This window comes from Narcine bancroftii, chromosome 3, assembly GCF_036971445.1.
Source record: "Narcine bancroftii isolate sNarBan1 chromosome 3, sNarBan1.hap1, whole genome shotgun sequence".
In the NCBI taxonomy this organism is placed as follows: domain Eukaryota; kingdom Metazoa; phylum Chordata; class Chondrichthyes; order Torpediniformes; family Narcinidae; genus Narcine; species Narcine bancroftii.
Genome location: NC_091471.1, coordinates 327424751 through 327494091, shown reverse-complemented (window position 1 = coordinate 327494091; position 69341 = coordinate 327424751). Strand labels below are relative to the sequence as shown.

Here is a 69341-nt window from a genome sequence, read left to right as displayed (position 1 = left end):
TTTACTGACATTTCGGGCCTGAGCCCTTCTTCAAGGTATGAGTAAAAAGCAGACATGGCGGGGGAGAAGTCCAGACCAACAGACAAAAGATGTTAATTAGATATGGAGAGGAGATCACAGAGAGGCAAGGAATCAAGGAGAGGAGAACTTCTTCAGGGTAGGCATCCCTCAAAGTCGAAGAGACTAGAGGGTTCAAGTTCCAGCACAACAATGGACAAACACAGCACAGAAACAGGCCATTCAGCCTGGTGGGGAGTGGAGATTTGACCCATTTCTCATCCTTGCCCAGTGCCAGAGCCCCAAACTGGGGGGTGGTCAATGCCACAGGACTGGTTATGCGAGAAGGGAAAATTCAATGGGTTCAAAAGAATGGCGGGTCTACATACAGGCTGAATGTGGAAATAACCTTTATTGAAATACACACAAGGGGATCGCAACAGGGATAACATGCAAGTATTCTCAATCGCACAACACAGTGCAACCAGCCACACTGGACTTAACACGACCGATATTAGTAACTGCTTACACCTGTGGTTCTCAACCTTTTTCTTTCCACTCACATCCCACTTTAGGTATTCCCTATGCCATAGGTGCTCTATGGGATTGCTTAAGGTGGGATGTGGGTGGAAAGAAAAAGGTTGAAAACCACTGTTTTTAATCTCCCCTCATTGACTCGTTATGTGCATGGTTTCAGAACTCCAAATGAAATGGGCAATGGCAATTTTTTTCAACCAAAATATTTCAGTCACAATTGGCCCTCAAACAGTGATTGTCATCCTTCCCTTCCCACTCACATCCCACCTGAAGCAATCCCTTACCAATTACAGAGCATCGATGGCATAGGGATTACTTAAAGTGGGATGTGAGTGGAAAGAGAAAGGTTGAGAACCACTGGCTTTCACTCTTACAAGCACAGTACGATCCAGTCACATCAGATTTAACACAACCGATACAAACAACTGTTTATATAGACTTATCTCAACTAAAGACTACAATATGCTACCCAACATGGGCATAGCTCAGATGTTGTCAACAATCCAACAGTATACAGCAGGCCTGATCCCTGTGGAGTGCACACCTGACCAGCAACTCTCCAGCGTTGTTCACAGCCCATTTCGTCTCAGGGCGAAGAGCAAAAGAGGAAGAGCTATTGCATGTGGTGGGCTTCAAAGTACAGTAAGCTGGAGGGTCTAGCCCAGGTAATCACTAGGTGGTTAAAGGGACCCATTGGTCAAGTTGCACTAAAGGGTGGGCGGAGTCCAATCTTGATTGGCAGGTGAGGGACCCAACTCGGTTCCTGGCAGAGGTCATGTGACCCTCCACAACCCTCTCCCGCCATGTTCTAGGTGGAGAGGTCAGGTGACCCTCCACACTCCACATACCAACCAGGTTCCAAATGGAGAGGTCAACATAACCCTCCACAGTCCAACCAGATTCCAGACAGAGGTCAACATGACCTTATACAATTCACACTGCAGGACCAGTGCAAGATGAGCACAGGCCATCTGATTTTCTCTGACAAGTTCAGATTTATTGTCAGAGTATATACGTGACATAATGTACAACCCTGAGGTTCTTTTACCTTTGGGCAAGGCAGAATTTATACTTAATAGTAGTGAAGTTAAATATTTTTTAAATTTAGCCACACAGCACAGTAACAGGACCTTTTGGCCCAGGAGCCAATTACACCCAATTGACCTTCAAACCCCATACACTTTGAAAGGTGGGAAGAAACCCACGCAGACACTAGGAGAACGGATAAACTCCTTGCAGACCGTGCAGATGGGGAGGGGGTGGGACGGAATTTCAAACGTCAAGCTGAGAGAGGAAAAAAAAATTGCACTTGCTTTTAAAGGAAGTTTTCAGTGAGGACTCCTGTGCACCAGTGAGATTGTAACTGTCATAACAGGAGGGCCAATGACTTGGTGTTGGTATGAGCCTACTGCCAGAAGAGACTTGTTGGTGTGGCAATGTCCATGTGTTATTAAAAATCCAAGCTGAATTCCTCCTGTTGCATACTTGAACTCTGCAGCTTTTGGGGGGGGGGGGGGGGGGGGTGGTGGAAGAATGAACAGTCCCCCTTTGTTAATGCCTGTCTGTGTGCAGTAGTGTAGTAGTGTGGAAGGTGCTTTGATTTTGTACAAAAATGATGTTTTTAGTGAGGGCTTTGGATGGGGCTGGTGGGGTGTTGAGGTCAACATGAATGACAGTAAACGACGTGATAAAACCACTCTTTAATGTGGACTAATGGGATGAAAAACATCCATTTGTGGGAATACAGAAATACATTACTCGCTGTGGGGTGTGGGGGGGGGGGAAGAGAGGGAGAGAGAGAGAAAGAGATAATCAGGTGCAAGGGGGAGAGAGAGGCAGAGGCAGGCAGGCAGATCGTTGGGGTTTTGCTGTACTTTGATCCCTGGAACCAGAAATCGTTAAATGCACAGTGATGGCAGTGAAGATGCACATTGGCCAAGCCTCATCACCACAGCGTATTTCCTTCCTCCCTGAACCAAGCATGTTTTATCACTGTCAGTAATTTTACAGTTACCATGATTAGTGTTGGCTTTATTCCAGACTGAAGTTCCAGACTTTATTCCAGCTGCAGTGTTGGGCTTCCAATGTGTGTCCCTGGCAAAAGTGGTCCAAGACCAGTGCGAAGATCTAGCACTTTACTGCGACTGACTGTTTACCCAACTTCCACTGGAGCACTCACTGTGGGGGAACATGTTCCACATTCCTTCACATGCCCTTGTCAACCAGCATGCATTTCTATCTGCTGGCTCCACCACGGACATGAGAGTTGTCACCGCAGCTCAAACTCCCCCTTCATTGTCACTATCTGTTCCTGCCCCACTCACTTGGGGAAGCTGCCAACGACCCACCGCACCCTGGACTTCTTCGGAGTCCTCATCTTTACCCCCGACCCCTCCAGCCTCCAACACATTGTCCTCTGCCATTTCCGCCTCCTACTACGTGATCCCACCACTAGAAACATTTTCCTCTCTCCTCCCCGCCTTCCAGAGGGACTGGCATGACTCCTTTGTCAACTTTTCTTTTCCCACCAATGATCCCCTTTGACCACAAGAGATTCTCCACTTGTACCCACACACCTCCTCCCTCAGCACTATTTGGGGCCCCAAATAGCCCTTACAACTGAAGCAAACACTTCATTTGTGAATCTGCAGGAGTTATCTACTGTATCCAATACTCACATTGTGATCTCCTCTACATCAGACAGACTGGGAGATTGCTTCATCAAGCTCCTTGGCTCCATCCAGCTCTTTGGCTCCATCCTCCACAATAGCTTGGGTCTCCCAGTGGCCACCCATTTCAATTTCCTATCTCATTCCCTTGCTGACATACCTGTCCATGATCTCATGCACCGTCAGACAAATTCCTCCCACAAATTGGAGGAACAACACCTCGTGTTCTGACTGGGCACCCTCCAACCGAATTCTCTGCCTTTTGTTTAACCCCCCCCCACCTTCACTCCTTCCCCAGCTCTCTCTTCCTTTACACAGACATAATCAATTCTCACCTCCCCTCTTATCAATCCAAATAACACCTTGCATTGGTCTGGAATCCCAGCCAGCACTATCTATATTCTAAGATTCCCTGTTTCATGCTTATTCCTTGAAGAAGGGCTCAGGCCCAAGACATCAACAATATATATTTGTCTCCTACAGACACTGCGGGATCGATTGAGTTCTCCAGCATTTCAGTGATTTTTGTTCTCTCTCTTCTTTCCCCAATCACTGCCCACTTTGACAAGAAGACCTGAGCTTCGGAGCGCCAGCTTTTGCTCACATCTTGACTCAGGGAACAAAATGTCAGCTATCTTTGCCTCCTCTGGATGGTGTCGGACCTGCTGCACTTTTGTGCAGTTACAAAAATGGGACTACTTTTGCAATTGATGGCTCAGTGGTGGAGACTGGCACATCTGAAGGGGCAAGAGACCGAAATGGCTTCCAGGTCTAGACAACGCCAAATGGCGCACTGGGCAAGAGATGAAGCTGAGTGCTGAATCTGCTGGAGGAACTCAGCGGAGCCGAGCAGCATCTGTGGGAAAGGAATCATTCATGCTTCAGGTCAAGGCTCTTCATCAAGGCTAACAGAGAAGAAGGGGGAAAAAAACCAGGACTGGAGAGGATGGGGAAGCAGAGTCAGGGATTGGTGAACCAGAGAATGGGTGAGGGTTGACACACAGGTGGGGGAAGAGACAGAGAGAGGCAGAAAAGTCAAGGATTGAGTTGGACCCACCATTCTAATCATGGGCTGATCCATCCACCCAGTCAGCCCCACTCCCCATAACCCTTGGAGCCCTGACTAATGAAATACCTGTCAATCTCTGCCTTAAATACACCCAAAGACCTCGCTTCCACAGCCGCCTGTGGCAACAAGTTCCAGAGACTCATGACCCTCTGACTAAAGACAATTTTTCCATCTCTGTCCTGAAATTGTGCCCTCTTGTCCTAGAATCCCCCTACCATGGGAATCATCCTCGCCATATCTACTCTATCCAGAACTTTCAGTATTCAAAATGACTGTATGTGGTCTCCTTCATCCTTCTGTACTCCAAGAAGTACAAAGAGTCCTCCATTCTTCATATACTAACCCTTTCACTCCTGGAATCTAGTAAATCTTCTCCAGATCGTCTCCAACGCCAGCATGTATTTTCTCAAATACGCTGACCAAACTGTACACAAGTGAGCTCTCACCAATGCTTTATAGAGTCTCAACATCACATCTCTGCTCTTCCATACCATCCCTCTAAAAATGAATGCCAGCTCTGCATTCGTCTTCTTCACCACTGACCCAAGCTGCAAGAGGACTCCCAAGTCCCTTTGCACCTCAGAATGAGAAGCAGAGGAGATGACCTGAGGGGACGTAGCCACAGCAGTGGGGCAGCAAGAGAGTGAGGACCTGCACGGGCTGCTGGAGACTGACTTGCGGGATTCCAGAGGGCTCTGAGCGCAAGGGGCCTTGGGCACTATAGGGCATCCTGATCATGCCAGAGGTTCGGAGCTGGCACTCGGGTTGGCGATGGATCAGACAGGAGTCTACACAGCTGTGGGAGCGCTGGAGGCAAATCCACGGACACTTGGTATCTCTGAAGGGACTTTCTTTTGCTTCTCTTTCTCTCGTACTGTAAGGGGCACCAAGCAACACTAATGGCAACTCTATTTGCCTTCGCAGTAGGCAATTTCGTGTAATATTACATGTTCTGTACTATTCCATGACAATAAGGGAATCTGGATAAAGGAATGTTGAATCCATAACATGCATAATGAAAAGAACTTTGAGTCCTTCAGCATAGGATGCAGCACAGAAGAGGTTCTTGGGTCCAGCTCACCAAGTTGGACCCATTTACCTCCAATTGATCTTTGCCCCTCCAAAACTTCTTCCTGTAACTGAACCAGTTAGAGCAATGGCTTTCAGACTTTTTCTTCCCACTCACATCCCACCTGAAGTCATCCACTACTAATCACAGAGAGCACCTATGGCCTAGGGATGACTTCAGGTGGGACGCGAGTGATAGGAAAATGTCTGAAAACCACTGAGTTAGAGGATCACTGAAGACTCGCTCCCCCTCTTTGACGTGACCTGAAGGGGGCACGCAAAACCACTGAGGACCTCTTCCACCTCACACGCAGTATCTTTCCCCTGTTCCCATCGGGGAAGAGATACAGAAGTATCAGAGCCAAAGTGAAAGAATAAGTTTAATGAATTAGGCTTAAGAAAGGGTTCATGGGTTAAGTGAGAAAATACAGTAGCTACTTGCAAGATAGTAGGAACCTAATTGCCTTAACATCTGTGCCGTAGTGAGACTTCAATATGCCTTGGGATAGGGACACTGACTTTCTAGACAGCACAAGGTCACATTATTATAAACACAAAATTGCCAGGGTATGTGTAACTCATGTGAAACTTGTAAGGGCCCCGTGCAGACCCCTGCCCAAAAGGTGTATAAAAGTAGAGAACATTCCAAAGCTTTGTGTGTGTGCTCAGTGTAGAGAACGAGTTACCAAACTTTCTTATCAAGATGAAATAAAGAAACTGTTATACGCTTGATTGGTTCTGCTGGTTTTTTGCTGTTTGTTTCATTACAGCATGGGCTAACTTCAACACCAGCACCACCAGGCTGAGGAATAGTTTCTTCCCACAGTCAATGAGAATGACCAAAGGAACTGCTCACACTAACTGTCCGAATCCCTCATATTCCTGAAGCAATATTTACTTCTATGTATACTTGTTCTTCATATGTATTGTTTGTCTGTATGCGTGTTATGTCTCGTTGTGTGTCGGTATGCTTTGCACTGAGGACCGGAGAACAATGTTGTGCTTGTGCAATCAGGCGGCAGTAAACTTAAACGGCCCATGTTTTGAATATCCAAATTATGCTTCAGAAGCTTCATCCAGAGGCTCACTCCAGATCCAGACAGCACCCCCATCAAGTCCCTCCCTTCTCTACTTCAATGTCTGGAATACCTAACCCTAGGGCAAAGGCCGTGGCCACTTACTGGTCCTACATTTATGGCCACAAGGGAGGTAGCAGTTAGCGTATCAGTGTTACAGCGCCAACGCTCAGGATACGGGTTCGAATCCCACACTATCTGAAGATGTTTGCATGTTCTCCCCGTGTCTGTGGGGGAGGGGGGGTGGTCCAGTTTCCTCCCATCCTTCAAAACGTACCAGAGGTTGTGGGTCAATTCGGTGTAATTGGGCAGCATGGGCTCATGGGCTGAAAGGGCCTGTTACTGTGCTGTATGTCCAAATGTAAAGGAACAAAAGTCACCATGACGCAGACCACAGGAAAGTTAACAAACAGCCACTGACCTGCAGTTCACACCAAGCAACTTCCACCCACGTCTCCGTGTCCAGCCCCTTGAACACCGTCTTGAAGGCTCCCCTTCCCAGCTCGATGTCAAACTTCAGGAAGCGCCCTCCCGGGGAGGTGGCAACCGCCTTCATTTCGGCTTCCTCCTCCTCCTTATCGGCACGGTCCTTTGACGCGTCCTTGATCCCATCTGCTGCGGCAGGCCTTGCAGTCACTGGCTCGTTCCTGGCCTCCGGGGCACCAACTGGAGCCAGCAGGCGGCTCCCCCCCTCCCGCTCCGCTGGCTCCCTGCTCCGGCGCACGAAGCGGCAGCTCTCAGCTCCACTGGGGCTGGGCTGGCTGCTGGCGGGGGACGCCTGGCTAGAGGACATGCCGCCAGGTTTGCTGGAGTCCGCTGGGCCTGTTGGCTCCCCTGGGTCAGTGGCCATGGCAGGCTGGATGAGAGTGCTTCCTGCCCTCACTGCAGAAATTTTAAAAAAAACCCTCTTCAAGGTCGACTGATCTGAGAGGTGGGGGCACTCGTCTGCTTGCTTAAGGCATGACAAGCAGATGGCTCAGGCTGGCATCTCTCAACCTTCATGGAGAGAATGGCACAGCCCACTTCTTCAATTTTCACGAGGCCGACAAACGGCTCCAGGACGCCAGATACCCTGCAGGAACAAAAGCAGAATTAGGAGAAGTGGAACACAACCCAGTGCACCCTCCTCGCGAAGCCGGTCAGCTGCAGCGGAAGGATTTGTCACAGCGTGCGTTGCTCTGAGGACCCTGAGACTGCGACAGAGCCACACACCCCAGCAAAGGGCTCACCACTGATCACCAATCGTTCTCGGCCCCTTTGACGACAGGGGCAGCTGACTCAGACGGCAGCTGCATTGCTGCACCCCTTGTGCAGACAGAGGAAGACCCACCCCCACAACATTTTCCCTTTGACATGCGCCTGCTGTGATCATGTTATCCCAGTGTCTGCGTGGATTTCTCCCAGAGTTCTCCTATCCTCAAATCAAATGGGGTTATTTGCTCATTTGGGTGGCACAGGTTTAAATGGTTGCAGTCGGCTTCTACCGAGCAGAATATAAAATTTTGAATTTAATACTTCTGGGACCCGGCTCCAGCCACCTACCACTACAAAACCTGCCCCACGTATCTCCTTTAAATCCCCGCCCCACCCAATTTTAATGAATGTCCTCCTGTGTGATACATCTTTAATCCTGGGAAAAGATTCCATCTGCACTATCAATGCTTCATCTTCTGTCAGATCCCTCCTCGGAATCTCCACTGGATGGCAGGGCATGGTTTGGTGCAAGGGACCAAGTGGTCTGCACCTACAATGCAGAGACAGGCCTTTCGGCCCCATCATCCATGCTAACTCACCAGCCTGTCTGAGCGAGCCCCATCTCCCTGCGCTAAGCCTGCACCCCTCTGAACCTTTCCTGCCCCCACCAATCTCACCAATGACCTTTTAAGCCTCTGCCGCTTTCCTCTCCCTGGCGAGTTGGCCCGGAGTTGTACACAGGGACGACTCAAATGGGCAAGTTTAGCAGAACGCCCTTGCTAAGAAATCAGCGGGAACCAGTGGCAAGGGCCTGCGGAGTTGGAATTTGGGACTCTGGCCTGCCTTGCCTCTCAGATGCTGCTGAGGTTTCGGGACACGCAGTTTCCCCTGCTGCCAGGAACACTGAAGAGTCCCAGGCTTGGGTATAAAACACAGAAGTCTGCAGACGCAGTGATTGCACTCAAATCACAGAAATGCTGGAGGAACTCAGTCAGTCTTGCAGCATCCATTGGAAATAGATTTATTACTGACTTTTCTGGCCTGAGTCCTTTAAGTCCCAAAATGTCAGTTATCTATCTTTACCTCCCATGGACACTGCGAGACTGGCTGAGTTCAACTCACCATCCCACTGTAATCTATTTGCCTGACAACAAACATGCTGCTTCGCAGGGACTTTCTGCAAAAGGAAAAAGACAGGCGCAAGGCCAATTGGCAAGACCAGGCAGGTGACAAACCTCATCCACTCCAGAGAGCCTCATTACTAAATGTCCAACTGACATTCACTAAGATCATTTGTGAATGATTGACGCCCAAGTCGAAAAATTTAACTATTTCATCAGAAGACTCGAGGTTTCCGGATTGGAGTATTGCGTAGAATTCTGGTCGCTCCTATTGCGGGAAGGATATGGAGATTTTAGAATCATAGAAAATCTACAGAACAATACAGGCCTTTGGCCCACAAAGTTATCCCTACTGTAGGAATTACTAATGAGCTCCATGGACCTGTCGAAGTCTCAAAGGACCCTAACATATCCACCTCCACCACCTCTGCCAGAGTCCATTCTATGTACCAACCACTCTGTGTAAAAAATCCTTACCCCCGATATTTCCTCTGTGCCTACTTCCCAGCACCTTAAACCTCTGTCCTCTTGTAGCAACCAGTTCAGTCCCGGGGAAAAAGCCTCTGATGATCCACACGGTCAATGCCTCTTAAACACCTCTATCGGGTCACCTCTCATCCCCCGCTGCTCAGAGGAGAAAAGGCCAAGTTCACTCAATCTGTTTTCACAAGGCCTGCTCTCTAATCCAGGCAACATATTTGTAAGTCTGCACTGCACCCTTTCTATGGCTTCCACATCCTTCTGGTAGTGAAAGCGACCAGAACTGCGCACAGGACTCCAAGTGGGGTGTGGACCAGGGTCTTATGACCTTTGTAAAGGATTTTACCTGGATTCAATGGTGTGAGCTACTGGAGGGCGTGGGGTTGGCCAAACTTGAAATGTGACCCGATTGAAGTTTATAAAATTATGCAGGGGCATGGATTAGGTGGGGAGTCAGAATCTTTTCCCTGAGGCAAGAGCAATACATGCTGGTGGACATGCATTTAAGATGGGAGAGGGTCATTGGAGAGCAAGGTTATGAGTGGTGTGTGCCTGGAATGGGTAGTAGTGGAAACAGATACAATACAGTAGTAGTGCTTAAGTGGCTTCCAGATGAAATGAGAGTGTGTGGGGAATAGAAGGATATACAACATTTAATTTAAATTTTAAATTAGACTTAAAGCATGGTTACAGGCCAATTCGGCCCTACGAGTCCGTGCGCCCAACTTACACCCCATTAACTTGCACTCTGATACTTTTGTTTTGAGGGTGGGAGAAACCAGAGCCTCCGGAGAAAAAACCCACGCAGACACAGGGAGAATGTATAAACTCCTTACAGACAGCACGGGATTCGAACCGAGGTCCAGTCCTGATCGCCGGCACTGACGACTGCGCCAACCGTGCCAAATTATAGTTTAACTTGGGCTTTATGGTCAGCACAGATTCATGGGCTGAAGGGCTGGTCCGGTAGAAGACCCTTTGGAGGGAACATCGAACTACAGTAAAGTTCCCATTACCCAGAATTCAAGCAATCAACAGTCTCAAGCGACTGGCAAAATAAAATTAGATGTTTAAAATTAACACCCATTGTGGTTAGTTTGTCAATCACGCGATCTCAAGCAACCAGCAAATACAGTTATCTGGCATCTCCCAATCCCCATAGGTGCTGAATACCAGAGGTTTTACTTTATTTGGTTAATCCCTGGCTGAGAGGTTTGTCCTGTTATGAGCAGCTAAAGAAATTAGATTTGCTTCCCCTAGTTACTGAAACAAGGGTGGATCATAAGGTAGGCATCACAATAATTCCAAGAGACATGGTTCCAAATTCAGGGTGCAGTTTAAAACCGTGGTGCGCAGGGACATCTCAAAGAAGGTAGTGAATCACTGGCGTTCTCTTGCTCCAGATGGGAGGGGGACAGAGGTTGGGTTTAAAGAGAAAACAGACACGTTTGAAAGTTTGGGGAAATTGAGGACTTTGGGAAGAGTAGAGGACAGTGAGAATCTGGCATGGACGATCGTGAATGGTAGGGCAAGGCATTTCTTCTCCCATTTTAACGTGGCAAAATACAGGGACTTTAACAACAAAGCGCACAAGGAGACTGCAGATCACAAGAGACAGGAGCAAAGGTCTGTCATTCTAATCATGAGCTGATCCTATCACTCAGCCCCACTCCCCGGAACCGATGCCCTGACTAATCAAGTACCTGTCAATTTCTTCCCAATGACCTCACTTCACCAGCCACCAATGGTAACAAGTTCCACAACCCTTTTGACAAGGCACTTTTCCACATCTGTTTCAAATGGATGCCCTTTTACCCTGAAGTTGTGTCCTCTTGTCCTGGACTCCCCAACCGTGGGAAACATCCTTGTCACATCTACTCCGTCCAGGCTTTTCAGCATTTAATATGCCTCTGAAGTTCACCCCTCCGCCCCCATCCTTCTGTACTCCAATGAGTACAGACCAACAATCATTCCTCATGTGCTAAGCCATTCATTTAGAGTCCATGCCACCCAATTAACCTACACCCCTGGTAGGTCTTGAACGGTTGGAGGAAACTGGAGCCCATATGCAGACGTGGTGAGAGCATACAAACACCTTACAGCCAGCATGAGATACAAACCAAAGCCCTGATCACCTAGTCAAGTGTAAAGGCATTGCACTAACTGCTACCCCAACCATGCAAAAAGTGAAAATGGGGGCAGGTAAAGCAGAGTGATTGCCGAAAATTGCAAAAATATCTGTTCGCACAGGTGCAATACAATAGGCTGTTCCTCAGGTTTACATCACTGGCCACAGATAATGCCGAGAACAGACCTGTCAGCGTGGGAACAGTGAGCAGGGAATCAAAATATCTGGTAACCAGGAATCCCAGCTTAGTCTTGGACAAGAAACTGGAGGAGTCAGCCATGCTACACCTTGAGCCTGCTCTGCCATTCAATGTGATCACAGCTGATCTGATGATCACCTCCACTGACCTGCCTTTTCCCCACATCCTTCAATTCGCCTACAATGTAAAAATCAATCCAACCTTGTCTTTAATATATTTACTCAGGTCACCGCCACTGTTTCAATGTATAGCAAATTCCATAGATTCCCCACCCTCTGGGAAAAGCATCTCCGTCCGCCATAAACCCTGAATTTATTGAGGTGATGACCGCTCGTTCTGGTCTCCCCCACCAACAGGAGCAACTTACCCACCTCTATCTGATCTATGCCTTTCATAATTTTATAAATTTCTGTAAGATCCTCTCTCATTCTTCTAAATTCCAGCGAGTCCAGTCCCAGACACCTCTATCTCTCCTCATAGGCCAACCCCTTCATCCCTGGAATCAACCTGGTGAACCTCCTCTGCACCTCCTCCAAGGCCAGTGCATCACTTCCTCAAGTCAGGAGACTAGAACTGCATGCTGTACTCCAGATGCGACAGACCTCCCTGCTCCTAAATTCAATCCCTCGAACAATGAAAGCCAACGTTACATTAACAGCCTGCTGAACCCACAAACCAACCTTTTGCAATTCATGCACCAGTACTCCCAAGTCTTTATGCACGGCAGCATGCTACAATTGCTTGCCATTTAAATAATAATCTGATCCACAATATTTTCCTTTCAAAGTGGATCACCTCATATTTACCAGCATTGTGCTCTATCTGCCAGACCCTTGCCCATTCACTGAACCTCTCTATATCTCCCTGCACTCTCGGTACCCTCTGCACAATTTGCTTTTTCCATTCAGTTTAGTGCCTTCCAATCTTTTGGGCAAATGCTGGTGGCCCAAAAGCTTCCCACTTGTGCTACAGGGTACTATAGTGTAACGAGGAAGGGTGTAGGGAGGGTGGGGTCGAGAATGGTAGGAATCCGTTCACTGATCCCCACTGGAGATATCGGGCTCAGCCAGGAAACCGCCAACCGAACAGCTGGATGCGATTTCGTGCCTGTGCTCTGATAATACGGGAGCCCATGATGGGTTCAAGGAATCCTGTCCCATGACATCAAGCAGGGTTTGTAAAAGAAGAAAATATAAAGTTGAGAGAAAAACAGGATGTGGATTAAAAACAGCTTTTATGGAACAGCATGATGGGTACTTAAATGTAAAATTTAGACATACAGCACAGTAACATTTCAGCCCAGGAGTCCGTGCTGCCCAATTTAACCTACACCCCCAGCACATTTTGAACAGTGGAAAGAAACCGAAGCCCCTGGGGAAAACCCACACAGACCAGGGAAAACACTGTCCTTACAGACAGCAAGGGTATTCGAACCCCCACCCTGATCGCTTGAGCTGTAAAGGCGTTGCGCTAACTACGCCAACCATGCCACCTTCTCCCAGTAAATTCTGGGGGAAACCAGAGCATGTAGACACGGGCAGAACGTACAGACAGCACCATATTCAAACACATCACTGGAACAGCATTGCACTGACCGTCCCACCTTTGAAAGGCCACAAATTTAGATGGATATCAAAATTTGGGGATGGCTGAACATTGGGGCCCTTTGCAATTGGTTCTCTTTAGGGAAAACTAAAGGATGAGGGTTAAGGATGAAAGGGAAAAAGTTTAAAGGGAAGATTTGGGGGAAAGTCACACAGAGCAGTGGGAGTACAAAGGGAAGATTGGGGGAACTTTTTCCAGCTTAGTGGGAGTGTGGAACAAATTACCAGCTGACTTGGTGAATGCAGGCTCAATTTTGAGATTTTTGTGTACCCTTTACAGCACCAGCGATCAGGGCCAAGGTTTGAATCCCGCTCTATCTGTAAGGAATGTGTACATTCTCCCCATGTCTGCATGGGTTTGCCTGGGGGCTTCAGTTTCCTCCCACTGTTCAAAATGTACTGAGGGTGTAGGTTAATGGGGTGTAATCGAGCAGCATGAGCTCATGGGGTGAAATGGCCTGTTACCATGCTGTATGCCTAAATCTTTTTTAAAATTAAGAAAATTTTGAACAGGTACATGGATGGGAGGTGTATCTTTGGCCGCAGGTCAGTGCAACTAGGCAGAATAATAGTTCGGCGCAGACCAAAGGGCCCATTTCTGGGCTGTTCTACAGGTCTCAACCACCAAGAGCAAGGATTCCGTCTGACCAAACACTAAAAAGCAAACTGGTCCCTACCCATTCCCCACACCATTGCTTCAGCTAAACATAACCTGTGGAAACATCGGCCATTCTCTCCCTCCCACTTCATACTGCTGAGCTCCTCCGGCAGGTTGTGCTGAGCTTCACAATCCAGTGGCTCTCCAGTTCCCTGCCCACGCTCAATCAGTGACAGCAGGAACTTCAAACCTGGGCTTGCAGCTCTTAAACCCCAGATCCATGCACACATTACCAAGGCAGATTACACATGACGTACCGTCCAACCCCCACAGCTGCCCCCGTGATCACATTAAAGCAGGAAGTCCCAACCTGCCTCATGCGGTCTAAGGCTCCCATCTCCCTTCTGCATTTAATGACACTTGAAAGCTTTGAAACCTATTAACTTAAACCAAAAAAAAAAATTCCTACAATATGTAAAAACACAATGCTGGAGAAACTCAGCAGGTCAAAGTGTACTCTATACAGCAAATATAAAGATACATAACCAATGTTTCAGGCTAGAGCCCATCATCAAGGCGTGAGCAAAATGTAGGCAGGCAACTGAACAAAATGGTTGGGGGGGGAGGAGCACTGTCCCACAGGATGAAGGAAATAGGAGGAGGGCACACCAGTAAGCTGGTGGGGGGGGGAGGGAGAGAAAAGGGAGACAGCTTTCTGAATGGAGAGGGAATGGGATGAAGGAGACTGAGGAATGGGGAAGGGAGGGAGACCGGGGAGTGGGCTAGCAGAGACCGGAGATGTCGACGTTAATGCCATCCGGTAGGAGAGTGCCCAAACGGAAAATCATGTGTTGTTCCTCTGATTTACAGGTGGTCTTGGTGGGACAGTACACGAGGCCACGGACAGACACGTCCGTGCAGGAATGGAAACGGGTGATCCCTGTGACTGAGGCGGGCAGGGTGGTGCTCCCAGCCACTCCAACACAGAGAAGGCCACAGCAGGAGCAGCAGATAACTCCAGTAGATGCGCTGCTTCACTTGGGCGGGGGGGGGGGGCTGTTTGGGGCTCCAAATGGTGGTGAGGGAGTCAGCGCGGGCACAAAAGTGCCACTTTCCGCGGCCGCGGGGGTAAGTGCCCGGGAGGGATAGGTGGGGAGGGATGAGCGGTCCCTACAGGAGGCAAAGAGAGGAAGATGTATCCAGTAATGGAATCGTGTAACGCCTACAAATATGTAACCTATGCAAAAGCAAAGAAGTCAACAGGAATAAGAACATAAATCTGAGAGAACAAGGCAGAATTGATTACACAAGGCCCAGAATATCTAATTGTTCAATTGCTGTATCAATTACTAAAACCCTCTGAGATAAACAATGCCAAACGGAGGCTCACTCATTCATTGACTTGCCAGCTCCAAGACCAACTTTTTTCTAAAAAAAGTAAAAAAAAACAGATAAACGCAGAAAAGAGAGAGACTGCTTCAGTTGTTCCACGTACTTACAGCCTTACAAGCCAGCCTTGCCCATTCTATCAAGCGAGACATTTCTCTCTAAGGCGAAAGGTTTCAAAACTGGTGTTGGGGGGGGGGGGGGGGGGAAGTGTGAGAAGGCAGAGCTGCAGTGAATCGAAACCAGTGCATTGACACCAGCTCCACAAATCAAAATGCACATCCTCTTCTCTTGCTGGCAGCCTTCCTCAACCAGCAACACACTTCACTCGCAAAGTATACATTGCAAAAAAAAATGTTTAAAAATTACCATGATTGAGAAACCGCATTTTGCAAAATATCGAACACAAAATTGAGGAACAAAGAGTGAAAGACAACTTAGAGAAGCTGGGATAGTTCAAATCATTAAAAAAATTACTGTTAACTCTTGCCAGCAAGGGAGATGCAGAAAAAAAATGACATTTGCAGAAATATCATACAAATTAATTTACAAAGTAATAATCCTCATGTATAACTTCTCTAGTAGAATCCAGACCACCAAAGAGATGCACAGGCAGAACCAAAATCTCGAAAAGGGAGAAGAGACGTGAAAAATAACCTGCAATTTTGACATTTCTTCCTTTTTTTGGCTTGTTTTACTTACTGCCTAAACAGTCTTGTATCTGCAAGGGAGAGCTTGCACCCATGATTTAATTTGGGAAAAAAAACCATAGGCTTGCAGGTAGGATGATTTCCGCTGGGGTCCCATGAAAAAATAAGAACAAAATAAGAACAAACCCCTCAGTTTCACCCCCCCACACACACAACCCACTGCCTCTCTTTCTGGATAAGTCTTAGCCCAGAGGGTTTTCCTTGTTAAATTAAAACTTCTACTTTTAGAAATATTTGGGGGGGAAAAAAATTGACATTATCGTGAAGATAAATGAACATTTAAATGAAGATGATTTGATCCCCTTACCCACTACCTGTGGCAAAGTAAAAGAACCTTCAATGAGGGGCTCCAATTAAATTCCTGATAGTTTTACACCTTATATTTCACTTCCTCTCACCTGAAGAAAATTAGGTCTTTTTCTTTGGAAAAAAAAAGACCCTCTTTTTCCCTTTTTAAGCTTGCACCCATGATTTAATGTTTAAAACCCCCACAACGTTTGCAGGTAGGAAGATTTACACAGGGTTAAATGGAAATTAGAAGCTTTTAGAGAGATTTTTTTTAGAAAAATTAAGAAATAAACCCCTATAACCTCCCCCACCCCCATCACTTTCTCTGTATAAATCTCAGCCTGGAGGCTTTTCCTTGTTAGATTTAAACCTCTCACTCTACGTTCAAATAGTTACAACCAAGATAAATGAACATTTAAATTAAATAAAGATGATTTGGCGCCCCCCCCTCCATCCCCTCCCCTCCCTCCTCCCTCCAATTTTCCAATTTAGACCCAGGCGAAGTCAAAGAACCTTCAATGAGGGGCTCCAATTAAATTCCTGGCAGTTTTATACATTATTTGTTAATTATTTCGCTTCCTGCCGCCTGAAGAAGAATAATAAGGTCTATTTTTTTTAAGCCCCTTCTCCTTTTTTCTTCCCCTTCTTAATTTTAAACCGGTTGCCTTCCAAAGACGCGCTCGAGCTCTCGCCTTCCCGCTGCGCGCGCAGCCGGGCCGGAACGGAAGCGGTCGCGGTTTCCGCCGGGAGTTGTAGTGCAAACAATGGACACCCGTACCAACGCCGTTTAATTTATTTTCACGCCCTCCCCTTTTCATCTTCTCACCCTCCACCCCCTTCCCCACCACCATTATCGTTGGTCATGAGCGTTTCTTTCGGATTAAAAGCGCACAAGCTCGCCTTCCTCCCCCCTTGCGCGCGCAGCCGTCCGGGAACCGGAAGTGGTCGCGCTGCCGTCTGGGGGTTGTAGTTCATTACTCTGAGACGACACCGTTCATTTTTTTTCACACCAATATTTTTATTTACTCCACTCATTGACAAGCAAGGAATTCAGATTGTTTTTTTTTCCTCGGTGCAATCTCGCCTCGCCCCTTGCCCGCGCCTCCGGCTGGCCCCCGACGGAGAAACGGACAATGGCCGCACTGCCCTTCGGGAGGTGTAGTGCGCACCCATGGCAGTTCGGGTCGACGCCGTTTAAAAATGTTTTTTTCAGCATCACCGTTATTTTTCTTCTACTTATTTTATAGGTTAAGAATGGTATTTAATTTTTATTAAAAGAGGGCGCGAAAAAAGATAATCACGTAGTCACTAGAGCGATGATGTCATCAATTAATTAATGTTAATTATAATTAATTGGGTAAAATTATTCCAAATTATAATTAAATTATGTTCTTAGCGAGATTTATAATATATCGGATTTAGTTACAAACATTTAAAGCAATTTTAAAGATCTAATAATCAGACTACATTTCCCAGGGTGCATCGCTCAACTTCCCATTCCCAGCCAATCAGGAGGGCGGATTAGGACCTCGTTCCTCCCGCCTCCAGGTGACGTCACGGGTTTTGCCGCTGGCGAACAGCAATTGGCGGGGGCTTTATTTGCCTCGCCGGCTCGGCCCTGCCGTCCACTGTCTGGCAGCGGCATTACAGCCTTGTCTGCTCACCACTGCCCCCTGCTGCCCGGTAGTGGCATTGCTACCTAGTTGGCTCGCTGCTGTCCAGCAGCGGCAGTACACCTGGGCTATGATTTCAGAGTTATTGTCATTTGAATTCAATTCGGATTCAGATTGACTGTCAGGGTGCATACACGGGTCATCGCCTACAACCCTGAGATTCCTTTTTCCTGTGGATGAGGCAGAATTACCACTAAATGGGAGTGCAAAAATAAACCATCCACAGCGTAAATATGTAAAGAGCTAAAGAACTGTGAACAGATAACAAATGTAAACAGACTGACTGACTCTGAGTTTGTTGTTGAGGATCAGACTGTTCCTGAACCTGAGGGTGTGAGTCCTGTGGCCTCTAGATCTCTTTCCTGACGGCAGCAGCGAGGACAGAGCATGTGCTGGGAGGTGTGAATCCCTGATGATCCGACGGCAGCATTTCCCGGAGACGTTCTCAACGGTGGGGGAAGGGTTTTCCCCGTGATGTTCCTGGGTAGTGCCCACTACCTTTTGCAAGGTTTTACACTTCAGAGGTTTCAGTGTCCCCGTGCCAGCAGGTCAGCACACTTTCCACTCCACCTCTGTAGAAATTTGCCAGGGTTTCTGGTGTCGCACCAACCTCCACAAACCCCTGAGGAAGTCGAGGCGCTGATGGGCTTTCTTCACGATGCTGTTGTTGGTGTGTTGGGTCCGGGAAAGATCCTCCAAGATGGAGACTCCCTCTCTGATCCCCCAATGATCATTGCGGAATTGCAAAAGGATGCAGTACCGGGACGATAAGCAAAGGTTCTGCGCCCTGGGACGGGGGTTAGAGAGAGAAAAAATGTCGACGAGTTGGGAGGTAGGTTAAAAGCCACCAGTGCTGGTGCTTTTCCTCCGGGGCGTCAGAGGGCAGCACGAACCATCCCCTCCCATCCTCCCAGTCCCGGCTCCGCACCGACGCGCATGCTCGTTGCCGGCGATTGGCGCGGCAGCTGCTGCGCATGCTCGGGGGAATATGGCGGCGCTGAGGGAGTTGTTCGAGGAGAGCGTGAAAGTGGCGATGGAGGCCTGGCCGGCGTTCCAGGTCCGGGCCCGGTGGGGAAGGGAAAGGGGAGAGGGGACGGCGCTAGAGGGGGTGGGGAGAGGTCAGGAGAGAGATGGAAAGAGGAGGGGGGGGGAGATGAAGAGCAGAATAATGGAGGAGGGATGAGAGGGAAGGTGGAGATGGAAAAGAGGGGAGAGATGATGGTGGAGCGGGGAGGTGGGGAGGAGAGGAGTGGGTGAGGAGGGGGAGGGGAGTTGGAGGGTGGGTGAGGAAGGGAGGGTTTGGAGGGATGGGGAGGTGGGAGGAGGGGAGGGGATTTGGAGGGATGGGGAGGGGAGGTGGGAGGAGAGGAGGGAAGGGGAGGTGGGAGGAGAGGAGGGAAGGGAAGGTGGGAGGAGAGGAGGGAAGGGGAGGTGGGAGGAGAGGAGGGAAGGGGAGGTGGGAGGAGAGGAGGGAAGGGGAGGTGGGAGGAGAGGAGGGGAGGTGGGAGGAGAGAAGGGAAGGGGAGGTGGGAGGAGAGGAGAGGAGGGAAGGGGAGGTGGGAGGAGAGGAGAGGAGGGAAGGGGAGGTGGGAGGAGAGGAGAGGAGGGAAGGGGAGGTAGGGGGAGGGGAGGAGTGCGAGTGAATCGGGAAGAGGCTGCGTGGATACAGATGGGAGGGCAAGAGAGAGAGAAGCTGAGGTGATGCGGGCGAGGGTGACTCAATCTAATGATGAGAGGGGTGGGGAGCTGGAGGAAGAGGAAAACTGCAGAGGGCAGAACCCCCCCCCCCAACTGCCCGTGGAACACAGCGGGTCAACATAGCGAAAGCTTCCTCCCCTTGAAGACTGCCCCAGGCCACTGCGTTCCTCCTGCAGGGACCAGTTGCTGCTCCGGCCCCCTGTGTGTCTGAGACCTCGGTGGACGCGGAGTGGTTCAAAAAGCAGTCTCTATCCTCAAAGAACCCCCTCCCCCACCCCTAGGTGATGCCCTCTTCACTCTGCCACTATCGAGGAAAAGGTCCAGGAGGCTGAAGGCGAGCACAAGGACAGCTTCTTCCCCTCTGCCATCAGATTCGGGAACGATCCAGACACGACCTGACTTTTCGTGCCCTGTTATTTTTACAGTGATGTTGTAAGATGGTTATGATATGAAAGTTTGCCCTCTGATCCTGCTGTGAGTTGTTCTTGACAATAAATTCTGATTCTCAGGTGGTGCTGGAGAATGGCTTCGGGGGAGTGTACAGCCAACAGAAAGCCGACTGGATGGTGGGGGCGCTGACTCAATACTTCGAAGACAACGGTGAGTGCAGTCGACAGTCCCTTCCGGGGATCTGATGGCCAGCTGGGGGTGGGGGAGGTGTGAAAATTTCTGCAAACCTCAGAACAAATTTCAGGGCCACGAGCACGTTAAGAGTTTATTCGCTTTGCGAGACTTGAGGACCCTGTTAACGCGGTGGGCGTCAATATTACAGTGACCGGGGTTCGAATCCCCACGCTCTCCATAAAGGGTTTGTACGCTCTCTCCATGTCTGCGAGGGTGTTCCCCCTGGGGGCTCGTCAAGTTTCTTGTCGTCCGATTGTACAAGCCCAACCCAACGAAACAGCGTTCTCTGGTCCTCGGTGCAAAACATGCAGGCATAACACACGATACATACGCAGGACAAGTATTTAATCTGTACAAATAAATATTGTTTTGAGACTATGAGAGTCTCGGAGCGTCAGTGTGAGCAATTCCTTTGGTCGTTCAGCCCATGGGAAGAAGCTGTCCCTCAGCCTGGTAATGCTGGCTCTGATCCTCCTGGATCTCTTCCCCGACGGGAGCAGGTGAAAGTCGCTGTGTGGTGGGGTGGGAGGGGTCTTCTGTGATTTTGCCTGCCCTCTTCAGACAATGATCCCAGTAGATCATGTCAATGGGGAGGGGGAGACTCCAGTGATCCTCTCTGCCACTCTGTGGATGGACCTCCAATCCATTTCCCTGCAGCGACCGGACCCCCACTGTGATGCAGCCGGCCAGGACTCTCTGGATAGAGCTGCTGTAGAAGGTGTCCAAGGACTTGATGGCAGCCGGTAGCCTTGCCCACCTCAGCCTTCTCAGAAGGTGCAGCTTCCTGATCAGTGAGAATATGTTGAGCGATAGGTTACTGGGGGGTCGCCCACTCTCTCTGCTGCAGAGTGGTCGATGGTGAACAGTGGTGGTCCTGCTCACTGCTGAATCTTGAAACTTAAAATCCTGAACAAACAGTTGGCAAAGAATCGACACCTCGCGCGTTAGTCATCAGCCCCACACCTGCCCGGTACGACTGCCCTCGGCTCCAAACAGACTTTAAAGCGGCCTGTTGCAGGAGCCGACAGCGGTTTATTTTAAAACATCCCAATGAAATCAGAGCAAGAATGATCTGTTGTTGAAATGCTCCAATGAGCGGCCAGATTTTTGGGAGGTGGGGGTGGGGGGGGAGTCTTCTCCAAAACCAGCACTTTAGTGGGAAATTCCAGGGGTCGCCCTATCCATTTCTTGGCCCATCTCAGTCAGTGGTCGGGCTGGCTCCTGTTTCCCAAATTCTGGCACCGGCGTTCTGCAACAATTGATTATAATCAAGAATTTACAACTCTTAAGGGCGCCCAAGAAATATCACAGTGGCCTGTGACTCATTTATAAGAAACTAACATTTGGATGGTGGTATAATTTAGTCACTTCTTCAATATACCCAAGGGATAACGTGTGAGATCTTAATGGGGTGTCACTTTACTCTAAACCAGTGGCTCTTGGCCTGTGGGGATTAAGGGAACATGACCCAGTCCTTATCGAGGGGTTGGTGGCAGAGAGGGTCAAGGTCTTTGAAATCCTGGGGGGGGGGGCAGGGTCAACACCTCCATCCTGGAGCCTCCGTGTCGACGCGGTCATGAAGAGGGCTCGCCAGAGGCTGTACCTGGTGAAGGATGCCACCAACGACTCTGCACATCTCAAAGACTGCTCCGCTCGATCTGGGCCCAGGTGAGCCGGGCACCATTTGGATGGCTTCTGCTAGACAGCCATGAGGAGGCTTGCAGGAGGGAGACAGATCGGCCTTGCGCTCAACGTCAGCAAGACCAAAGAGGCGACTGTGGACCGGGGGTTGGGGTTCAGGGGAACACGACCCAGTTCTTATCCAGGGCTCAGTCGTGGAGAGGGTCAAGGACTTCAAATTCCTAGTGGGTGTCAACATCTCCAAGGACCTGTTCTGGAGCCTCCACGTCGATGCCATCACAAAGAAAGCTCGCCAATGGCTAAACTTTGAGGAGATTCAGTTCGTCACCAAAGACTTGTAAACATCTACAGGGGAGCATTCTGGCTGGTTAGAACGGAGGCGTCAATTCTCAGGACAAGAATAAACTCAAGGACACCCACCCCCCTGCTCCCATCAGGGAAAAGATCCAGGTGTCCAAGGACGAGCACAAGGGCAGCTTCTTCCCCTCCACCACCAGATTCCAGAACGGACAACGGCTCGCTTCACCTTCTCTTCTTGCACCAATTAATGTGTATAGCAATTTTTCACCTGTTACAAATAAAATTCTTGACTTGTGATTTAAAATTCTTCCCGGATCTCCCGCAGCCAGTCTGGAGAGGGACGAGGTGGAGGAACTGCTGGCCGACATGCTGGACAATGAGTTCAACACGGTGATTGAAGATGGCAGTGTGTCCGAGGTCAGTCCTGGGGGGGGGGGGGGGGGGTGGAATGGACATAGGCTCTGTCCTGGTATCCAAACCAGTCCCCTCCCAGAATCCAGGTCCCGGAATGCTCTCTCTGTTGGGGTGGCCTGGGTCCCGAGCTCTGTGAGAACCTGTCACCACCTGTGCCCTGTTGCTCACCTCGCCCCACCCCATCTGTTGCCCCACCCCCTCCCCATCTGTCACCTTTCTCCGTCGCCACCCTCCCCATGTCTGTTTCCCCCCCCATCTCTGTCGCTCCACCCCCTCCATCCGCTCAGAAAGAAAGTGTGAGGGACTCAGGGGATGATAGTTGAGTGTAGAGGGGGAGTATGGAATGTGAGGGGGGTGGGAGTGGGAAGGTGAGGGGTCAGAGGCCAGGGGAGAGGTGGTCAGTTAATGAGGGGTTAGGAGGATAGGGGTTGAGGGGAGCGAGTGAGGGGGACAGTGAGGGGTTGGGAGGGGGTTGAGGTTCGGCCTTCAGGGTAGGGATGACTCTAAGGCCTCTCTAATTGGCTGCTCCCACCGCAGGTCGCCCACCATCTGTGGACCACCTTTGCTATGTGCCAGCGCGGTGAGGAGTCCAGGGTCAGGGCTCGGCTCCAGCAGATGGCCCAGGGGAAGGCCATCGCCCAGGCACAGGCGATGGGGGCGAGGGGGCCGGGCGAGGATGGCGAGGAGAGCCCAGTTGAGGAGGAGGAGGTGAGTCCCAGCATCCCATGGGGTGAGAGTCCCCTCTCTCAGCATCCCGCGGGGGCGGGCGTCCCCTTTCCCACGGTCGGTTGAATGGGGCAAGGGGAGGGTCAGGCGGCTGTGGGGCAGTGACCTTGTGTTGACACCTCCCTCCCCATCCCTCTATGTACGTTCGCAGGTCATGGAGTGCGATGATCCACCCGCCACATCATGTCCAGTCGCCGCTGGCAGGAGCCAGGGTGAGGAGGAGACCGCCGGAGATTGGACCGTGGTGAGGCGGAGGAGGAAGTAGGCGCAGCTCACCTGCTGAGTGCCGCCCTCGCTCGGCTGGTCCGACAGGGCAGAGCGTGTCTGGCCGCAGGTCAACCGAGGAACCTCCCCACCCCTCAACGCTCGGCAACCGACCCCTCACAGTAGGCCTGCGGAATGGAGCTGACAGCCGGGAACAATGTGCCGCAGAGAATGCCAGTGGTGAAGCCGCCTTTTGCCGGGACTTCATTAAAAATCTGTCTGTGCCTGTGGAACGGAGAGGTCCTTGTGTCACGCCGTCCAAGGGAGGTGGGGGGTGGCTCGCGCGAGGCACGTTGGCCAAAATTGGTCCTCTCTTGTCCGCCCACCTGTCCATCCCATCTTGGGTGCCTGCGGCATGTTGCGGGGACGAGCTTCTGGGGAACCGGAGGGGGAGGATATGTTGCTCCCTGCAATAATGTGTTCACAGAATGTGTTCACAGAGCAGGGAAGGGGTGTCCTCCAGGTGGGAGAGGTCATGTGTCTGGGGGATGGGGGTGGTGGGAGTCACACCGAGTGCTGCTATCTGGTAAATCTTCCCCTTCTGAGGGGCAGGCAAGCCTCAAGATGGTTTAGAACCACCAAACACAACAGCAGAGGAACGGGCCTGTCTCGTCCATGACCGACCTCCCCTCGTCCCACTGACCTGCACCCAGTCTATACCCTTCCCATCCTCATACCCGTCCAAGTTTGTCTGGAACGGAAAAATCGAGCCCGCATTCACCATTTTCTGCATGAAAAAGTTCCCCTAAACCTTCACCCTTAACATATAACCCTTAACCTTTCACCAACCCTCAGAGGGAAAAGGCTGACTGACATTTACTCTGTCCGTCCCCCTCGTAATTTTAAACACCTCAATCAAATCTCCCTTTATTCCTCTATGCTCCAGGGAATAAAATCCGAACCTGTTTAACCTGTCCTTGTAACTCAGTTCCTGAAGTCCAGCAACATCCTAGTACATCTTCTCTGCCCTCTTTCTATCTTATTGATATCTTTCCTGTAGTTCGATGACCAAAACTGCACACAATTCTCCAAATTTAGCCTCACCATTGTCTTGTACAACTTTACCATCACATCCCAACTCCTGGACTCAGTACTGATTTATGAAGGCCAAGATGCCAAAAGCTCTTATTACGACCCTGTCCCCCTGTAATGCCACTTTCAGGGAATTATTTCTCTGTATTCCCAGATCCCTCTGTTCTCCTCAGTGCCCGACCGTTCACTGTGTACATCCTTTCTTAGTTTGTCCTTCCAAAGTGCATCAAATTCTCACCATCAGTAGTCTCTGTGTGAAGAAGTTCCCCCGAAACCTTCACTTTCATCCTTAATCCGTGTCCTCTGTTTTGGTCCTCACTGACCCTCAGTGGGAAAAGCTGTCTTATATTTACTCTGTCTATTCCCTCGTAATTTTAAATACCTCGATCAAGTCTCCCCTCATTCTTCTATGCTCCAGGGAATCCCTGTAACTCAACTCCTGAAGTCCGGGCAACATATTCGCTGCCCTCTTTCTATCTTATTGATGTCTGTCCTGTAGTGAGGTGCTATCGTCTAGCACTGTGAATTTGTCGGCTGACCGTTCTCCCGTGCTTCCCAGGAAAAAGGGCGCCAGGGTCCCAAGTTAACACCACACATGCCAAAACCCGTGAGCCCGGCGTCGAGGAGGAGGTAAGGGTTAAAGGGGTGGGAGGGGAAATCCTGAACGACCAGTTTTTTATTGTCCCTCTGGCTCACGTGGAAGGTCGTTCGTCCGGTGTGGGACCCCCACCTCCCAGAGATCTGGTGGGAAGGGGTGAACTCTTCCTCGCGGTTAAAGGCCGCGTCTTCTAGAACAGATCCCCTGTCAATTGAAAGGTTCATTTTATTGTCACATAAATGGACGTTTAAAAATGTAATGCAGTTGAAGTACTTCAACACTTCCCTGCCGTAAGGCAGACAAGGGGTCGCCGTGAGGATTCCCCATCGCCTGCTTACAGATCGAGAGAAAGAGAAGCAAAAAAGAGTCCCCCCAGAGTCACTGAATGTCCACCTTGGATTCGCCTCCAGCACTCCCACAGATGCAGAGTCCAGTCGGGTCAGTTGGCTGCCCAAATTCCAAATCCGAACATCTGATGCGGTCAGCACCCAAGGCCCCGTTCCCGCCCTGTCAAATCCCAGCTCCAATGCCCAGTTCCCATGAACTGCACCCCGAGCGGGTCGTTCAGACACTGCTCCACCACCGTGGGTACCGTCCCCGTGGGGTCGCTTCCTCTGCTTCTTCTTGGGGAAGGGGTGGCGTGACGATTCTGAAGCCCTGTACTGAACACCTCTGGAGTCTGCGACCCTTCATGGGCCACTGCCCAGAACAGACGTCACCATCTTGGGCGCACATCCCAGCTGCAGAAGTTTGGAGCTCCATTCAACGTAAGAAATTAAAATTGAACAGAAAGGTCTGGAAGTTCAGCCAATATCTGGGGTGGGGGGGGGGGGAGAGAGAAAGGTCAGTGACTATGGGAGCACCAACACCCTCCCCAGGACCCCATGTAAACACCAACAGATTCCCCGGGACCCCCCTGCAAACACATACACATTCCCTGGGACCCCCTGCAAACACATTCACATTCCCCGGGACCCCCTGCAAACACATTCACATTCCCCGGGACCCCCTGCAAACACATTCACATTCCCCGGGACCCCCTGCAAACACATTCACATTCCCCGGGACCCCCTGCAAACACATACACATTCTCCGGGACCCCCTGCAAACACATACACATTCCCCGGGACCCCCTGCAAACACATACACATTCCCCGGGACCCTCTACAAACACATACACATTCCCCGGGACCCCCTGCAAACACATACACATTCCCCGGGACACCCTACAAACACAGACACATTCCCTGGGACCCCCTGCAAACACTGACACTCCCAGGGACCCCCTGCAAACACCAACACTCTCCCTGGGACCCCCTGCAGACACTATCCCTGGGATCCCCTGTAAATACTGACACCCTCCCCGGAACCCCCTGTAAATACTGACACACTCCCTGGAACCTGTCATCACCAAAACTTTCCCCGGGACCCCCTGTAAACATTGACACTCTCTGGAACTCCCTATAAACACAGAAACTCCCCAGGACCCCCTGTAAATACCGACACCCTCCCTGGGACCCCCTGTAACAATGACACCCTCCCCAGGATCCCCTGTAAACACCAACAACCTCCCTAGGACCCCCTGTAACACCGCCTCCCCAGAATGGAAAGGGTGGACAATTTTGCTAGTAGGGTTTGACTTGGGGGGTCCTTGTGATGGTCACGTACCTGAGGGACCTGCTGACTTCTGCCGTTCCTGTCTCACTGAATTTTGAGGCTCTCTTTGTTAGCATACTGACCCCTCCAGTCCTTCTCTCCACGCTCGACCAGTCGCACCGAGGCATAGAGGTCTGAGGGCTCCAAGTCTAGGAGGTGAAGGTTGGCGGGGGACAGGCTTGTGCTCTGGGTACTGTCCTTCCACGGACCAGGATTCCCGTTCGCTGCCTGATTCTCCACGTGAGAACTTGAGAGCACATTCATGATGTCCGTGTACTGGGTCTTGGATTTGTTCCTGCCCTGCTGTGTACCCAATGGGGCCAGTTGTAATTTGGCGTAGCAGATCTGTCGCTGAGCACAGATAGGAGGGAAATAAACAGTGGAGCTCCCTCCGCACCGTCCCATCACACCCTCCCCGGGGAGAGGGTCGGACACAGTGAAGCTCCCTCCGCACCATCCCATCACACTGTTGTTAAACCTACCTTTAGTTTATCATTTTCTATTGTCTGTGCAATGTTCCCTCTCTCCATCCCTGCGGAGAGAACGGTGAGCGGTGATCAGTGCTCCCTTATGAAGACCAATGGGCATATTTCTAGAATCGCTCTTTCATAGAAATGTTTGGGGAAAAAATTCATTAAAACACTGGCAGTGAGTTGAGCTCAGGTTCCATCCTGACCTTCTTGGGGGGGGGGGGGGGGGGGTGTGTCTGTGTATCTGTGCGTGTGTGTTTGAGTGTATCTGTCTGTCTCAGTATATTTGTGTGTGTGTGTGTGTGTTTGAATGTACCTGTCTGTGTCTCAGTATATCTCTGTGTGTGTGTTTGAGTGTATCTGTCTGTCTCAATACCTGTGTTTGTGTGTACCTGTCTGTATGTCTGAGTTTATCTGTCTGTGTGTGTATGTCTGCACACGCTCAAGTTCGATGAGCGCACATGTCAGAGAGGTTCAGGACAAGCCAGGGTCAGCACGGGCCAGCCTGATCCAACGCTGCTCAACTCGGTATATTTCTCCCCCCCAGAGAAAGCCAGGTCAGTGAGTGCGCGCACGCCCACGTTCAGTAACGGTGATATGCAGCACCCCTCACCTGTGTAAAGGTAGTTGATGTTCCCGTACACAGGATTATCCTCGACCTCTTCTGACTTGAAGCTGAAACTGGGGAAGAGAAGGATGAAGGTGATGGACACAACCTCGTCAAGCTGAGGAAGAGAAGGGTGAAGGTGACAGACACAACCTCGTCGAGCTGTCCACAATGCCAACAACCAGGGGTTCGAATCCCTGTGCTGTCTGAGGTGTTTGTACTTCCGTGGGTTTCCCCTCCCACTGTGGGCTCTGGTTTCCTCCCACCGTTCAAAGCCATCCGGGTGGGGGGGGGGGGGGGTATAGGTGAATGGGTTGTAAATCGGTGCAACACACACAGACGTCATGGATCAATTATACATATGCAGGACAAGTATTTCATCAACACAAATAATTGTTTTGTGACTATGAGAGTCTCGGAAGGTCAGTGGGAGCAGTTCCTTTGGTCATTAAGCATGTGAGAAGAAGCTGTTCCTCAGCCTGGTGGTGCTAGCTCTGATCCTCTGGGATCTCTTGCCCCAATGAGGAGTACATTGAACACGCAAGCACAGTACAAGCCTTTCGGTCCTCGATGTGCCGACAATATTTTTTTTAAAGTACTAATCCCTCCCTACCCCATACTCCTCAATTTTTCTTCCAACCATGGGCCATCTAAGAGTCTCTTAAATGTTCCAGCCTCCACCACCTCCCCTGGCGAGGCCTTCCAGACCCCCCCAACTCTCTGTATATAAAAAAAAATTACCCCTGAACTTCCCTCCCTTCACCTTATACAGACGTCCTCTGGTGTCTGGGAAACAGGCGCTGGCCATCCACCCTGTCTCTGCCTCTCAGAATCTTGTTGACCTCTATCAAGTCTCCTCTCATTCTTCTCCACTCCAGAGAGAAAAGTCCTAGCTCTGCTAACCTTGCCTCATGAGACTTGTTTCCCAACCCAGGCAACATCCTGGTGAATCTTCTCTGCCCCCTCTCCAGAGGTGCCACATCCTTCCTGTCATGAGGTAACCTGAACTGAGTTTTTATTTACACCACAACAGAACCTAATTTGGCTATTTACGTCCATGCCGCCTAATCAGACGCAAATTAACCTACAACCCCCAACATTTTGGAGGGTGGAAGGAAACTAGAGTCCCCATGGAAAACCCGGGCAGGTTACGGGGAGAGCGTACAAATTCCTTAGACAGTGGCGAATTTGAACCCTGGTTGCTGGGGCTGTATTGTGCTAACCATGTCACCCCACCCACTGTAAACACTCCCGGTTCCTAACACCCCTCCCTGACTCTGTAACCCCCTTCTGGTCCCCTCCATGTCTCTCACCCTCTTTGGTCCCCTATACCCGTCCCTCTCTCTATAACCCCCTCTGGTCCCCTACACCCCTCCTCATCTGTGTAACCCTCTCCGGTCCCCTACACCCCTCCCTGTCTGCTTTTCCCAGACTGAGACGTGTGTGAACAATTCTGTATTTAAGGTCTCAGCCAAGGGCCAAGAGGCATGCTGTGTGAGGTTTAATCACTGTACAAATACTTCTGCTTTTTGAGAAAGGTCGCCTTTTACCTTCTCTGGAAGCGAGGAAGGAACTTGCTGGTGTTACCTGGAAAAAAGCTCAGCGTTATTTCATGTGAACCAGTGTATCAGGAACAGTAGGCCATGCAGCCCATCGAGTTAAAAAAAAACCTGACATCGCGACCACTGGTGTGGACCTGGGGAGAGTGGAGATACGGTGCTGCTCTGTGGGGTCCTACTGCCCTGAATTGATGGCCATGGGCCCATGCCGCCCAATTACACCCAATTTGACCTACAACCCCCACTACATTTTGAAGGGTGGGAGGAAGCCGGAGACCCCCTCCCAGGGAAAACCCACCCAGACTTGGGGAGAACGTGCAATCTCCTTACGGATGGCGCGGAAATCAAATCCACTGTAAAGGCGTTATGCTAACCATGCTGTCCCTCATTGTCGGAGTACATACATGACATCACATACGGCCCTGAGATCCTTTCTCAGGAACTGAGTTACAGGTTAAACAGGTTCAGAGTTTATTCCCTAAAGTGTAGAAGAATGAGGGGAGATTTGATCGAGGTGTTTAAAATTATAAGGGGGACAGACAGAGTAAATGTAGATCAACTTTTCCCACCGAGGGTCGGTGAGATACAAACCAGACGTTAAGGGTGAAAGAGGAAAAGTTTAGGAGGAACTTCTTCACATAGGAGTGTAGAACAAGCTGAGGTGGTGAATGCGGGCTCAATATTAACATTTAAGAAGAATTTGGACAGGTCCATGGATGGGAGGGGTACGGACTGGGTGCTGGTCAGTGGGATGAGGCAAAAAAATGGTTTGGCTAGAGGGGCTGAAGGGCCTGTTTCTGTGCTGTAATTGTTCTATGGTTCCTGCAGGCCAGGCAGGTTTGACATGTCGTTAACTGAGAAGGTGTTGTTGAGGAGTCACGTGATGGAGTAGTGGCCGGACGGTGAACTCCAGCCCTCTCCAGAAAAGTCAGAAAAAACAAAGCAAAACACAAAGGCACAGAAATAAAAATCAAAGTAAAGTGAATATAAAGGTGGAAAGAAGATGGCGACGAAAAAAGAAAAGTCGAAACCAACGGTAAGAAGAGAGGAAGAGAAGACAACGGAAGATGAAGGAAAAGGCCTTACCTGTTCGAAGAGGCCCGCGGTGGAGAGAGAAACCCGCTCCCTCAGGTCGGTAGAATATGGACTACAAAAATGGCTCGCTGAGCCGAGTAAAAGTGCGCATGCGCGATACGCATGAAAAAAAACACACCGAAGGGAGGGGGGACCAGCTGGGGAGTCGATCTCCACAGCCGGCAATGACAGCTGCAGAACACCTGCAGCAAGAAGAGAATACAGAAGACAATGAAAACAAGAAAGAAGAGAAGAAAAGGGCAACAAAGAAACAACAGATGGCCAACCCAGAGGAAGAGGAAGAGGAAGAGTACAGTGAAATAGAAGAAGAAGGATTTACTTTCTCTTATTAAAGAATACATGGAGTCATTTAAAGAATGGCAAGCGCAGGAATTTGATGATTTAAGAAGAAGAATAAACAATACAGAAGAGAAAATGAATAAAATAGATATGACCTTATCAGAAATGGGAAAAAGAATGGACAAGGTGCAAGAACGAGAAGCAGCAGTAGAAATGGAGGTAGAGGACTTAAAAAATAAATTAGAGGAATCTAATAAAAAAAGTTAAAGAGACACAAGAACTGTTAGCTCAGAAAATAGATATAATGGAAAATTATAACAGAAGAAATAACATAAAGATAGTGGGCCTTAAGGAAGATGAAGAAGGCAAGAATATGAGAGAGTTTATAAAAGATTGGATCCCTAGGATCCTAGGATGTCCAGAACTACAGCAAGAAATGGAAATAGAAAGGGCACATAGAGCATTGGCCTTTAAACCACAACCACAACAAAAGCCAAGATCTGTTTTAGTAAAATTCCTAAGATATACTACAAGAGAAAAGGTACTGGAGAAAACAATGGAAAAAGTAAGAGAGGACAATAAGCCACTGGAGTACAAAGGGCAAAAAAATCTTCATTTATCCAGATATAAGTTTTGAACTCCTGAAGAAGAGAAAGGAGTTCAATACAGCAAAGGCGATTTTATGGAAGAAAGGGTATAAATTTATACTAAAGTATCCAGCGGTATTGAAAATATTTATTCCAGGACAACAAAACAGACTATTCTCGGATCCAGAGGAAGCACGAAAATTTGCAGAACAATTACAAAATAGACTGAGAGATGAAGACGTGTAACGAGAGTACAAAAGACTGCAAACTGAAAAGACATAAGTTTTGAGCTCCTGAAGAGGAGGAAAGAGTTCAAAACATCGAAAACGATCTTATGGAAAAAAAACTATTCTCGGATCCAGAGGAAGCAAGGAAATTTGCAGAATAACTACAAAACAAACAGAGAGATGAAGATATGTAATAAGAGTAAAAATGACCACGATTTATATGTATGTGGGTAAAGAGGTATATGTGTGTATATGTATAATGTGCATACATGAATGTATCCGTATTTAGAGGGAAATATAGATAGTATAGACAAGAATTAATAAGGGAAGGAAAAGGAATAGAGGGAATAAGGAGGGAATTAAAAGAGTGACCTTTGTCACATACGAAAAGCGAAATCTTTTCTGGGGGGGGCTGGGTGGGGGGGTATTACGGTCACTGCAAAATCAGCTGACGCTTGCGAGTGAATTCGCAAATCCAAATGGAGAGGGGAGATGTGGTTGTCCGACAAGGGATAAAGGACAACTCAGGAGGGGAAGGGGGGATTGGGGCTAAAGAAGTTTTAAATAGGAGAATAAGGAAAATGTTTGATGTTTTAGGAATGTTGTCTTATAAAGGATTCAAAACAAGAAAACAGAAATGGATAAGAAGGAAAAGTAATGATGCAGAAACGGAAAGGGAAGATAAACAAAGTATAAAATGGCTACGTTGAACTATATGACTTTAAATATTAATGGAATACATAACCAAATTAAAAGGAAGAAACTGCTAAATTTACTGAAAAAGAAAAAATTGATATAGCATTTGTGCAAGAAACACATTTAACTGAATTGGAACATAAGAAATTAAAGAGAGATTGGGTAGGACATGTAACAGCAGTATCGTATAATTCAAAAGCAAGAGGAGTAGCTATATTAATTAGTAAAAATGTGCCATTTAAACTAGAAGAGGAAATAATAGATCCAGCAGGGAGATATGTAATGATAAAATGTCAGATATATTCAGAGTTTTGGAATCTACTCAATGTATATTCACCTAACGAAGAAGATCAAAAGTTCATGCAAGATATCTTTTTGAAGATAGCAGATACGCAAGGGAACATATTAATAGGAGGGGATTTCAACCTGAATTTGGATTCAAATATGGACAAAACTGGGAAAAAAATTAACAGAAAGAACAAAGTAACCAAATTTATAATTAAATCGATGGAAGAAATGCAACTTTTGGATATATGGAGGAAACAACACCCAAAGGAAAAGGAATATTAATATTACTCGGCTAGACATAAAACATACTCAAGAATAGACATATTTTTGTTATCAGCTCGTATGCAAGATAGAGTAAAAAAAACAGAATATAAAGCTAGAATACTATCGGACCATTCACCCTTAATATTGACAGTAAAGTTAGAGGACATCCCTCCAAGAATGTATAGATGGAGATTAAACCCCATGTTGCTTAAAAGGCAGGATTTTAGAGAATTTATTGAAAAACAAATTAAAATGTATTTTAAAATAAATACGGAATCAGTGGAAGATAAGTTTATACTATGGGATGCAATGAAAGCATTCATTAGAGGGCAAATAATAAGATGAAGAAGGACTATAATCAGGAAACAGAGCAGTTGGAAAGGGAAATAGTAAATATAGAAAAAGAATTAGTAATGAAGGAAGATATTACTAAGAGAATTGGCGGATAAAAAAATAAAATATGAAACACTACAAACATATAAGGTGGAGAAAAATATAATGAAGACAAAACAGAAATATTATGAACTAGGTGAAAAAACGCACAAAATCCTAGCATGGCAGCTTAAGACAGAACAAGCTAAGAAAATGGTATTGGCATCAAGGAAAAAAGACAAACAAATTACATATAATCCAAAAGAAATTAAGGAAAACTTTAGAGAATTCTATGAACAATTATACCGAACTGAAAACGAAGGGAAAGAAGGGAAAATAGATGAATTTCTGACTAAAATTGAACTACCAAAACTACAAATAGAGGAACAAAATAAATTAACAGAGCCATTTGGAATAGTAGAAATACAAGAGATAATAAAAAAATTACCAAATAATAAGACACCAGGAGAGGATGGATTCCCAATAGAATTCTACAAAACATTTAAAGACTTATTAATTCCGCCCCTCCTGGAAGTAATCAACCAGATTGATGAAACACAAAGCTTACCAGATTCATGTAAAACAGCAATAATTACAGTAATACTAAAGCAAGGGAAAGATCCACTCTCACCAGCGTCATATACACCAATATCTTTGCTTAACACAGATTATAAGATAATAGCTAAACTATTAGCAAACAGATTAGCAGAGCATGTACCGAAAATGGTAAATTTAGACCAAACTGGATTTATCAAAAAAAGACGCACAACAGACAATATTTGTAAATTTATTAACTTAATTCATGCAGTAGAAGGAAATAAAGCACCTACAGTAGCAATTGCTTTAGACGCAGAGAAGGCCTTTGACAGAGTAGAATGGAATTATTTGTTCAAAGTATTGCAAAAATTCAGTTTACCGGAGAAGTATATTAATTGGATTAAAGCATTATATAAGGGACCATTAGCGAAAGTGACAGTAAATGGACATGTATCAAAGCAATTTAACTTAAGCAGGTCAGCACGGCAGGGATGTCCACTATCACCTTAATTGTTTGCGTTAGCTATAGAACCACTAGCAGAACTGATAAGAATAGATAATAATATAAAAGGAATAAAAATAAAAGACAAGAAATATAAAATCAGTTTATTTGCAGATGATGTTATAGTGTACTTAACAGAACCAGAACTATCAATAAAAGAATTATATAAGAAATTGAAGGAATATGGAGAAGTGTCGGGTTACAAGATAAACGTAAATAAAAGTGAAGCAATGCCTATGAATAATGCGGATTTCTCAAAATTTAAGAAGGAATCACCATTTAGATGGCAAATGCAAGCAATAAGATACCTAGGTGTACAAATAAACAAAAATCTCGGCCAACTATATAAACTCAATTATTATCCACTAATGAAAAAATTACAGGACGATTTAGAGCATTGGAAAGATTTACCACTAACACTAATAGGAAGGATAAACTGTATTAAAATGAACATTTTTCCAAGGATATTATACTTATTTCAGGCATTGCCAATACAACTGACAGAGAAATTCTTCAAGGAGTTAAAGAAAATAATAAGGAAATTTTTATGGAGAGGGGGGAAACCGAGGATAGCACTAGATAAATTAACAGAATGGTATAAACAAGGAGGCTTACAACTGCCAAACTTTAAAAATTATTATAGAGCTGCACAATTAAGATACCTATCAGATTTTTATCAAACAAGGGAAAAGCCAGATTGGATGAGATTAGAATTAGATAAAATAGGGGAAAAGATACCTGAACACATATTATATAAATGGGATGAAAAATTGGTAAAACATAGAAGTTCTCCAGTATTTCATCATCTCCTCAATATTTGGAAGAAGATTCATGTAGAAAGAAATAAAACAAATTATCAATTACCAAAACTAATATTGACGCAAAATAAGTTACTCCCTTTTACAATAGATAACCTTTCCTTTAGAGAATGGGAAAAAAAGGGATTAAAAGAATAGAAAATTGTTTTTCAGGAAATAGATTCTTATCCTTTGAACAAATGAAAGATAAGTACAATATAACTCAAGATACAGCGCTGGCATATTACCAATTGAGATCCTACTTGAAGGATAAATTAGGAAGCAGTATGAGTTTGCCAGAGGGAAGTAACTTTGAATATGTGATTACAGATACAATGATAATCAAAAGATTTATAACAAATATGTATATTAAACTGCAAGAAAAGGAGAATGAGGAAACAAATGGTAAAACTAAACAAAAATGGGAACAAGATTTAAATATAAAGACAAAAAAGGAAACATGGGAGAAGTTATGTTCTGGAATGATGAGAAATACAATAAATACGAGGTTACGTATGATACAATATAACTGGATACACAGGCTATACATTACACCTCAAAAGTTAAATAAATGGGACCCAACAGTATCTGATAGATGTTTTCGATGTAAAAAAAGAAATGGGAACAACAATTCATGCAATCTGGACATGTGAGAAAGTAGAAAAATTTTGGGAAGATCTAAACCAGATATTAAATAAAATTACAGAAAACAATATACCAAAAAATCCAGAGATCTTCCTCCTAAGTAACATAAAAGACAAAGAATTTGGAATTGATTTGGATGGTGCACAAAAAAGAATTGTTAAGATAGCTCTCGTCGTAGCAAAAAAATGTATTATGTCAACCTGGAAATCGGAAGATAATTTGAAAATACAACAATGGTATATAGAAATGAATAAATGTATTGCATTAGAAAAAATAACATATAGTTTAAGAAATAATATTGAAATATTCGAACAAATATGGGAGCCTTACATTAAATACAATAGCAAAAACCTACCGGGGACAATCATTACCTAAGTTTATGGAAGGAGAAGGAAATGAAAAGAATGGACTCAGTAGAATTTCTGGTGTATTTTTGTTGAGTGACAACATTGTCTGACTGGTTAAATGTATCCTAGATTGTATACCTTAAATGGACGGGAGGGGGGGGTGGGGAGGGTGGGTTGGGAGGAGGGAGGGGGGGTGAAAAATGGCACTGTATATGTGTGAAAAGGAAAAAGTGTGTACCATGGTTAATGTGATTTATGGTGTGAAAAATAAAAAATTAAACTGAGAAGGTGTTGTTGGAGGATGGTATGTCTACAGAAAATCTCTGTGGAGGGTTCGTTTCCCTTGACGGGGACAGAAAAATTGAGAAAATGGGCAGATGTGATGCAACGAGAGATGGGGGGGGGGTGAGGAGAGGAACAGAGAGACTGCAGAGAGACTTGGGTAGATCAGGAGGATGGACAAAGCAGGTGGCAAATGAATTACAATGCTGGGGTGTTATATTGAAGTTGTACAAGGCATGATTGAGAGAATTGTGTGCAGTTTTGGTACCGAACTCCAGGAAAGATACCAGTAAGATAGAAACCCAGATGTTTCCCGGACTTCAGGAACTGAGTTACAGGGAAAGGTTGAACAGGTTCGGACTTTATTCCCTGGAGCGTAGAAGAATGAGGGAGATTTGATTGAGGTTTACGAGATTATGAGAGGTGTAGATAGAGTGGATGCAAGGAGGCTCCACATAAATCGGGGGAGATCAATACAGGGGACGTTGTTTTGAGCTGATGGGGAAAGGTCTAGGGGGACGCTCTTTGCTCAGAGAGCGGCGGGAATGTGGTGAGCTCAGGCTCGACCACGAGTTTTAAATTGGACAGACGCGAGGGAGGGGAGAGGCCTGGAAGGTTGTGGAGTTGGAGCAGGGAGATGATGGCCAGCGCAGACCAGAAGGGCCGAAAGGCCTGCACAGTGTGCAGTCGGGGCAGAAGAGATGGACGGGCAGACTATTATTTAAAGGGGTAGGGGGGGGGGGGGAAATCCAAACTTCCAAGGTGCCATGGGGGCCTGGGGATCCTCGTGCAGGATCCCTCGAAGGTTGGGTCAGCATTCATTTCAAGAGGTACGGCATACTAGAGCAGGGCTGTGGTGTGGAGACTTTATAGGATACTGGTGAGGCCTGACATGCACACAGTTCTGGGCAACGTATTTGAGAAAAGACATGCTGGGGTTGGAGAGGAACGATACCAGGGTTCGAATATGGGGAATGATGGCTGGTTCTTGGTCTGTACAGAAGGATTGAGGGGGAAACCTCATAGAGGCTTTTCGAGTGCTGAAAGGCCTGGAGAGAGTGGATGTGGCAAGGATGTTTCCCACAGTGGGGGAGTCTAGGACAAGGGGGCACAACTTCAGGGTAACAGGGCGTCCATTTGAAACAGAGACGCGGAAATATTTCTTTAGCCAGAGGGTCGTGAGTCTGTGGAACTTGCGGCCATGGATATGAGCTAGTTGGGTGCATTTAAGTCAGAGATTGACAAGTGTTTGATGAGGGTTGCAGGAGAAGGGTGGCAGATCAGCTCATGATGAGAATGGCAGGGCAGACCCAATGGGCCAGCTCGTGCCCTGAGATCCCAGGGAATTACGAAGGGACCAAGTGGACCACCCGCCTCCAAGTCCACTTACCTCTCCGGTAGCTCTGGGCGCAGCAGAGGACATTGCAGGAGAGCGAGACAAGCAGAAGAGCCCCGGACACCCCGCAGATAATCCACATGAGGGAGCTGCAGCACAGATCCTGAAGTCCTGGAACAGAGAAATGAGGTCAAGTCCGAGATCTTGCCCACACTGATGGATAACGCAGGCATCTCTCGAGGGACCGGTGTTCATCCCGCTGCTCATCTCAGGTCTCAGATTTATTGTCAGAGAATATACACACATCACATAGACTCGTTTCCCTGTAGGAGGTGCGCCAGAATTACTGCTCATTGTGAAGACTTGTAAACAAATAAAGGATTGTGATCAGATAACAAATGTAAACAAAATGACTGTGCGAGACAGAGAGAACACAAAATCACTAAAGTGCACAGGTCAGAATCCCTGATGGAGTTTGTCTTTGAGGAGTCTAATAGTGGTGGGGTAGCAGCTATTTCTGAACTTGGTGGCACGTGTTTTGTGATTCCCCCCCCCCCCCCCCCCACCCCAGACCTCTCTCCTGATAGCAACAGGGAGAACGGGGCGTGTGCTGGGCAGTGTGGATCCTTGATGATAACTGTGCTCCCCAATGGCAGCGTCCCCAAGATGTCCTCGATGGTGGCGGAAGGGTTTTGCCCATGATGTCCTGGGCCATGTCCACTACCTTTTGCAGAGCTTTATGCTCAGGGGGTATTGGTGTCCCCATACTACCTGGTCAGCACACTTTCCACCACACATCCATAGAAATTCGCCAGGGTCGTACTGAACCTCTGCCAACTCCCGAGGAAGTAAAGGCGCTGACGGGCTCTCTTCACGATGCCAGTGGCGTGTGGGGTCCAGGAAAGACTCTCTGAGATGGTGGCTCCCAAGAACTTAAATGTGCTCGCCCTCTCTATCTCTATCAATGATCACTGGGTCATGCACCCCTGACTTTCCCTCCCTGGTCTTGGTGACATTGAGTGCGAGGTTGTTGTTGCTCTCCATCCAAGTCCGCATGCAGTTCTTGACCCTCTGGTTGTCCAGCAGCAGAAAAGATTTCCCGGGACTGAAACCCTCACAAGGCCTTTCTCCCCAGAACGTCAGTGGGTGAAGTGGGTACCTTGTGGAGTTTGATAAAATCATTGATGGGCAGAAGGAAAATGTTCACAGTCTTTAAATGCCCTCCCCCCCACCTCCGGGGTGGGGGAGTCCATGTACCGTCGGAAAGAAGCAGCGATCATCAAGGATCCGCCCGACCCAGGACACGATCTGTTCTCGCTGCTGCCGTCAGGAGAGAGGCCACCAGACTCGCGCAACCAGGTCAGGAGCAGCTGCTACCCCTCCACCAACGCAGGCGCGCCCCAAGGATGCGGGCTCAGCCCACTGCTCTACTCACTCTACACCTGTGACTGTGTGCGGCCAGGCACAATTCCAGAGCCGTCTACAAATTTCACCGGTGACCCCATGGTCGTTGGCTGAATCCCAGATGTCAACAAGGGAACATGCAGAGGGGAGATCGATTGGCCCATGGAAAGTCAGCAACACCAAGGAGATGGCTGTGGACTTCAGGAAGGGGGAGTCGGGAACACAACCCAGTCCTCATCGAGGGCTCAGCAGCGGAGAGGGTCAAGGACTTCAAATTCCTGGGGGGACGGATCAACATCTACCGAGGACCTGTCCACGTTGATGATCACCAACGGATAGCCTTTGTGAGGTGTCTGAGGAGGTTCTGTTCGTCGCCGAATACTCTCATAAATATCTACAGGTGGCCCGTGAAGAGCGTTCTGGTTGATGGCATCACTTTCTGCAATGGAGGCACTAACTCCCAGGACAAGAATAAACTCCAGACCAGGCCTGCGACATCACGGCAGCGGACTTCAACCCATCAAGGACATCGACAAGAGGTGGCATCTTAAAACAGCAAAGACCCCCACCACCTTCAATCTGCTCCTATCGGGGAAAAGCTCCAGGAGCCTGAGAACGAGCACAAGGATGACAAGAAGGGGGCCTCTGAAGAGGCTGGAGGCTTTCCGGTCGCATCGGCAGTTCGGATCTGGAGCTCAGATGGACAGGAGGCTGAGGGAGTGCTGAAGGTGAACCCACAGACACTTTGTGTCTCTGAAGCGACTCTCTTTTGATTGTTGCTCTGCTCTGCAGCAGGCGTAAGGTGTTTCCGTGCAGGACAGAAAAGGAATCGATGCAGGAAGGACCTGTCCAAAATGGGGACATGTCTATGCCTGCAGAGACCTCTGTGTCCGCCTACTCTCGCCCTCATCTGGCCCATTCCACACGTTTCGACAGTGCAAGGCTGCGGAAATATGAAGTAACAGGCCTGCAGAAGCAGGAAATGCTCGATGTAAAACACTGCAGAACAGGAAACCGGCCCTTTGGCCCTTCTAGCCTGTGCTAGACCCTCACCCTGCCTCAGCCCCAAATTCCAGCCACGTGCCTGTGCAAATTATTCTTCAATGTTCAAAATCGAGCCCGCTTTCGCCACCCCAGCTCCCGCCAGTCTCTCCGTGAACTCCCTTCCCGCCCCCCCCCACCATGGTGGGAGAGTCCGGGACAACTTCACGTTGGATGAGATGTTAACGATGCACTCCTGGACTCAGCAGTGAATCCCGGCGTCTCCGGGCTTACCCCTCACTTGGGGGTAGGTTAGGGGGAGGGGAGCAGGTGGAATTCTTTCTCCTTATCCAGAGCCACCCCTTTTCAGCAGCTCTGGAGAGATCTTCCCAGTGCGTCCAACTTCGTCATGGTGTCTCTCACAGGTCTGCATTGACCTTTTTCCCCAGCCATCGCCTCCTTCCAGGATTCTGGCCACTTAATCAACGGCTCTCGCCCCTGGATCTTCGTTTCCGCTGCCGGTCGGAACGGGCTGAGCTCTCCAGTGCTTTGCCCTTCCACTGCTGGGACAAGGTTGCTGATCAGCCCCTCGAGGTGGCTGCTGACGCCAGGTCCGCTGGGAGCGGAGACGCGAAGAATTTCTTCAGCCGGAGGGCGGCGAATCCGTGGGGTTTGTGGCCCCGGCCGGCTTTGGAGGCCAGGTCACTGGGGGCATTTAAGGGAGAGGTTCTTGATGAGCCAGGGCGTCCAAGATTATGGGCCGTGGGAAAACAGATCAGCCCATGATGGAATGGCAGGGCAGACTTAATGGGCTGAATGGCCTCTTTCTGCTCCTGTGTCTTACAGTTTTATGCCCTCTGGATTGTATCTCACCCAACCTCAGTGGGAAAAGCTTGCTCATAATTTTAAATACCTCGATCAAATCACTCTTCTGTGCTCCAGGAAATAAAGCCCTCCCGTTTAACCCTGATCACCACCATTCAGCCCTTCCAAGTGAATCTGAAGTGGTGGGGGGGGGGGGAGAGTCAGGTCCAACGCAACCAGTGCTCCCTCCGCGCTCTCCTCCGCGTCGGAGAGGCCCCTCGGCTCCGCCCACTGCAACTGTGCAGATCTCCCCAGCGGCCATCCGTTTCAATTCGCCGCCCCATTCCCTGGCCGACGCGTCTGCCTGCGGTCTGGTGCACAGCCGGACCAAGAGACCATTCAGAGGGACAGCACCTCGCCTTGCGTCACGGACGGTGTTAACATCGACTTCCCCGTTTCCCCCCCGCCCCTTCTGTCTCTCTCCCCCCACCCCCCCATCTCCTTTCACAGAGCCAAGTTAATTCTCTCGTCTCCTCTTCCATCTTTATTCTGACCCCTTCCTGTTCTTTGCTGGTACCTTGAAGGTTTGCCCCGGCACTGAACCCGTCAGTCATATACCTTCGCCTCTCATGGGCGCTGCAAGTTCCCTCAGCACTTATTGAGATTTTATGACCATCTCCGCGCCTGCAGACTGTCACTCTGTTTAACCCCGTAACTCAAGCCCCAGCAACACCCTTGTCCACCCGACACTGCTCTGGCTCAGTTTGCACTGAAACTTCACTAGTCGGGCAGGCAGAGGGAGTAAGGTTCTCGCTGGGGAGCCGGGGTGGTGAGAAGGCGTTGTTCCCCCCCACCACCGAGCAGTCTTGTGCAGGCCATTCTCAACTCCCGTTCCATTTTAGGCCTCTGCTGAAAGTTTAGGCCCCCACCTCCACTCTGCGAAGTGTTGTGTTCAGGTCTGATCGCCTCATTACAGGATGTCGAGAGGAGATTGACCAGGACGATCCCTGGACTGGAGAACATGTCTCATGAGGTCAGGTTGGCAGAGCTGGGACTTTTCTCTTTGGAGCAGAGAAGGATGATAGAGGTCTACAAGATTCTGGCATAGGGTAGAAGGCCAGGGCAGGATCAGCAAACACCAGAGGAAGTCTGGGCAAAGTGAAAGGAGGGAGATTTAGGGGTGAGTTTTTACACAGAGAGTTGTGAGGGCCTGGCTGGGGGTGGAGGCTGGAACATTAGGGGCCTTTATGGGACTCATAGAAGGGAAAATAGGGAGGGTTTAGTTTTTTGGGGGGTAGGTATGTATGGGTTGGCACAACATCGGGGGCTGAAGGGTCTCCACTGTGCTGGAATGTTCTGTGGCTTGCAGCGTCCATAGGAGTTGAAGATATATTACCCATGTTTTGGATCTGAGCCGAGGGGGTCACAGAGACAGGGAGAGGTGTAGGGGACTGGAGGAGGGGGTAGGGGGAGAAAGGGCAGGGGAGGAGTCCAGACCAACAAAAATTGTTAATTGGATAAAATAGGTCATGATCATGTCTGTGCGAAAGGAGACTGGGAAAGGAGAGAGAGCTGGGGGAAAGATGTGGTGGTGGGGGGTGGATAGAGTTTAACGGAAACCAGAGAAGTATATTAATGCCATCTGGTTGGAAGGGGCCCAGACAGAAGATGAGTTGCTGTTCCTCCAATTTGTGGGTGGTCTTAGTCTGACCATGTGTGAGATTGTGGACAGACACATCGGCAAGAGGGATGGAGCAGGGAATTCAAACGTGTGGCCACTGGGAGACCCTGCTATTGGGGCCGACGGAGCCGAGGGGCTTGGCAAAGCAGTCTCCCAGTCTGCGCCCAGTCTCCCTGAGGCTCCGCGCCTTACTTGCTTCAGAGTCCTGACCCAAAACATGAATCGCTCTGTCCAGAAAAAAACCCCACCCTTTGTCCCAGGTCTGGCTTGAAAATGATGCCGTCTGGAAACCTTCATTCCCTGGAGTGGAGAAGAGCGAGGGGAGAGTTGATCAAGGTGGACAACATTATGAGGGGTAGAGTGAACCAAAGCCGGCTTTATTCCTCGGGGCATAGAAGAATGAAGGGAGATTTGATTGAGGTGTTTAAAATCATGAGGGGGACATAGATATTTTTCCCACTGATACACAAACCAGAGGATGTGCATTGAGGGTAAAAGTTCAGGGGGATTGAGAAACAGGAGCAGAGTCGGACATTCATCCCTTCGAACCTGATCCACCATCCAATGAGATCATGACTGATCTGATGATCAGCTCCTCTCCACCGACCTGCCTTTTCCCACTACAATGCAAAAATCCATCCAGTCTCGTCTTAAATATATTTACTGAGATCACCTCCACTGGGCAGCAACTTCCACAGATTCCCCACCCTTGGGGGTGGTGGGTGGGAAGCCTCTCCGTCCTAAATCTTCTCTCCTGTATCTTGAGGCGATGTCCCCTCATTCTGGTCTCCACCATCCCTCACACCAATGGAAACAATGTACCTACCGCTACACCTTTCACAATTTTACACATTCAGGAGAACTTCTTCCCGCAGGACAAGCCGATCTGGTGAATGCGCTCAATTCTAAGAAAGGTTTAGACAGGTACGTGAGTATGGAATGGGTGCAGGTCAGAGGCTCGAAGGGCAGTAGGGCCTGTTTCCTTGCTGTAATGTTGTATGACAAATTTTTTTCTTTCTGCTCCCAAACCACCTTAAGTAATCCCTCTGCCATCAGAAATTAGTAAGGGACATGAGTGGTAAGAAAAAGTTTGAAAACCCCTGCTCTACAGCGTCTTGAACATTGTGGGAATTAAAAAAAAAAATTTAGATATAAAGCACGATGACAAATTCGGCCCTTCATTTTTGAATGGTGAGACAAAACTGGACCCCCCCCCCCCCCAATTCAGACACGGGGAGAACATACAAACGCCTTACAGACAGTGCAGGGATTTGAACCCCAGTCCCAATCGCTGGTGCTGTAAAGGCAAGAAGAGAGTGGGGTGGAGAAGAGCTCAGCAACATGGTAACTCCTTCCCCCCACCCCCCAAACCTTTGCTCCATCCAACGCACTTAGGTTTTAAGATGCTTACTCTCTTTCTCCCTCCCCCCACTTCCACAGACGCTGGTTGACAAGTCGGGCAGGTTCCCTTCTGCACACATGCCCGATGCGTACGACGGTCGGCCGCTGCCGCTCACCTTGGCACTGCTGGGTCTGGTTGCTCCCCGCCCCAATCATGCCTGTCGCCTCGTTGGTGCCCTTGAATGGCCTTCCAGCGGGGACCTCTTCTGGCCTGGGTGGGGTCCGTCTGGGAGATCTGCCTAACAGTCCATCTCGACTGGGCCGCAGCCCCCCGCCTCCCTTCGCCTCTCCCTGGCACTGCTGGGGGCCAACTCTTCCGACTCCCTCTGCCCGATCCTCTCACTCCCCCCCCCCCACCCCGCTGAGTTTTGTGCCGTGTCAACTCCCCGTCCGTGCCCTGGCGTCTGTCTCACCCTCCCTCCTTCTGGTAGGCTCCTGCATCTCTCGGCACCCCCCCCCCTCCCCCTCACATTTCCTGCCTCTGCAGCCTGCATGCTCAACCACTGTCTCATGTCTGAGTCAAAAGAGAGCAGAGAAGATTTACTAGGAAGTTGTCCGGACTTCAGGACCTGAGTTACAGGGAAAGATTGAACAGGTTCAGATTTTATTCCCTGGAGCGTAGAAGAACGAGGGGAGATTTGATCAAGGTGTTTAAAATTACGAGGGGGACAGACAGAGTAAATGTAGGTCGGGTTTTTCCCCACTGAGGGTTGGTGAGATACAAACCGGAGAACACGGGTTAACGGGAGAAGTATGGGGCACTGGTTCTCAACCTTTTTCTTTCCACTCATGTCCCACGTTAAGTAATCCCTACGTCATTGATGCTCTATGATCAGTACAGGATTGCTTAAGGCAGGAAGGTTGAGAATCACTGCTCCAGACCCGATTGTTACTGAAATATTTTGCTTGAGAAAAATTGTCATTGGCCCCTTTTCTTGGGAGTTCTGAAACCATGCACATCATGAGTCAGAGTGACAGTTAAAACAGTGATTTTCAAACTTTTTCTTCCCACCTTAAGCAATCCCTTACTAATCACAGAGCACTGATGGCAGAGGGATTACTTAAAGTGGGATGCGAGTGGAGAGAAAAGAGGTTGAGAACCCTGGTTTAGGGGGAACTTCATGCAGAGAGTGGTAGGAGTGCAGAACAGGCTCCATTTTAACATTTAAGAAGAGGACTTTATTCCCTGGAGCTTAGAGGAATGAGGGTGAGGTTTACACAATTATGATGGGTATAGGCAGAAGAGGCCCCCAGGCCTGAAAGGGCAGCCACAAGAGGATACAGGTTTACAGTGCTGGGGAGTAAGCACAAAGGAGACGTCGGGGGGTGGCAGGTTTTTTGACGCAGAGGGGGAAGGGAGTGTGGAATGGGATGACAGTGAAGGTGGGTATGATAGGGTCTTTGAAGAGACTTTTGGATAGGGACATGGAGCTTAGATAGAGGGCAGTGTGAAAGCCCAGTCGTTTCTAAGGTAGGGATATGTTTGGCATAGCTCTGTGGGCACACACACACACAGCAGGTCTCGCAGCGTCCACAGGAGATATCAATGACGTTTTCGGCCTGTTCAATCAATCACAGCATCTGCAGACTTCAATGCAAGCGGGCTTTTTCTCCCCCACCAAGGTTGGGTGAGATACAAACCAGAGGTTAAAGGTGAAAGGGGAGGCGTTTCGGTGGGAATTTCTTCGCGAACAAGCTGAATTGGTGAACACTGAAGTTTGGACAGGTACGTATGGACGGGAGGGGAGGTGTGGGTCATAGGGTGTGGGGGAGGGGGGTGAGGCCGCGTCATAATTCTAGCGCAGGCTAGAAAGGCCTCTCTTCTGCAGCTACTGCGACCCATGGCGCATATCGCCTTTCAGTGCCACTGCCGCAGCGTTCGACTTCACCACGAGAGGCAACAACAGAAGATGTGCTGCTTCCTGTACCAGCCCACAAGCAGATCTCAGAGCACATCACCACTCCCTGCCAAGACAAATCATAGAAAACCTACAGGACAACACGGGCCATTCGGCCCACAGAGGTGTGCCAAACATGTCCCCATCTTAGAAATTACTGAGCTTCCCTATCACCCTCTATTTTTATAACCCCCATGCACCTATCGAAAATTCTCTTCAAAGACTCCACCTCCACCAGCAAATCATTCCACGCTTCCACCACTCTCAGCATTAAAACAAAATGTACCCCTGACATCTCCTCTGTCCCGACTCCCCAGCACCTTAAACCCATGTCCTCTTGTGGCTGCCCTTTCAACCCCGGGGAAAAAGCCCTCTGTCTAAACTAGGGGTGGCCAGCCTTCAGACAGAGAGAATCAGAATTTATTGTCACGAACAAGTCATGAAATTCAGTATTTGCTGCAGCGTCATAGAGCAAACATTCCTATTATAACCATCCTACAACGTTACTGTAACAAAATAGTGCACGAAAAGTCAGGCAGAGTTTGGTTCATGGATCATTCAGGAATCTGATGGCAGAGGGGAAGAAGATGCCCTTGTCTTCAGGCTCCTGGAACTTTCTCCCCCCGATGGATGAAGAGGGCCTGGCCTGAGTGGTCTTTGAGGACAGAAGCCACTTTTTGAAGTCGATGTCCTCGATGGAGTGAAGTCTGGTGCCAATGATGTCATAGGCCAAGATAACGACCTTCTGGGGTTTATTCTTGTCCTAAGAGTTGGCGCCTCCGTACCAACCAGCCAGAACGTCCCCCATGGTCCACCTTTGGAGGTTTGTGAGAGTCTTTGGTGACGTACCGAACCTCCTCAGACATGTCACAAAGTATAGCCTTCTTTGTGATTGCATCAACGTGGAGGCTCCAGAACAGATCATCGGAAATATCGACCCTCCCCCCCCCCACCCCAGGAATTTGAAGTCCTTGACCCTCTCCACTACTGAGCTTTGGCTGAGGACTGGGTCATGTTCCCCTGACTCCCTCCTGAAGTCCACAATCACCTTGGTTTTGCTGACATTGAACACAAGGTTGTTGTCATTCAACAAGCTGATCTATCTACCTCCTGCACACCACCTCATTGCCGTCTGGGATTCTGCTGACAATGTGGTGTCATCGGCAAACTTGGTGATGGCGTTGGAATTGTGCCTGGCCACACGGTCATGGGTGTAGCAGGCCTTGTCGGACCATGAGTACATACCGGGGGTTGTAGGTTCATCGGGTGGCACGGACTGGGGGGGGGGGGGGGGGGGGGGGGGGGGCAAAATTGTCTGTTACTGTGCTGTACGTCTAAATTAAAAGGTCGGCCACCCCTGATCTACACGATCAATGCCTCTCATCGTCCCCCACCATCGCGAGGAGAAAAGGCCGCACTCACTCCACCCGTGGTGACGAGGCCTGCTCCCTAAACCAGGCACCATTCTTGCGATACTCCTCTGCGGCTTCCATGTCCTTCCACTCGCCACACTGCTGCAGCGCCTGCAATCGGGACCCTGATGGGGACTCCGGCCTCTTCCCACCATTTAAAAAGTACCTTGGGTGGGAGGGGGGGGGGGTCAATCAGGTGGCATTGGGCGGGACAGGCTCGTGGGCTAAAAGAAATGTAGGTCTAAATTTTTTCTTAATCTTAAAAATGTAAATATAAATCGTTTTGTTTTTGGGACCCAGCTGAAGCAACAAAAAAAAACCTCAAGTGGAAAAATAAACTTAAATTATGGTTCATCCGCTCGGAAAGCGACAGGAAACTGCAGCTGAATGCGGTTGTGGTTAAGAATTCACATTCTTGCAAAATGCACCATGTTTTTTTTGTTCACATCCCCCCCCCCCCCACCCAATGCATAATGGAGTTGACTTTTAGCAAACAGTCTGTGGTTGAGAAGGCACATGGTGGATTGGCCTTCAACCATCGTGGGACTGAAGTTGGGAGCCAAGAGGTCATATTGCAGCTCCATTGGGGCCTGGTCCAGACCCCACTTGGGAGTCCTGTGCTCAGTTCTGGAGGGACATGGAAGCCGCAGAGGATGGTGCCTGGTGTAGGGAGCAGGCTTTGTGACCACAGGTGGAGTGAGGGCGGCCTTTTTTCCTTGGAGCGGCAGGGTACGAGAGGCAACCTGATGGAGATGATGAGGCATTGTTCATGTAGATCGAGGTGGCCAACCTTTTAATTTTTAGACGTACAGCACAATAACAGGCCATTTCTGCCCCCCTCACCCCAATTCGTGCCACCCAATGAACCAACAACCCCTGGGCTGAAATGCCCTGATACCATCCTGTTACACCCACGACCGTGTGGCCAAGCACAATACCAATGCCACACATTCGGCAATGAGGAGGCGTGCAGGAGGGAGATGGATCAGCTAATTAAATGACAACCTTGTACTCAATGTCAGCAAAACCAAGGAGTGATTGTCGACATCAGGAGGGAGTCAGGGGAACACGACCCAGTCCTCATTGAGGGCTCAGCAGCGGTGAGGGTCAAGAACTTCCAATTCCTGGGTGTCAGCCTCTCTGAGGATCTGTCCTGGAACCTCCACCTTTTTAAATTTTTTTATTTTTCACACTTTTAATCACATTGATCAAGATACATACATTTTCCTTTTCAAATATATACAGTTTCGTTTTCTCCCCCCCCCTCTTCCCATCCCACCCTCCCTACCTCCCCTCCCATTCATTTAAAGTTCAGAATCTAAGATACATTAAACCCGTCAAACAATGTTGTCACTCAATAAAAACAAACAAGAAATTCCACTGAGTCAATTCTTTTCATTCCCTTCTCCTTCTGTCATTTTAGGTGGTAGATGTTCCCGGTAGGTTTTCTCTATTGTGTTTCATGTATGGCTCCCATATTTGTTCAAATATTGTAATATTATTTCTTAAATTATATGTTATTTTTTCTAATGGAATACATTTATTAATTTCTATATACCATTGTTGTATTCTCAAGTTATCTTCTAATTTCCAGGCTGACATAATAGATTTTTTTGCTACAGCTAGGGGTATCATAACAAATCTTTTTTGTGCACCATCCAAATCAAGTCCAAATTCTTTGTTTTTTATGTTACTTAGGAGGAAGATCTCTGGGTTTTTTGGTATATTACTTTTTGTGATTTTATTTAATATCTGGTTTAGATCTTCCCAAATTTTTTTCACTTTCTCACATGTCCAGATTGCATGAATTATTGTTCCCATTTCCTTTTTACAGCGAAAACATCTGTCAGATACTGTTGGGTCCCATTTATTTAACTTTTGAGGTGTAATATTCAGTTATATTGTATCATACGTAACCTCGTATTTATTGTATTTCTGATAGTTCCTGAGCATAACTTCTCCCATGTTTCATTCTTTATCTTTATGTTTAGATCTTGTTCCCATTTTTGTTTAGTTTTACTATTTGTTTCCTCGTTCTCCTTTTCTTGTAGTTTAATATACATGTTTGTTATAAATTTTTTGATTATCATTGTGTCTGTAATCACATATTCAAAATTACTTCCCTCTGGTAACCTCAGACTGCTTCCCAATTTGTCCTTCAAGTAGGATTTCAGTTGGTAGTATGCCAACGCTGTATCTTGAGTTATATTATATTTATCCCTCATTTGTTCAAAGGATAGTAATTTATTTCCTGAAAAGCAATTTTCTATTCTTTTGATCCCTTTTCTCTCCCAATCTCTAAAGGAAAGGTTATCTATTGTAAAAGGGATTAGCTGATTTTGCGTCAGTATTAGTTTTGGTACTTGGTAATTTGTTTTATTCCTTTCTACATGAATCTTCTTCCAAATATTGAGCAGATGATGTAATACTGGAGAATTCCTACGTTGTACCAATTTTTCATCCCATTTATATATGTTCGGGTATCTTCTCCCCTATTTTATCTAGTTCTAATCTAGTCCAATCTGGCTTTTCCCTTGTTTGATAAAAATCTGATAGGTATCTTAATTGTGCGGCTCTATAATAATTTTTAAAGTTTGGCAGTTGAAAGCCTCCTTGTTTATACCATTCTGTTAATTTATCTAGTGCTATCCTCGGTTTCCCCCTTTCCATAAAAATTTCCTTATTATTTTCTTTAACTCCTTGAAGAATTTCTCCGTCAAGTGTATTGGCAATGCCTGAAATAGGTATTGTATCCTTGGGAAAATGTTCATTTTAATACAGTTTATCCTTCCTATTAGTGTTAGTGGTAAGTCTTTCCAATGCTCTAAGTCGTCCTGTAACTTTTTCATTAGTGGATAATATTGAGTTTATATAGATGGCCGAGGTTTTTATTTATTTGTATACCTAGGTATCGTATTGCTTGCATTTGCCATCTGAATGGTGATTCTTGAATTTTGAGAAATCCGCATTATTCATTGGCATTGCTTCACTTTTATTTGCGTTAATCTTGTATCCCAACACTTCTCCATATTCCTTCAATTTCTTATGTAATTCTTTTATTGATATTTCTGCTTCTGTTAAGTATACTATAACGTCTTCTGCAAATAAACTGATTTTATATTCCTTGTCTTTTATTTTTATCCCTTTTATTTTATTTTCTGTTCTTATCAGTTCTGCTAATGGTTCAATGGCTAATGCGAACAATAAGGGAGATAGTGGGCATCCCTGCCTTGTTGATCTGCTTAAGTTAAATTGTTTTGATATATATCCATTTACTGTCACTTTTGCCAATGGCCCCTTATATAATGCTTTAATCCAATTAATATATTTCTCTGGTAAGCTGAATTTTTGTAGTACTTTGAATAAATAATTCCATTCTACTCTGTCAAAGGCCTTCCCTGCGTCTAAAGCAACCTCTACTGTTGGAGCTTTATTTCCTTCTACTGCATGAATTAAGTTAATAAATTTACAAATATTGTCTGTTGTTCGTCTTATTTTAATAAATCCAGTTTGGTCTAGATTTACTATTTTTGGTACATAGTCAGCTAATCTGTTTGCTAATAGTTTAGCTATTATCTTATAATAAGTAAAGATATTGGTCTATGATGCTGGTGCGAATGGATCTTTCCCTGTCTTTGGTATTACTGTAATTATTGCTGTTTTGCATGAATCTGGTAAGCTTTGTGTTATATCAATCTGGTTGATTACTTCCAGGAGGGGAGGAATTAATAAATCTTTAAATGTTTCATAGAATTCTTTTGGGAATCCATCCTCACCTGGTGTTTTATTATTCGGTAGTTTTTTTATTATCTCTTGTATTTCTACTATTTCAAATGGTTCTGTTAATTTATTTTGTTCCTCTATTTGTAATTTTGGTAGTTCAATTTTAGTTAAAAATTCATCTATTTTGTCTTCTTTCCCTTCGTTTTCACTTTGGTATAATTGATCGGAATTCTCTGAAGTTTTCATTTATCTCCGTTGGATTATATGTGATTTGTCTTTTTTCCTTGATGCCAATACCATTCTCTTACTTTGTTCTGTCTTAAGCTGCCACGCTAGAATTTTGTGCGTTTTTTCTCCTAGTTCATAATATTTCTGTTTTGTCTTCATTATGTTCTTCTCCACCTTATATGTTTGTAGTGTTTCATATTTTATTTTTTTTATCTGCCAATTCTCTTTTACTTGTGTCTTCCTTCATTGCTAATTCTTTTTCTATATTTACTATTTCCCTTTCCAACTGCTCTGTTTCCTGATTGTAGTCCTTCTTCATCTAGGTTACATAACTTATTATTTGCCCTCTGATGAACGCTTTATTGCGTCCCATAGTATAAACTTATCTTTCACTGATTCCGTATTTATTTCAAAGTACATTTTCATTTGTCTTTCAATGAATTCTCTAAAATCCTGCCTTTTAAGTAGCATGGAGTTTAATCTCCATCTATACATTCTTGGAGGGATGTCCTCTAACTCTATTGTCAATATCAGGGGTGAGTGGTCCGATAATATTCTAGCTTTATATTCTGTTTTTCTTACTCTGTCTTACATGCGAGCTGATAACAGGAATAGGTCTATTCTTGAGTATGTTTTATGTCTACCCGAATAATATGAATATTCCTTTTCCTTTGGGTGTTGTTTCCTCCATATATCCAAAAGTTGCATTTCTTGCATCGATTTAATTATAAATTTGGTTACTTTGTTCTTTCTGTTAATTTTTTTCCCAGTTTTATCCATGTTTGAATCCAAATTACGGTTGAAATCCCCTCCTATTAGCATGTTCCCTTGCGTGTCTGCTATCTTCAAAAAAATATCTTGCATAAATTTTTGATCTTCTTCGTTAGGTGAATATATATTGAGTAAATTCCAAAACTCCGAATATATCTGACATTTTATCATTACATATCTCCCTGCTGGATCTATTATTTCCTCTTCTATTTTAATTGGTACATTTTTACTGATTAATATAGCTACTCCTCTAGCTTTTGAATTATATGACGCTGCTGTTACATGTCCTATCCAATCTCTCTTTAATTTCTTGTGCTCCATTTCAGTTAAATGTGTTTCTTGCACGAATGCTATATCAATTTTTTCTTTTTTCAGTAAATTTAGCAGTTTCTTCCTTTTGATTTGGTTATGTATTCCGTTAATATTTAAAGTCATATAGTTCAATGTAGCCATTTCATACTTTGTTTATCTTTCCTTTCTGTTTCCTCATCATCACCTTTCCTTCTTATCCATTTCTGCTTTCTTTTTTTGAACACATTATAAGACAACATTTCTAAAACATAAAATATTTCCCTTATTCTCCTATCTAAAATTACTTTAACCCCACTATCCCCTCCCCTTCCTGAGTTGCCTTTTGTCCCTTGTCGGGCAACCACATCTCCCCTCTCCATTTGGATTTGTGAATCCGCTCACAAGCGTCAACTGATTTCGCAGTGACTGTTATTCTTCCCCACCTAGTCCCCCCAGAAAAGATTTTAATCTTTATATATAACAAAGGTCACTCTCTTAATTCCCTCCTTACTTCCTCTCTTCCCTATCTTTCCCTTATTAATTCTTATCTTTACACTACATATTTTCCTTTAAATACGGATACACTCATGTACACACACACACACACATATATATATATACACCCATATACACACATACATATAGTTCGTGGTCATTTTAGCTCTCGTTACATGTCTTCATCTCTCTGTCTGTTTTGTAGTTGTTCTGCAAATTTTCGTGCTTCCTCCGGATCCGAGAATAGTCTGTTTTGCTGCCCTGGAATAACTATTTTAAGTACCACTGGTACTTGAGCATAAATTTATATCCTTTTTTCCATAGGATCGCTTTTGCTGTATTAAACTCCTTTCTCTTCTTCAGGAGTTCAAAACTTATGTCTGGATAGAAAATTTTTTTTTGACCTTTGTATTCCAGTGGCTTTTTGTCTTCTCTTATTTTCTTCATTGCTTTCTCCAATATATTTTCTCTTGTTGTGTATATTAGGAATTTTACTAAAATGGATCTTGGTTTTTGTTGTGGCTGTGATTTAGGGGCTAATGTTCTCTGTGCCCTTTCTATTTCCATTTCTTCCTGTCATTCTGGTCTTCCTAGGACTCTGGGGATCCAATCTTTTATAAATTTTCTCATATTCTTGCCTTCTTCGTCTTCCTTAAGGCCCACTATCTTTATATTATTTCTTCTATTATAATTTTCCATTATATCAATCTTCTGAGTTAACAGCTCTTGTGTCTCTTTAACTTTTTTATTAGATTCTTCTAATTTCTTTTTTAAGTCCTCTACTTCCATTTCTACGGCTGTTTCTCGTTCTTCCACCTTGTCCACTCTTTTTCCTATATCTGACATGACCATCTCTAATCTATTCATTTTTTCTTCTGTACTTTTAATTTTTTTTATTTCACTAAATTCTTGTAATTGCCATTCTTTTACTGATTCCATATATTCTTTAAAAATAATATCCATTGTCTTGCCCTTCCCTTCTTCCATTTCTATCTGTTCTTCTTCTTCTTCCTCTGGGTTGGTCATATGTTGTTTCCTTGATTTCTTTTTACTCTTTTTCTTTCTTGTTCTCGTTGTTTTCTATGTTCTCTTCTTGTTGTTGTGTTGTAGCTGTCATTCTCAGCTGTGGAGATCGACTCCTCAGCTGGTCCCCCCTCCCGTCAGTGTTTTTTTTCATGCGCATCGCGCATGCGCGGTTGCGCACTTTTGCTTGGCTCCGCGAGCCATTTTTGTAGTCCCGAGCTCTGGACTTCGACTGACCTTAGGGAGCGGGCTTCTCTCTCCGCGGCGGGCCTTCTCGGACAGGTAAGGCCTTCACCTTCTTCTTCCGATGTCTTTTCTTCTTCTCTTCTTCCCGTGGCTTTTGACTTTTCTTTATTCATTGCCATTTTCTTCCCACCTTTATTTTCACTTTATTTTAATTTTTGTGTTTATGCCTTTGTGTTTTTTAAAAACTTTTCTGGAGAGGGCTGGAGTTCCCCGACCGGCCACTACTCCATCACGTGACTCCTCTCCGGAACCTCCACCTTGAAGCAATCATAAAGAAGGCTCACCAGCGGCTATACCTTATGAGGAGTTGAGAGATTCAGTCGGTCACTGAAGACTCTCAGAATCTTCTACTGGTGGAGAGTGTTCTGGCCGGTTGCATCCCTGCCCGGTACACAGGCGCCATCTCTCAGGAGAATAAACCTCAAAAGGTTGTTAACTTGGCCTGTGACATCATGGACACCAACTTCACTCCATCGAGGACATCGACATGAGGCTGTGTCTGAAAAAATCAGCTTCAATCCTCAAAGACCATCCCCCCCTTCACTCTGCTTCCATCGGGAAAAAGGTCCAGGACCCTGAAGACTGCACAAGGATGGCTTCTTCCCCGCCATCAGGTTCCTGAATGAACAATGAACCACAAACACTGCCTGACATTTTGAGGACTGTTATTTTTTTTTTACGGTAATGTTGTAAGATGGTTTCAATATGAATGTTTGCCCTGTGACGGTGCCACAAAAACACCAAATTTTATGACTTGTTCATAATAAATCCTGACTCTGTGGTTGAGAAGGCACACAATGGATTGACCTTTATCCATCGTGGGATTGAATTTAGGAGCCGAGAGGTCATGTTAGGTCTGACACAGGATTTTTCGGTTACGTTTGGACAACAGCGTGCTGTTGTTACTTACATTCATGTAGGACGTTAAAGTGTGGTCATCACAAGCATCGTTGACTTTTTTCCAATAAATGTTCTGAATTCTTTGTAGCTTCCTTGGTCAACCACTTCTTTTAGTTCAGTTGGAAAGTTTCCAGGGACTGATAAAGGACTGTTGGGAGAGACCGGGGCAGTGGGATCAGTGTGGGGACTGACACAGGGGTGTGGGAAGAGAGCAGGGAAGTGGGATCAGTGTGGGAACTGACAAGGGCTGTTGGTGACATACAAGCTAAATTTGCATTCATTCTCAACTCATGATTTTTCAACTTACAAAGTGTTTGTCAGATCGTAACCTCATTGTAAGTTGAGGAGCTCCTGGACTGGCTTTGGAGGTGGGGCAGAGGAGGTTCACCAGATTGATTCCACAGATAAGGAGAGATTGAGGTGTCTTGGGGTGGAATTTAGATGAATGAGAGGGGATCTTGTAGAAACATATAAAATTATGACAACTTAGAATTGTTCCCATGGGTGGGGGAGTCCAGAACGAGGGGACATCACCTCAAGATGCAGAGTGGATTTAGGATGGAGATGCTTTTCCCAGAGGGTGGGGAATCTGCAGAATTCGCTGCCCAGTGGAGGCGACCTCAGTGAATATATTTAAGACAAAGTTGGGTAGATTTTTACATTGTAAGGGATATGGGGAAAAGGCAGGAGGGTGAAGATGAGCTGATCATTAGATCATCCATGGTCACAATGAATGATGGGACAGGCTCGACGGGCCAGATGGCTGACTCCTGCACCGATTCCAGGAGTCTGAGGTTGCGGGAGCGCTGGGGATGAATCCAGACACTCAGCGTCTCTGAAGGGACTCTTGCTCTCGTACTGTAACGAGGGTCAGGTGCCACTAACAGCGACTCTTTGCCCTACAGCGAGAAGAAGGGAATTTCATGTAATATTACACATTGTGTTCTGTTACAGGACAGAAAAGGAATCTTGAAACGTGACACCAAGGTGGTGTGTGATGTGGCTACTGAGTTGTGACACTCTCCCTATCAGAGAACACAGAGGTGTCAGTGTACAGAGTGGAGGAAGGGGGGAGGGGAGGTAGAGGGGGGAAAGTGGAGGAGAGGAAGGAAGGGAGGATGGGAGGGAGGGAGGTGGAGGGGAGAGGAGGGGAAGGGAGTGAAGGGTAGTAGGATTAGTGTGGGGTTTTCCCCCACACTGATCCCACTGCCCCACACTCTCCCCACAGCCCCGTGTCAGTCCCCACACTGATCCCATTGCCCCGCTCTCTCCCCACAACCCCGTGTCAGTCCCCACACTGATCCCACTGCCCCCTCTCTCCCCACAGCCCGGGTCAGTCCCCAAACTGTTCCTTCTGTCCTGTTCTCTTCCCACAGCCCCATGTTAGACCCCACACTGATCTCTCTGCACTATTCTCTCCCCACACCCCTGCGTCAGTCCCCACATTGATCCCACTGCCTTGTTCTCTCCCCACAGCCCCGGGTCAGTCCCCAAACTAATCCCACTCCCCCGCTCTCTCCCTACAGCCTCGTGTCAGTCCCGACACTGATCCCACTGCCCTGTTCTCTCCCCATAGCCTTCTCCCTCCCTGAACACAGCGACACAGGAAAAACTGCTAGATGGACTGCGTCCATGTTTATTTCCCAGCTCACCGGTTCTGCTACCAGGGTGGGGTGTCTGCTGCCAACCCAAGCACCATCCTGGTCCAATTCAACGACTCGAACTCCAGATCCGGTTACTTCTCTCCTTGTCAAACCGTGAGGGGCCTCATGGGGACATTGTTGGGTGCAGGGCTAGCGGGGGTCAGCCCCAGAGTGGCCAACCCCCACTCAGTCCCATCCCCAGGGGCCAAGATAGCGACAGATCTGGTCGTAGTCCAGGTTCAGGAGATGGCCCTCATCCTGTTGGAGTTCAACCAGAGCCCGACACCTCATCCTATCGCGTTGTAGCACCCGGCCCATCTGTGGAGGAGAGAGGAGGAGAGAATGAGGGGGAGGAAGGAGAGGGGAGATGGAGAAAATGGGAGAGGGGGAAGGGGAGAGAGGTGGGGGGAGTAGGGAGCAGTGAGCAGAGGGGGGGGAGACAGGAGCAAGGGGACGGGGTGTGAGGGGGCAGAGGGGAGTGTTGAGGCAGCAGAGGGAAAGGGGAGGGGGAGGAGGGAAAGGGTGAGAAGAGGGTTTCACTCACCGAGCCCCTGTGCTCTCCACGGACCACCATAATGGGATTGGACTCTGCCTTGGGGATGACCGTCTCCAGCATGGACTGTGTCACCCCTGTCCAGAGGAGAGGGGACATGTCACATCCTTTCGAACTGCCCCATGCCCACTCACCGCCTCCCGAGCCCTCTCACCTCACCCCCTCCCCTCCTCCCTTCCCTACACCACTTCCTCCTCGACCCCTCCCCCAAATCCTTCTCTCCTTCCCCAATACCTCCTTACAATCCCTCACTATCCCCTCTCCCCTCCACCACCCCTCTCTGCAACCCCTTCCCCTCCCTTCCTGCCTTCCACTCCCCCTCCATCCCCACCAAACCTTACCCCCCCCCCACAAACATTCCCTCGCTCCCTTCCTTTCACCTCCCCTCCCTCTGTCCCCACACCCTCCATCCCCTCCCCCCCCCCTTACCTTCCAGTAGCCTGCCTCCATCAGTCCGACACACACAGCGCCCGGATGCCAGGACATCCTCTATGGTGACCTGCGGGCAGGGAGAGAGTAAAGGTGGGGACTCCCTTCACCCCTCTCCCTTCAACATCCTCCCCTCTCCACTCCACCCTCTCCCCCCACCCTACCACTCCCCATTCCCCCCCTCCCCCAATCACACCCTTTCCCCTCCTACCTTGGAATTGTAGAAAGCCCCCCCCATGTAGTTCCTGTCCACCAGTCGGACCTGAAGGTCCGGGTGTAGCCAGCAGGAATCTCGTGCCGGTCCCCGCTTCCTGTGGGGGGGAGAGCAGAGGGGCTCAATGTCCTGTCCTGTCTCCACCTTCGCCTCTCTGTGCAGGGGGGAAGCAGAGGATATCAGTGTCCCATCTTGTCCCCACCACCACCCTCACCCCTCAGATCCACCCCACCGTTCATCTTCATACCCCAAGGTCCTTCAGACACTCCACGCCATTCACACTTGTACCCTGAGGTCCCTCAGACCCTCCCCACTGTTCACCCTCGTACCCTGAGGTCCCTCAGACCCGCCCCTCCCACTGTTCACCCTCGTATCCTGATATCCATCCGTCCCTCCACACTACCCAGCAGAGCCATACCTCGACCCTCCGTCCTTGTGCCTGCGTTTCCTGTCCCGGACCGATCCCGGCTCCCTCTGGGTGCTGGTCTGTGACCTCAGCTCTCCTTCCCGTTGTCCGCCTCCCCCAGGAGAGGGCTGCGGGTCTACGTGGGGATGTGAGGCGGAGGGGGTGAATATTTTGCACTGCAGGTGGGAGATCACACAGCCCCTCCCAAAGACGTCTCCCTACCGCTCTTCTCGGATGGTCAGCTTCCCTTATCAGGAGGGGAGGGAGCTCTTTCTCCTTCGCAGGAACTGCCTTTCCCTCTCCCGCCCGGGGAAGCCGCCTCTCCCGCCCGGGGAAGCCGCCTCTCCCGCCCGGGGAAGCCGCCTCTCCCGCCCGGGGAAGCCGCCTCTCCCGCCCGGGGAAGCCGCCTCTCCCGCCCGGGGAAGCCGCCTCTCCCGCCCGGGGAAGCCGCCTCTCCCGCCCGGGGAAGCCGCCTCTCCCGCCCGGGGAAGCCGCCTCTCCCGCCCGGGGAAGCCGCCTCTCCCGCCCGGGGAAGCCGCCTCTCCCGCCCGGGGAAGCCGCCTCTCCCGCCCGGGGAAGCCGCCTCTCCCGCCCGGGGAAGCCGCCTCTCCCGCCCGGGGAAGCCGCCTCTCCCGCCCGGGGAAGCCGCCTCTCCCGCCCGGGGAAGCCGCCTCTCCCGCCCGGGGAAGCCGCCTCTCCCGCCCGGGGAAGCCGCCTCTCCCGCCCGGGGAAGCCGCCTCTCCCGCCCGGGGAAGCCGCCTCTCCCGCCCGGGGAAGCCGCCTCTCCCGCCCGGGGAAGCCGCCTCTCCCGCCCGGGGAAGCCGCCTCTCCCGCCCGGGGAAGCCGCCTCTCCCGCCCGGGGAAGCCGCCTCTCCCGCCCGGGGAAGCCGCCTCTCCCGCCCGGGGAAGCCGCCTCTCCCGCCCGGGGAAGCCGCCTCTCCCGCCCGGGGAAGCCGCCTCTCCCGCCCGGGGAAGCCGCCTCTCCCGCCCGGGGAAGCCGCCTCTCCCGCCCGGGGAAGCCGCCTCTCCCGCCCGGGGAAGCCGCCTCTCCCGCCCGGGGAAGCCGCCTCTCCCGCCCGGGGAAGCCGCCTCTCCCGCCCGGGGAAGCCGCCTCTCCCGCCCGGGGAAGCCGCCTCTCCCGCCCGGGGAAGCCGCCTCTCCCGCCCGGGGAAGCCGCCTCTCCCGCCCGGGGAAGCCGCCTCTCCCGCCCGGGGAAGCCGCCTCTCCCGCCCGGGGAAGCCGCCTCTCCCGCCCGGGGAAGCCGCCTCTCCCGCCCGGGGAAGCCGCCTCTCCCGCCCGGGGAAGCCGCCTCTCCCGCCCGGGGAAGCCGCCTCTCCCGCCCGGGGAAGCCGCCTCTCCCGCCCGGGGAAGCCGCCTCTCCCGCCCGGGGAAGCCGCCTCTCCCGCCCGGGGAAGCCGCCTCTCCCGCCCGGGGAAGCCGCCTCTCCCGCCCGGGGAAGCCGCCTCTCCCGCCCGGGGAAGCCGCCTCTCCCGCCCGGGGAAGCCGCCTCTCCCGCCCGGGGAAGCCGCCTCTCCCGCCCGGGGAAGCCGCCTCTCCCGCCCGGGGAAGCCGCCTCTCCCGCCCGGGGAAGCCGCCTCTCCCGCCCGGGGAAGCCGCCTCTCCCGCCCGGGGAAGCCGCCTCTCCCGCCCGGGGAAGCCGCCTCTCCCGCCCGGGGAAGCCGCCTCTCCCGCCCGGGGAAGCCGCCTCTCCCGCCCGGGGAAGCCGCCTCTCCCGCCCGGGGAAGCCGCCTCTCCCGCCCGGGGAAGCCGCCTCTCCCGCCCGGGGAAGCCGCCTCTCCCGCCCGGGGAAGCCGCCTCTCCCGCCCGGGGAAGCCGCCTCTCCCGCCCGGGGAAGCCGCCTCTCCCGCCCGGGGAAGCCGCCTCTCCCGCCCGGGGAAGCCGCCTCTCCCGCCCGGGGAAGCCGCCTCTCCCGCCCGGGGAAGCCGCCTCTCCCGCCCGGGGAAGCCGCCTCTCCCGCCCGGGGAAGCCGCCTCTCCCGCCCGGGGAAGCCGCCTCTCCCGCCCGGGGAAGCCGCCTCTCCCGCCCGGGGAAGCCGCCTCTCCCGCCCGGGGAAGCCGCCTCTCCCGCCCGGGGAAGCCGCCTCTCCCGCCCGGGGAAGCCGCCTCTCCCGCCCGGGGAAGCCGCCTCTCCCGCCCGGGGAAGCCGCCTCTCCCGCCCGGGGAAGCCGCCTCTCCCGCCCGGGGAAGCCGCCTCTCCCGCCCGGGGAAGCCGCCTCTCCCGCCCGGGGAAGCCGCCTCTCCCGCCCGGGGAAGCCGCCTCTCCCGCCCGGGGAAGCCGCCTCTCCCGCCCGGGGAAGCCGCCTCTCCCGCCCGGGGAAGCCGCCTCTCCCGCCCGGGGAAGCCGCCTCTCCCGCCCGGGGAAGCCGCCTCTCCCGCCCGGGGAAGCCGCCTCTCCCGCCCGGGGAAGCCGCCTCTCCCGCCCGGGGAAGCCGCCTCTCCCGCCCGGGGAAGCCGCCTCTCCCGCCCGGGGAAGCCGCCTCTCCCGCCCGGGGAAGCCCCCTCTCCCGCCCGGGGAAGCCCCCTCTCCCGCCCGGGGAAGCCCCCTCTCCCGCCCGGGGAAGCCCCCTCTCCCGCCGGGGGAAGCCCCCTCTCCCGCCGGGGGAAGCCCCCTCTCCCGCCCGGGGAAGCCCCCTCTCCCGCCCGGGGATATCCCAGCTCCCTCCCCTCCCCCATACTCACCAGGACCCTCAGACGAAGAGGCTGCAGCCCCCCTGCGGACCATGTCCAGCCGGTGCTGACTAACCGTCACCACCTCTCCCCCCAGTTCCAGGCGCACCAAAGCGCGGGCATTGTCCGGGTCGAGAGCCTGCACCTGGAGCAGGGGGGGGGGGTCAGAGGGCAGGTGTCAAAGGGCAGCACAAGAAGAGCTCAGAGTGCAGAACAAGGCGTGGTCAGAGGGCATGGGTCAGTGCAGGGATGGAGTGCGGGGTCCTGGAGTAAGGGAGACTGTCCTGAAGGATGAGGGATTGATTGGTATAGGAGACGGGGGATCCTGGGGAGGTGGGGATGGTTTCTGGGGGAATCCTGAGGGGTATGGGGAGGGTCTCCAGGAGACAGAAGGTGTGGGGAAAGTCTCTGGGGGGGGGCCAGAGGGGATGGGGAAGGGGTCTCTGTTAATACTGGGGCAGTCTCGGCAACCCCAGGCCAACCTACCTGCCCCAACAGCTCACGGTGAGGGCCCTGCCGAACACGGACCGTGGCGCCGAGACACAGCCCCTGCTCCTCCTCCTCCTGCTGCTTCCCCCGGCCCGCTCCAGGTGTCCTGCCTCCACCGGGTGGATCCAAGTCCCGGCTCAGCGATCGGTCAGCCCCCAGGCCCAGTCCCTTTGGCCTCAGTTGATGCTCACGAGGCTTCACATCCCTCCGGTGGTGGGGGGGTGTAGGGAACAGGAAAATCAATAATCTGCATCAGTGACGTATCCCATACACCCGCATGACCTGCCCCCTGACCTGTCCGTCACCCTCATCACCCGCCGACAGACCTGTCCGTCACCCTCACAACTCGCCCACGGACCTGTCCGCCACCCTCACGACCCGCCCACGGACATCTCTGTCACCCACATGACCAGACCATGCACCTATCCATCATCCACATGACCCGCCCAGATCTGTCCATCACCCACATGACCTGCCCCCAGATTTGTCCACCACCCGCATGCCCTTCCCATGAAGTCATCTACCCCCATTCCAGCAGACCTTCCCCCCATTCCAGCAGACCTTCCCCCCATTCCAGCAGACCTTCCCCCCATTCCACCAGTACCTTCCCCCCATTCCACCAGTACCTTCCCCCCATTCCACCAGTACCTTCCCCCCATTCCACCAGTACCTTCCCCCATTCCACCAGTACCTTCCCCCCATTCCACCAGTACCTTCCCCTATTCCACCAGTACCTTCCCCCCATTCCACCAGTACCTTCCCCCCATTCCACCAGTACCTTCCCCCCATTCCACCAGTACCTTGCCCCCATTCCACCAGTACCTTGCCCCCATTCCACCAGTACCTTGCCCCCATTCCACCAGTACCTTGCCCCCATTCCACCAGTACCTTGCCCCCATTCCACCAGACCTTCACCCCATTCCACCAGACCTTCCCCCATTCTACCAGACCTTCCCCCCATTCCACCAGACCTTCCCCCCATTCCACCAGACCTTCCCCCCATTCCACCAGACCTTCCCCCATTCCACCAGACCTTCCCCCATTCCACCAGACCTTCCCCCCATTCCACCAGACCTTCCCCCCATTCCACCAGACCTTCCCCCCATTCCACCAGACCTTCCCCCCATTCCACCAGACCTTCCCCCATTCCACCAGACCTTCCCCCCATTCCACCAGACCTTCCCCCCATTCCACCAGACCTTCCCCCATTCCACCAGACCTTCCCCCCATTCAACCAGACCTTCCCCCCCATTCCACCAGACCTTCCCCCCCATTCCACCAGACCATCCCCCCCATTCCACCAGACATTCCCCCCCATTCCACCAGACATTCCCCCCCATTCCACCAGACCTTCCCCCCATTCCACCAGATCTTCCCCCCCATCCAACATCCCGCCAGACCCCACTCACTGTTTGAAGGTGTGGCCAATCCCCTCTCCCTCCTTCCAGCCCATCCCTCGTAGCATGGCCATCCCATAAGCCTGCACCGGGACCGCCTCGTACTCCTCGGCTGTGGACTGGGTGGTGGGGGGGGGGTGGGAGGTCAGTCCTGTCCCATCCTGCTGCCCTCCCCCGTCGCCCCACAGTCCCCTCCCCCGTCGCCTCACAGTCCCCTCCCCCGTCGCCCCACAGTCCCCTCCCCCGTCGCCCCACAGTCCCCTCCCCCGTCGCCCCACAGTCCCCTCCCCGTCGCCCCACAGTCCCCTCCCCCGTCGCCCCACAGTCCCCTCCCCCGTCGCCCCACAGTCCCCTCCCCCGTCGCCCCACAGTCCCCTCCCCCGTCGCCCCACAGTCCCCTCCCCCGTCGCCCCACAGTCCCCTCCCCCCGTCGCCCCACAGTCCCCTCCCCCCGTCGCCCCACAGTCCCCTCCCCCGTCGCCCCACAGTCCCCTCCCCCGTCGCCCCACAGTCCCCTCCCCCGTCGCCCCACAGTCCCCTCCCCCGTCGCCCCACAGTCCCCTCCCCCGTCGCCCCACAGTCCCCTCCCCCGTCGCCCCACAGTCCCCTCCCCCGTCGCCCCACAGTCCCCTCCCCCGTCGCCCCACAGTCCCCTCCCCCGTCGCCCCACAGTCCCCTCCCCCGTCGCCCCACAGTCCCCTCCCCCGTCGCCCCACAGTCCCCTCCCCCGTCGCCCCACAGTCCCCTCCCCCCGTCGCCCCCACAGTCCCCTCCCCCCGTCGCCCCACAGTCCCCTCCCCCGTCGCCCCACAGTCCCCTCCCCCGTCGCCCCACAGTCCCCTCCCCCGTCGCCCCACAGTCCCCTCCCCCGTCGCCCCACAGTCCCCTCCCCCGTCGCCCCACAGTCCCCTCCCCCGTCGCCCCACAGTCCCCTCCCCCGTCGCCCCACAGTCCCCTCCCCCGTCGCCCCACAGTCCCCTCCCCCGTCGCCCCACAGTCCCCTCCCCCGTCGCCCCACAGTCCCCTCCCCCCGTCGCCCCACAGTCCCCTCCCCCCGTCGCCCCACAGTCCCCTCCCCCCGTCGCCCCACAGTCCCCTCCCCCGTCGCCCCACAGTCCCCTCCCCCGTCGCCCCACAGTCCCCTCCCCCGTCGCCCCACAGTCCCCTCCCCCGTCGCCCCACAGTCCCCTCCCCCGTCGCCCCACAGTCCCCTCCGCCGTCGCCCCACAGTCCCCTCCCCCGTCGCCCCACAGTCCCCTCCCCCGTCGCCCCACAGTCCCCTCCCCCGTCGCCCCACAGTCCCCTCCCCCCGTCGCCCCACAGTCCCCTCCCCCCGTCGCCCCACAGTCCCCTCCCCCGTCGCCCCACAGTCCCCTCCCCCGTCGCCCCACAGTCCCCTCCCCCGTCGCCCCACAGTCCCCTCCCCCGTCGCCCCACAGTCCCCTCCCCCGTCGCCCCACAGTCCCCTCCCCCGTCGCCCCACAGTCCCCTCCCCCGTCGCCCCACAGTCCCCTCCCCCGTCGCCCCACAGTCCCCTCCCCCGTCGCCCCACAGTCCCCTCCCCCGTCGCCCCACAGTCCCCCTCCCCCGTCGCCCCACAGTCCCCTCCCCCGTCGCCCCACAGTCCCCTCCCCCGTCGCCCCACAGTCCCCTCCCCCGTCGCCCCACAGTCCCCTCCCCCGTCGCCCCACAGTCCCCTCCCCCGTCGCCCCACAGTCCCCTCCCCGTCGCCCCACAGTCCCCTCCCCGTCGCCCCACAGTCCCCTCCCCGTCGCCCCACAGTCCCCTCCCCCGTCGCCCCACAGTCCCCTCCCCCGTCGCCCCACAGTCCCCTCCCCCGTCGCCCCACAGTCCCCTCCCCCGTCGCCCCAGTCCCCTCCCCCGTCGCCCCACAGTCCCCTCCCCCGTCGCCCCACAGTCCCCTCCCCCGTCGCCCCACAGTCCCCTCCCCCGTCGCCCCACAGTCCCCTCCCCCGTCGCCCCACAGTCCCCTCCCCCGTCGCCCCACAGTCCCCTCCCCCGTCGCCCCACAGTCCCCTCCCCCGTCGCCCCACAGTCCCCTCCCCCGTCGCCCCACAGTCCCCTCCCCCGTCGCCCCACAGTCCCCTCCCCCGTCGCCCCACAGTCCCCTCCCCCGTCGCCCCACAGTCCCCTCCCCCGTCGCCCCACAGTCCCCTCCCCCGTCGCCCCACAGTCCCCTCCCTCTCCACCAGCCCCCACCCACCGAGTCGGGCCGTAGCTTGGTGCTGACCCTTTCTCCATCCTCCACACCGCTGGGGGGCTGGTTCTGCATCAGCAGGGGAATGCTGAAGGTGGTCTGGTCCCAAGGATCCTCCCTCTGCCGCTGCGACTCTGCTGGACAAAGACACAGTGAGCAAGGAAGTGGGTCCAATCCTCGTACCCCGAGATCCCTCTGCCCCTCGACACTCCCAACTCCCCAACGTTCACTCTCGTACCCTGAGTTCCGCCTGTCCCTACATACTCCCCACCGTTCACCTTCATACTTCTGTCCCTCTACAATCCCCACTGTTCACCCTTGTACCCCGAGCCCCCTCTGCCCTTTGACACTCCCCACTGTTCACCCTTGTACCCTGAAGCCCCTCTGTCCCTCCATACCATTCAACCTCGTATCGCAAGGTCCCCACCATTCACCCTCATATCCCGAGGTCCCTCTGTCCCTCAACACTCCCCATCGTTCATCCCATACCCCGATGTTCCTCTGTCCCTCAACATTCCCCACTGCTTGTCCTTGTACCACGAGGTCCCTCAGACCCTCCCAACCATTCACCCTTGTACACGACGTCCCTCAGGGATCCCCCACGCGAGGGGATACAGCACCCCGCCTCCCCCATGCCCAAAGCACCTTCAATGAGCTCCTGGACAGCCCGAGACAGCATCTCCGCATCTTCCTGTTCTCCACCTCTTCTGGCCTCCGACGATACCTCTGTCCTCGGCTTCGGCCTGTGCCACCTGTTCTTCTGGATGAGGGGGATGACAAGTGGCCGGGGTCTATCGCATGGCTTCACACTAGGGGAAGGGTAGGTGGTGTGGGTTAGGAGAGGTGGGGGTCGGGAGGGGGAGAAGAGAAGGGGAGAGATGGGGAGAGGGAAGGGGGAGAGGAGGAGGGGGTTGGATAGAGAATGGGTGAGGGAGGTAATGGAACCAATTACGCAATGTCAGTATAGTCCCCGTCCCTATGACGTCACGCCTCCATGACGTCACATATCGATGGCCCTCCCGCCCGCGCAAGCCCACCTCAGCACCTCGCCGGCCTCCAGGCCGCTCACTGCCTCTCCCTCCGTGCTCGGTTGCGCCTCCCTCGCCCGCGGCCTGCTGAGGGTGCGGGCGAAGCCGAAAGAAACGGGACCCCGCTGAGCCTCCGCGTTCCCTTCCTCCGACAGCGGCCGCGGTACATCACCCGCAGGATCGGCCATCCTCTCAGCGGCGTTTAGATATGCCAGTACGCATGCGTGAGCTGCAGCAAGGGACGCCCGGGAATTGGAGCTCAAAACTCAACACTACTATTCCCAGTAGCCTCTGCGTGATTATGTATATAGCACTGTAAATTAGAAATAGGGTTACATCTCCCAGTTCAAACTGCGGTCCATGACTTGGCAGCACCAACTTTAGGACTACATTTCCCATGTGGCGCTGCGGAACCAGCATGTACGAATCACACATGCGCTGGCAATTCATGCGTCATAATTACGTCATAGTAATTGCGAATGACAAATGAGCTCCAGGGACCAGCGAAGACACTATATTTCCCAGTACCCATCGCGCCATGTCATAAGCCCCAAATCTCCCGCCTCACCATAATTTACCAACTTTATATGCAACAACTCATTATTTTTCTTTATTAGCCTCCATCGTGATGGTATGAATTTAATTGTGTATTACAAATTAAAACGAGAACGTTCATTGACTGCGCATGCGTGAACATCTCACTGTGGAGGGAAGCGGTGCGACGCTTTTCTTTATTTGCAATCGCACTCGGATGCGGATTGGAAGGTTTTTATCCTTCGCTTCACCGCTGTTTTGTGGACAGAATGTGTCGGCAAGACTGAGGGAAGCTGGAAAAAAACATATCTGCGCAGGCGCAGTGGCGGCCATCTTGATTGTCCAGCGCGGTGCCTCTTGGGAAGACTTCGCCTGCCAGGGAGATTAAGATGCTTCCCGCCCGGCCCCAGCCCGAGCTCCATGAGGAGCAGATGCCCACTCTTTCCGACCCGCCGCCTCCTTTCCCCCTCTTTCTCCCAAATAACCTTCCGAAACACGGTGGCCAATGAACGCCCGACCTTTCGGCGACTGGCAGGCGCGCCAGTCAATGCGAGGGACGGTGTGGGCGTGACGTCGCAATGATCGACAGGCCGGTCGCGTTCCGCCCCCCTGCCTCGGACACCACCTCTCAATCCGCTTGCAGGCGATGGCTGGGACTGCGGGCAGTAGGATAGCAGGGAGGTTGGGGCCGAAGCGCCATCCACAGCAGGTAAAGCCGTCTCTCAGACCTGCTGCCGAACCCGCGGGGTGAATGCACATGATCTACCACCCCCCCCCCCCCCAAAAATACCCCTCTTCGGGAGAAAACAGCTTCCATTCAACTTTTCCATCGGCAGAGACGATGCGGGCGCTGCTCGAACTCTGCATCGCCGGCAGTGCACGCAACCCCTTCCCCTGCTCTGGCCCAGGAGGGAAAGGACTTGGGAACTGGGATGGTGAGGAAGAGAGAGAGTGATGGGGGAGAGAGAGAGTGTGGTGGGGAGAGAATGTTGGGGGAGAGAATGTTGGGGGAGAGAATGTTGGGGGAGAGAATGTTGGGGGAGAGAATGTTGGGGGAGAGAATGTTGGGGGAGAGAATGTTGGGGAGAGAATGTTGGGGGAGAGAATGTTGGGGGAGAGAATGTTGGGGGAGAGAATGTTGGGGGAGAGAATGTTGGGGGAGAGAATGTTGGGGGAGAGAATGTTGGGGGAGAGAATGTTGGGGGAGAGAATGTTGGGGGAGAGAGTGTGATAGGGAGAGAGATGGGTGAGAGAGTGAGGGGGGACAGAGTGATAGGGAGATGGGGGGAAAGAGATGGGGAGAGTAATGGTGGGAGAGAATGGGGAGAAATAGAATGTTGGATGGGGGAGGAAGATAGTGGCAGAGGGGGATCAGATACTGAGGACATTGAGCTGTTTCTTCATCTCCCTTTTCACCCCCCTTTTTCCCTGCCTTTTACCCTGTTCCCATTCTTGCTACTTCTCCTTCCCCCTCAATGTCCCTTCTCCCCTTTCTCTCTCCCCTTCCCTCCCTTCCCCTTCCCTCTCCCCTTTCTCTATTCCCCTCCCTCTCCCCTTCCCTCTCTCCCCCTTTCTCTATTCCCCTCCATCTCTCTTCCTCCTCCTTCTTCCCTCTCTCCCCTTTCTCTCCCACCCCTTTACAGGATCCCAGTTGAAAAGGGACGAGCTCAGACAGACATCAACCCAGGGTTGCTCGACACAATCTGCAGAGCAGTATCCTCTTAATTCCCTGTAAGTCCAGCACTCCTTCCTGTCCCAACTACCCTCCCTATCTCTGTAACCTTTCCGGTCCCCTACACCCCTCCCTGTCTCTGTAACTGCATGTGGTCTCAACACCCCTCTCTGTCTCTGTAACCCCCTCCCTCCAGTCCCCGACCTCTCCCCTCCCTGTCTTTGTAACCCCCTCCAGCCCCCTACACTCCTCCCTGTCTATAATGTCTTCTGGTCCCTACACCCCTCCCTGTCTCTGTCACCCCGTCTGGTCCCCTATTACAATGCAGAGTTGGGCAGAGAAGTGTCAAATGGAGTTCAATATGGATCAGTGTGAGGTGATGCATTTTGGAAGGACAAACCAGAAGGCTGAGTACAGGGTTAATAATCCGTTAATTAACTGTGGATGAACAGAGGGACCTTGGAGTCCAAATCCATTCTCCTTCAAGGTTGCCGTGCAGGTTGATAGGATCTTTAAGAAGGCCTGTGGGATGCTGGGCTTCATTAGTCAGGGGGACTAATGAAGTCCAGGAGTCAAGAGGTCATGTTGCAACTCTACAAATCTCAGGTGAGACCCCACTTGGAGGATTGTGTTCAGTTCTGGTCACCTCATTACAGGAAGGATGTGGAAGCTGCAGAGGAGATTCACCAGGATGTTGCCTGGACTGGAAAATAAGTCTTATGGGGCAAGATGAGCAGAGCTGGGACTTTTCTCTTTGGAGCATAGAAGAATGAGAGGAGACTTGATAGAGGTCGACAAGATTCTGAGAGACAGGGTGGACAGCCAGCGCCTGTTTCCCAGGGCAGGATCTTTTTACACAGAGTTGTGGGGGGCCTGGAATGCCTTGCCAGGGGGTGGTGGTGGAGGCTGGAATATTTAAGGGACTCTTTGAAAAGCCTATGGAAGGAAAATAGAGGGTTATGGGGTAGGGAGGAGTTAGTATGTTTTTAGTAGGTGTACATGGGTTGGCTCAATAATTGTGGGCTGAATAGCCTGTACTATGCTGTAATTTTCCATGTGACCTTCCCTGACTATGAAATGGCATCAAATCCACATTGCCTGCCCCACCTTCTGCAGTCAAAGTCCTGAACTTCGGAATTTACTCTGCAATTCTCCACACCTTCCTGTCTCTAT

General features: G+C 50.6%; 4 protein-coding genes across 18 annotated transcripts in view; 1 reads left to right on the top strand and 3 right to left on the bottom strand.

Annotated features, from left to right (window-relative positions):
- LOC138759144 (serine/threonine-protein kinase WNK3-like) overlaps positions 1–16834 on the bottom strand; it is a 134455-nt gene extending 117621 nt beyond the window's left edge. For 3 of the 8 annotated variants that reach the window (XM_069929130.1, XM_069929137.1, XM_069929136.1), the window contains exons 1-2: positions 16638–16834; positions 6838–7488 (exon numbers count right to left, since the gene is read on the bottom strand). In XM_069929130.1, coding sequence (XP_069785231.1) covers positions 6838–7266 — 429 coding nt within the window. In that variant the 5' untranslated portion in view covers positions 7267–7488; positions 16638–16834. Of the gene's footprint in view, positions 1–6837; positions 7489–8845; positions 8869–15239; positions 15318–15828; positions 15922–16170; positions 16218–16637 lie in introns of those variants that run through there. The other 5 variants (XM_069929131.1, XM_069929132.1, XM_069929133.1 and 2 more) reach the window with 5 other exon arrangements.
- A 1914-nt stretch (positions 16835–18748) lies between these two features.
- On the top strand, positions 18749–23697 carry tsr2 (TSR2 ribosome maturation factor). Its single transcript, XM_069929172.1, has 5 exons — positions 18749–18854; positions 20005–20095; positions 22386–22477; positions 23012–23182; positions 23352–23697. Exons 1-5 carry the CDS (start codon positions 18786–18788, stop codon positions 23463–23465), a joined length of 537 nt encoding a protein of 178 aa, XP_069785273.1. The 5' UTR covers positions 18749–18785; the 3' UTR covers positions 23466–23697.
- Positions 23698–25301: 1604 nt separating this feature from the next.
- LOC138759157 (uncharacterized) lies at positions 25302–44245 on the bottom strand. The gene is made up of 7 exons (XM_069929171.1): positions 44028–44245; positions 37695–37811; positions 29378–29414; positions 27834–27901; positions 27233–27282; positions 26763–27101; positions 25302–25908 (listed from the first exon to the last, which is right to left on the bottom strand). Exons 1-6 carry the CDS (start codon positions 44065–44067, stop codon positions 26796–26798), a joined length of 618 nt encoding a protein of 205 aa, XP_069785272.1. The 5' UTR covers positions 44068–44245; the 3' UTR covers positions 25302–25908; positions 26763–26795.
- Positions 43156–66314, bottom strand: gpkow (G patch domain and KOW motifs). 8 transcript variants are annotated; one of them, XR_011354642.1, is made up of 13 exons: positions 65972–66306; positions 65580–65743; positions 64941–65071; positions 62729–62835; positions 61317–61566; positions 60843–60975; positions 58156–58279; positions 57735–57891; positions 57524–57593; positions 57086–57171; positions 56551–56859; positions 54909–55046; positions 43156–43415 (listed from the first exon to the last, which is right to left on the bottom strand). XR_011354642.1 is itself a non-coding variant. In XM_069929148.1 (11 exons), exons 1-11 carry the CDS (start codon positions 66148–66150, stop codon positions 56728–56730), a joined length of 1476 nt encoding a protein of 491 aa, XP_069785249.1. In that variant the 5' UTR covers positions 66151–66313; the 3' UTR covers positions 56509–56727. The 8 variants fall into 8 exon arrangements, 7 of the variants coding, with proteins under 7 accessions (XP_069785249.1, XP_069785245.1, XP_069785243.1 ...); XM_069929148.1 differs by lacking the exons at positions 43156–43415; positions 54909–55046 and having other exon boundaries at positions 56509–56859; positions 57735–57834; positions 65972–66313; XM_069929144.1 differs by lacking the exons at positions 43156–43415; positions 54909–55046 and having other exon boundaries at positions 56509–56859; positions 64968–65071; positions 65972–66310.
- Positions 66315–69341: the final 3027 nt, after the last annotated feature.

Excerpts from the sequence above, each read along its gene's own strand:
- tsr2 (XM_069929172.1), top strand. The coding sequence starts at position 18,786 with ATGGCGGCGCTGAGGGAGTTGTTCGAGGAGAGCGTGAAAGTGGCGATG. Across the intron at positions 18,855-20,004 it reads AGGCCTGGCCGGCGTTCCAG|GTGGTGCTGGAGAATGGCTT; the intron begins GTCCGGGCCCGG and ends TCTGATTCTCAG. Across the intron at positions 22,478-23,011 it reads AAGATGGCAGTGTGTCCGAG|GTCGCCCACCATCTGTGGAC; the intron begins GTCAGTCCTGGG and ends CTCCCACCGCAG.
- LOC138759157 (XM_069929171.1), bottom strand. The coding sequence starts at position 44,067 with ATGATTGGGGCGGGGAGCAACCAGACCCAGCAGTGCCAAG. Across the intron at positions 29,415-37,694 it reads CGCCCAGAGCTACCGGAGAG|GTAACACCAGCAAGTTCCTT; the intron begins GTAAGTGGACTT and ends GCTTTTTTCCAG. Across the intron at positions 27,102-27,232 it reads TAGAAAATGATAAACTAAAG|CGACAGATCTGCTACGCCAA; the intron begins GTAGGTTTAACA and ends ATCTGTGCTCAG.
- gpkow (XM_069929142.1), bottom strand. The coding sequence starts at position 66,150 with ATGGCCGATCCTGCGGGTGATGTACCGCGGCCGCTGTCGGAGGAAGGG. Across the intron at positions 57,892-58,155 it reads CACAAGGACGGAGGGTCGAG|AGAGGCGAAGGTGGAGACAG; the intron begins GTATGGCTCTGC and ends CCCCCTGCACAG. Across the intron at positions 57,594-57,734 it reads GGGCTTTCTACAATTCCAAG|GTCACCATAGAGGATGTCCT; the intron begins GTAGGAGGGGAA and ends CCCTGCCCGCAG.